Source organism: Dromiciops gliroides, chromosome 2 (assembly GCF_019393635.1).
Source record: "Dromiciops gliroides isolate mDroGli1 chromosome 2, mDroGli1.pri, whole genome shotgun sequence".
Taxonomy (NCBI): Eukaryota; Metazoa; Chordata; class Mammalia; order Microbiotheria; family Microbiotheriidae; genus Dromiciops; species Dromiciops gliroides.
Window position 1 is genome coordinate 607,308,541 of NC_057862.1, and position 72,089 is coordinate 607,380,629.

The 72,089-nt window shown below is 42.0% G+C and overlaps 1 protein-coding gene across 1 annotated transcript; it reads left to right on the plus strand.

Moving 5' to 3' along the window:
* The first annotated feature begins 8,464 nt into the window (after positions 1–8,464).
* Positions 8,465–54,931, plus strand: LOC122739363 (tumor necrosis factor receptor superfamily member 23-like). Its single transcript, XM_043981128.1, is given in 13 exon segments — positions 8,465–8,524; positions 45,483–45,725; positions 45,887–45,940; positions 45,942–46,008; positions 47,603–47,698; positions 47,701–47,730; positions 49,759–49,870; positions 50,244–50,317; positions 51,241–51,276; positions 51,365–51,464; positions 52,364–52,388; positions 54,008–54,253; positions 54,728–54,931. Coding segments are annotated over 10 exon segments (801 nt in total). The 3' UTR covers positions 51,394–51,464; positions 52,364–52,388; positions 54,008–54,253; positions 54,728–54,931.
* Positions 54,932–72,089: the final 17,158 nt, after the last annotated feature.

A 72,089-nucleotide genomic window follows, 5' to 3' on the forward strand; every position in this document is an offset into this window, starting at 1 on the left:
ATCATGGGTTGGTATCATATTGGCTATGTTATCAGGACGTTGGTACAATTGTGGGATAAAGAGGCAAGTTCTTGGGTTTGGAGCTAAGTTCTTATGACTAGAATAAGTTCACAAACCAGCAGCCGCCTTGTGGTTCTAGGACGACCAGGCACTGACGATGTGCCAGATTTAGAACGCGTCGCTTCTAGAGTGCAGCTTGCGGGGGGGGGGGGTAGTCTGTAAAGTGTAATGGGGCAGCGTACTTCGAAAGGACAAGATGGGAAACTCTGGTGTCTTCTTTTAAGGTCGATGGTTCAGACGGGAAGCTAGCCAGAGGTAGGGACTACTATTCCCATTTCCCCTACTCCATAGCGGAATGCGAGAAGGGACAACAACTTACATCAACAGCCTAAAAGCGAGCAGACGCAGAGGTAGCTGGAATGGGTGTAGAAGGAGATGAGTATGAGGATCTCCCAAGCAAAGTCGAAAGCACAAACGTCTTGTGGGAAGATCAGAGGCCTTTGGGCAACCCTGAGCCATCGGCGCCCCGGCAGAGCCTGCTGTCTCAGGGATGAGGTTCCAGAGAGGCAGGAAAGAGCGGGCCAGCTTTGAAAACTTTCTCAGCTAGCCGTATACCCGAGAATCTTAGCCCACTCCCCTCCATCTCCTTACACACGCATGTACAAACACAGGCATACACACTCAGCCGCAGCTACTTCGACATACTCAGACACACTCTCGCGTGTTCCCAAAGACATTCGTACTCCCCCCACCCCCACCCTCCACAAACCCGCACGCTCCTACAGATACAAACACACATTTGCACAGGGGCAGATTTATGCGCAGCCCCCTTCCCCCACTCCCCACCTCGAGCAGGCCCCGACACAGCAGTGAGTGCAGCTGCAGACCACGCCCTGCAGCCGTGCCTAATCCAGAGGTTTTACACAGTTTCCTCAGAATCAGTGAAGCTTTCTGGTTCCAGGACGCGCTGCCAGCCGTCCCTGCCGGGACATGGACTGACTAGGCTATTACCTTTGGGGCCCTGCGCGGGCCAGCCTAGTTCAACCGGGGCGGGGTGTGGGGGAGAGCCCACGAGACCCAGCTGTCTTGCCACCTCAGCTCTGTCTGTCCCTCTCACCACCCTTCCTCGGCACCTGCCTGGATTAGAGAGCCCTAGACAGCTGTGCTTCCCACCCACTGGGCGAGGGCGGGGTTCTTACCCTTGCGGGTATTCTTCAGTTAAAGAAGGGAATTTGGAGGGAAAAAATATTTTGCTCATACCCTTTCCCCTCCTTATCCTGAGTCATTATCCCGAAGGTGTCTTTCTTTGGAGACTAAAGAAACCTCCTCGTGTGTCCTTCTCTAAAGTTTAGAAAGGAGAGGGGCACACAAAAAGACTACACCAGAGACAAAGAACATTAAGATTATCACTTAATACATTCGATGCAATATATAACATATGCATAAACTTTACACTCGTCTGCTCGCTGGTGGCATTGACTTTACGATCCAGGGCTTTGATTACGCACCAGGGCAAAGCTCGTTTTTCTGTCCCTGACAAGTGACTATTAGCAAGGATGTGATAATGTGCTTTAATATGATGATAATTGTCTTGTTCCGCTAGTTTCGATGCTACATGACCGTCCTTCTCCTCAATCGTGTACGCTTTCTTTCGGTATAACCTTTCAATGTCTACATAGTTTCACTACGCTGTATAAAAATAAACTTAGACGAGCCTCAGACGAGGCTCCCTTGAGGTCCCACTTCTGTATGAGAAAGGAGAAAGTTAACCGACTGGACTTAGTATGCATTCAGTAGTTGTTCCAGAGGCTGCGACTGTCGCAGTGAGGCTCAGAAAAGTCTCTTGCCTCCAGCATCCTGGGAGGAGTGAAGACTTCTCAACTCTTAGATCTAGAAGGGACCTTCGAGGTCCCAGTTCAAAATCAGCTAGTGACATGCTTCAAACTGAAACCCTTGGGGGATTAGGATTGGGAACAAGGAGACAGAGAAACAAACATAAAGAAATGTATAGGTGGGTTCGAAATGGAGAAGGGTCAGAGGAAGGGGAGAAGACACAGAGAGAGACAGAGACTGAGAGACACCGAGAGAGAAAGAGACGAGAAGAGAGGGCAAGGGAGAAGGAGGGGAAGGGGACGGCAGGGGGAGAAGAAGAAGGAGAAGAGAAAAGAGGAGGTGAAAAAAGAGAGAGGATATGAGAAAGAGGAGGAAAAGAGAATGAGAGGGACAGAAAGACAGAGAGACAGAGAGAAAATTTGTTGTTTCCTGAGCCTCACGCCCTCTCCCCACTGCCACCCCGACTCTTCACCTCAAACCAACTCCAACCTTAGCTCCGACCATAGCGCAAGGCTGTGAATCTGTGCCGCATTTGAGTCAGTTCGGGAAAGAGAGCTGTGGCCGACAGGGACTAAGTCCAAATGGTTGAGAGGTCAGTGGGCACTTATGGAAGTCGTGGGGTCCCGAGTGGAGGTGTGGCAACCTGGATTTAAATCTCAGAGTTTTCTTTGCCTCTGTGCAAATGTTTATCTCTTAATTAAACTAGTGATCCTCAGGAACTCCCGGCAAGAGCAATTTCCACTATATTCGGCCTCTGTGTCCAGCCAGGTGTCCAATCTTCCAGTTCTGCCCGGGTCTCGGGTCCAGACCCCCGACTGCGTTTTTCCTCAGGCAAGTTATAAAGGGATATTGTAGGAGAATAGAAAGGCTGCTGAGACCAGCATCCTTGACATCCTTCCCTTTCCTTAAGGTTGCTCTTTTCTACTGCTTCATTTCCAAATCGTCTCCAGAAGCCTCTTACCTCCAGGACCCGGGAAGCTCTGCCAGATGTTCCAAACTGTCAAGACTCTAGGTTCAAATCTTCGCTCCGCTCTGCGTCTTACAGAATGACCTTGAGCGTGTAACTTTCCCTAAATCCCAGTTCTCTCTTCTGTAAAATGAGGGGACTGGACCTGATGAACTCTGACCTTACAGGAGAAATGGTGAAGTGCGTGTAGTGTTTGGATGGAGTTGGGGGAAAAAGGGAAGGCACCCCCCCCAAGAGAGGGAAAGGGAGGTAGGAGGAACAGAGTTCAGGCTCCAGGCCTCGAAAGAGGTGGGAATGGGCAGAAGTAGATTTTGTTATTTCGTTTCGGAGACATTTTCAGAAATAGCTTTCTGAGGATGCGTTCGCTAACACTGGGATTCAGGCCGTAGGAAAATCCCGATTGATCCCGCAGGAAGCATGACGTTGCTGTGGGGGTGGAATTCCCACGAGGCGAGACCTCTAACATTTCGTTTCTCTTCTTTACCCGAGCAGCAATGAGCTGGGGTTGCCTCGAGTCGCCAGGTTAAGTAGAGATTCGGCCTCATCGTGAATCCGTGTCTTCAGGTCCTGGCCTAGCGCTGAGGTCGGCTCTCTGCCCAAATGCTCCTTCCCCCTTACCTCGCCCCCCCTCCCCCGGACTCCAGACGCTCAACCAGTCACATACCCTTTGCGGGTCAGTGTACCCTGTCTAGTATAGATTTCCCTGGAGTCGGAATACTATCTGAAGGCAGGGAAGGTTTTGCTGCTCCAAGAGCTTGCAGGGCACAAATTAGTTGGGGATGTAGGAAACTGCGTTAGGGAACTGACCGGCAAAGAGTGGGAAGGAGCAAGCGTGGCAAAGGAACAAAGGGTGAGTTTCTAATTGGACTTTAAAAAATGTTATTACTGTGCTTCTTGCAGTCAAAATATAGAACCATTAATGATTAAATCTGGAAGTTACCGGGGACTTCTTTTCCTCACCCTCTCTCTTAGAAAGATGACAAACAAGTTTGAGTGAGGCAAATGACTTGTCCAAGACCACAGGCGTAGAGTCCAGTTCCCTCACTCCTAGTTCAGGGCTGACTCCACTATAGCTTTGCTCCCCAGAGTCAGCCTAGGCTCACGTGTGCCACCCAGAGTCCAGACTAGGAGAAATCAAAGTAGTCAACTGCCTCGGGTGAAATTAGCATGGAGATTTGGGGTGGGGTGGGGGAGACAAGAAGAAGACACCTTTAAATATAATTTTGTATAAGTGCACATTGTTTAAATGGAGAAAAGTTCTCTGCAGGCCCCGAGAGTATTTTGTGCTGCCAATTCTCCTGCGTTATCGAAGATTTCAAAGCCTTTTTTGGCTAGTCACACCTAAGGAGGCACAATTTTCTTACCTGACCTAGAGCGCATAAATAAATGCCAATCTGATCCCGAACTCCAGCGCCATTTTCTTTCCTCTCCAACCAAGTCTTGTGACTGTGATACAGTTAGCTCAAATCCCATAATTGGAATTTAAAAAAGGGGGGGGGGAGCAGTAGGGAAAGACGGTTGCTAATCCCCGGCCGGCCCAGAAAATGAATGAGCTCTGGTTACAGTATTTGGAAATGCTAAGAAAAACAAGTTCTGGACCTGATTGATGCTAATCCTTGAGTGGAGACTATAGGCAAATCAATTCTTTGAGACTCAGTTTCCTCGTCTGTTTAAAAAGAAACCTGATTATAACCTCAAAGAGTTGTTTTAAGGAAATCATTGTTAAACGTCAAAGAGCCTGTGTGAATATGAAAAAAGCCCCCTGCCCCCTTTTTTAAAGGGACCTGTGATTTCATTGGTATGGGGGACGCTCTAATAAGAAATTCCCTAATCCGAAGGAGGGCAACACCTGCTTTGCAATTTAAGACGTGTACCTGGAGAACTGAGAGTTAAGCGGTCACTTAAGCCAATTTAGGTCAGAGAAAGGATTTGACCCAGCCCAGTCCCAAACTGAGGCTGGCTCTGCTATTCGCTGGGCTACACTGCCTCTTCCAGGAAAGTAGGGGGATGCATTTCCGTCGTCTATAGTTTTAATTACTCAATGTTGAGTTCTTTTCATTTACATTATTGTAGTCGTCTTTCATATTGAGACAAGCTTGCTATAGTAAACTGAGAATTGTCCTCGGAGTAGAATCTGGGTTCAAACCCTGCCTCCCACACATACGATCTGTGTGACCTCGGGGCAAAGCACAATCTCTCTCTCTCTCTCTCTCTCTCTCTCTCTCTCTCTCTCTCTCTCTCTCTCTCTCTCTCTCTCTCTCTCTCTCTCTCTCTCTCTCTCTCTCTCTCTCTCCCCTTCTCCGGCTCCCGACAACTCTCTAAGACTTTCAATTGTAAAACACATTTGCACTGGTAGAGTTTCTTTACCCAGAATTGATGAAAGTTTAAGGTCTGGATAATAGATAGATGATAGATGGATAGATAGATAGATAGTCTCAATTTTCCCTAATTTGTGTGTGATCGGCCTTGAACTTTATAAAACTAGGATGGATTAATCCGGAGACCTCAGACGGGGCAGTGGGGACTTCCTCTAAAAATGGAAACATCACCCCTCCCCCAGACACCCATGAGCCAGGGATGGACCGGAGCATCGACATCTACATCAGTCATTCAAGCAAAATCAGGTGAAAGGTGACGTGAACGGACTAACGCAGAAGACTGGACAGAATTCTCCGAGTGTCTTCCAATATAGAGCTATATCCCGGCTTTGAAACAGGCAGCTCTGCGCTCCAACTGCTGCATAGCCAAGTGTCCCAGAATGAGCGGATGAGCTTGGACATAAGACCGAAGGCAAGGGTGAGGAGAAAGGACCATTGGCTGCACTTGCTCTCCTTTCTTCCCCAAGTTGGTGTAAATTAGCTGGAGACTAGTCAGATTTTTCTGTTTCCCAGGTGGAAAATGTTGTAGGCTAGGGCTCCCTGGACCTCTCTGAAAAAGACCACGATGATAATGTTAACTGCCTTTACCACCCTGCCACCCTCCCATTTTTTTCTCCCTCCTCTCCCCCCTCACCCCCCCCCCCCCAGCATCAGATAGTGATTCAGAGAAAACCTTCACTCTCATCCTGGGACGAAATCATTTGAGAAGCCAAAGAGAGTTTATAGGTTTTATTATTTAAACGCTAGAAATAGCATTATAGATGACCAGAACTGCAAGGGACCTAGTAGTCCGACCTTTCTGTTTCACATTTGAGGAAACTGAGGTCCAGATAGATTTGTTATTTGTTCAAAGGTGCAATTGCTAGGATTAGAACCTACCTCTCCCTCATTCCAGCGGGTTCTTCCAACTGTCCCTACAGCCTTCCCTATACAGACCGAGGACCTTGCTCTTAGGGCGCACGGGAAACACCACAAATGCTGTGTGACAAGCATCTATTTTCCCCAAAGCTAAGCTCCAAGAGAAAGTCATGAACACAGCCCATAGTTGGGTGATTGCTGGATGTGACTGTCAACCGAGGTGAAGCGTTAAATTAAGCATGATCCACCTTTGGAAAAGGAAGAATGGAGGCATTGGTTTGCCGCGATCTTCCGCATTTCCTATAAATGATAAGGTCCTCCAGACGATTCAATGTCCGAATAACGGTTTACTTATCCTATTAAGTCCTGAAACATTGCAGAACTCTCTACTGAGAACCACTTACAGAATCACTCACAGGCGTGCGTCCTCACCAACCAAACAAGGAAAAGCGTCAATGACTGTTGTTGAGATTATGATCGGTTGGATGAACGACCTGTTGAACTTGTTGTCCATCAATTTATGCATATATATGCACACGAATGCATGTATTTTGTGAATATACACGTGCGTGTCCTTCTATATATAAACATTGTATATGCGTGTGCGTACTACACTACAAATGGACAATGAACTGACCCAAAATTAAGGAGGAGGAGGAGGAGGAAAAGAAGAGTGGGCGCTGGGTTGCCATTGAATAATTGCTGGTTTCTTTTAAGGACTCGACCTTTTACCGGAAACAAATACCCATCTTTTTTTTTAACGGACATAGCCTCTTTAATAACATCTTCAAGTAGTACAGTAACACAAATAATTATGCAAAGGAACAGGCTTCCATGAGAAGTCAGGATGGCTCCTTGGGGCGGAGGTGTTGATTACTTTTTTCTTCATACCGCAACGCTCCTCTCACCAGTGGGAGACAAAAGAAGAAAGTGGTCGGCGGGAAAAGTTACTGAATTAGTGACACTGAGTGGGGTAGGAAGAGGAAACAAAGTGCCTGGGGACTGGGGACTAGACTCTGGGCTTCGCAATCCACAGATGCTGTTTCTCACTCAGCTCTCCACAATACTTGATCTTAAAGGCTTACCTTTCAAACATCAATGTTGTGCCAATTGTCATTTCATGGCGTTGAGTTATCCAATATCGTATATTCCTAAGAATTCACCTTTTGGGTCAGTCAAAGAACAATGGACAGGGGCATAGAGGGTTCCAGTAGGGAGTTTGGTGCAGTAGGATCAACGATGAATTTTACTCCAGAGTACTTAAGTTCGAATCCTGACTTATTCACTTAGACTCTGAGCCTCAGTTTCCTCCCCTGTAAAATGAAGGAAGGAGGAAGTGAACTAGATGAGCTCCGAGGTCCCTTCCAGCTTTAAATCGATGTTCCTAAGACATCACTGTACCGAGCTGCAGCAAGAGAAAACGCATAAAGGATGAAGCTATGACTGAAAGAGGATATAGGTGGATTGTGTAGAGAGAGCCAGGCAAAACTAGTGGACGGTCTGAATGCTTCCCGAAAGTATCCCCGAAATAACCAGAGATCTGGGTAACAGCCCCAGCTCGTTGGGGCTGTGAAAATTATTCCCTGGATAAGAGCGAGCTTATGGCTAGGTGGCTATCTGCATCAGTGAAGGGACTATTCGTATTACAGATATACCAGAACTATTGACGTATTTCGGCAAGTCCTGGTCAGACATTGTGGAGTAGCAAGAGGAGCAATGGAAAACCTGAGAACGAATTCCGACTCTGCCATTTACTAGACCTAAAGCCCTTAGGTAGTAAGAAATGTCACTTCTGTGAGGCTCACTTCCCCACATCCCTAGGTCGGAATAGAGATGCTCGTAGTCCCTCCCTTCCACTGTTGTGTCGACCAAAGCCCCTCAATGTACTATGAAAACGTGACCTTGCTAGTCTTCTGGTTACTGCTTTGCAGGGAAGAGTCTTAAACAGAGGGTGTGGGTAACACAAGGTAAGGGCTATTGCGAAAGTTTAAAACGGCCTCTTCCCCTGGGCTGGCTGGGTGTGAGGACTGCAATCCCAGCTCCTCCTTGAACCCGCAGGAGTCCAGGGCCTTAAAGTCGCGGTCCCGCTCCCTCAGCGCCCTCTGGCCATCTTGGGGGGAGCGCGTAAAGCTCCCTTCAGCCCTTCAGCTCAGCTCCCTCAGCAGGCTCCATCAGGAAGAGACTCCCCGCAACAGAGCCCCGAGGCCTCTGCCAGAAGGAACTTCGTTGGCCATTCCCCTCTCTCTATCCAACTAAGATCTTTATTCCTCTTTTCTCTTCCAGCAGCTCCAGGAATACTTCTCAGGGTTCTGTAAGAACTGTCAAAAGTGGGATGGGGGGAGGAGAGGGGAGGTGCGAGCCACAGCCCTCTCTGCCTTGGGCGGTGAGATAGAGAACGAGAAGACGTGGCTTTTAGGGGTTAGCAGCCATGAAACGCCTTGGGGAAGTAGGTGACAAAGAGCGTGACCACGAGCGAGACCAAAGCTCGGTAAGAGCAAGGGCTGTTCTTTGTTTTATTTTTGTATCTCCAGCGCCTAATAGCGTCGGCGCTTAGAAGGAGGAATGCAGGAGGAGGGAAAGCAGGGACACTGGAAGGAGTAATGTTGGGCAAGTCTCTTCCTCTCTGGACCTATTTCCTAGCCTGGAAAAGAAGGGAGTTATACTAAATGACCCCTAAAGTCCCTTGTAATACTAAATCTATGATCCCGTGACCTTCGGTGAGTTATCGAACCCATCCTGGCCTCAGTTAACATATCTTCTAGTTAGAGAGCTTGGTTGTATTGGATGATGCATGCCCAAGGTCCCTTCCAGATATAAATAGTTTAACTATCCTCTCTATTCTCGCTAACAGTTTAAGGAGGTGGCTTTGTAAATTTCCCCATCATCTGAACTGGTGAGGTCCTTGCTTCAGCAGAGGCGGGGGAGAGCAGGCAGTGGGCGAAACGTTTACCCTAAAGCAAAGCAGGGATGCAGAAGAAATGAATCATCTACGTTTGTCACAGAGAGATGCTTTTAAATAAAGGATAAAGTCAGGATAAGAAAAAGGAACTAAATAAGTAGGACCCCGGAGCACAGGTATTTTGGAACTGAAAGAAGTTGTCATATAAGAGATAGAGAATAGCATGTAGGTGGTGATGTGGTGGAAATAACATTAAATTTAGAATGGAATACAAATTCCTTGACCGCAGAAATGCCCCCCCCCCTTTGTATCACTATTGCCTGGTACTTTGTTGGTGATTGATAGTAGATGAGGCACTTAATAAATGTTTATTAAATTTTATTGGAATTGAGAAATGGGGCTAGTTTCTAATATCATTAATGATCCTACTTTGTGTGAGCTGAACCCAGTGTTTAACCTTTATTAACCTCAGTTTCCCTATTTGTAAAATGGGGTTGACAATATTTTTAGTACCTTTGTGTAAGGGGTATTGTGAGTAATTTGTAAAACTTAAAAACACCCACACTGTGCATGTAAGTCATTGTCCACAAAAGTGTTTGTTGAAGTGAGGCAAAGGACGATGCTGGACACCATCTTAAATTCTGGGACAGCCCAGACATTTTGCTGGGACCTCACCTAAAAAGTAGAATTCACCTTAAGAAAAACCTGGCTATATGGCAGAAGAGTTTAGAGATTAAGTTTGGATCAAGTAGAGAATGAATAGAATTTCCTGAAGCAACAACTCGTAGAACACCAACAATGCTATAAAAAACTTGGCTATCAAGCAAGAGGTGTAACTTTGGGTGGAGATTTGGAATACCATTTCTTCCTTATGCTAAGACCCCAAAACATTGAAGAAAGCACTTCCCTAGCAGGCACAACACAGATAGAAACCAAGAAAAACCTTGGACCAAAAAAGGATGCAGCCTTTGTCCTGAGACCAGAAGCAGTTAGGAGATAATGAAAACTGATCAAAGAGAAAGCAGAGTTTAGAATTGGTGAAGCTAGACAGAAATACCTGTAAGCATAATAATCCTCCCCCATCCCACTTTGGTTATTTTAGTAGACTGCCCCCTACTGGACATATTTTTGTTTGTTTTTACTACAGCAAATGCATGGTAGCAATACACAAAATTTTTAATCATTGTTAATGTCCGCTTTAACTTCTGTGCACTTAACAAATTATTTTTTCAATAAACTTCTTTCCCAATAACAGTAGTATCAATAGCAATCTTGTCCCCTTAAGGTAGTACACTGAATTGTGTGAACATTTTTTTAACATCTATAATGCTAATGTATAAATTGTTCTCTTAGTTCTGTTCACTTCATTCTGCATCATTTCATGAAAGTCATACCAGTTTCTTTTGAAATGGTTCATTTAATCATTTTTATGGAATAATGATATCCCATTATGCCTCAAATAAAACACAGTTTGTTTTGCCATTCTCCAATAGTACACCCCCTTAGTTTCAGTTTAAAGCTACCAATAAAATAGCTGCTTTAAATGTTTTTGCATATATTGATCTTTTTCTTAATTTCTTTTAGGCATAAGCCTAGATCTAAGTATAGGCCTAGATTTGTAACTTTGGGGGCATAATTCTAAACTGCTTTCCAAAATAGTTGAATCAATTCAGAGCTCTACTAAAAATGTATTAAGTGTGGAGGCAGCTAGGTGGAGAAGTGAATAGAACCCCTGCCTTGGATTCAGGAGGACCTGGGTTCATATTCGACCTCGGACACTTGACACTTACTAGCTGTGTGACCCTGGGCAAGTCACTTAATCTCAATTGCTTCACACAAAACAAAAAAATGCACTAGAGTGTGTGCTTTCCTGAAGCCCCTTCAATGTTTGTAACTTCCTCCTTTTGTCATCATTGACAGTCTGATAGGTGTAAGGCAGAACCTCAAGTTGCTGAAATTTACATGTGTCTGCTTATTAGAGATTGATTCTTTTTCTTGTCTTATTGCTATAACTAGTACTATGTTAAATAGAAGTGGTGATGATGGCCAACTTTGGTTTATCCCTCATTTTGCTGGAGAAACCTGTATGTAACTTTTCCTCATTATGTATGTTTGCTCTTGAATTTAGAAAGAATATTTACCATATTGAGGAAAGTTTCATTTATTCTTATGATTTCTAGAATTTTTTAAAAAATGAGTGTTGGATTTTTCCAAAGGTTTTTTCTATTGATATAAACATATATATTTTATTATTTGTATTATAAAGATAATTTATTATATTTAGTCTTCCTTATGTTGAATTAACTTTGCCACTCATAGAATATAATCTTTCTAACAAAGATTATATTTGTTAATATTTGTAGTATACTTGCTAACATTTTATTTGAATCTTTGTGTCAATATTCATTAGGTACATTATTCTGTAGTTTTCTTTCTCGACTTTCTCTCTGTGTTTAGCTATCCAGTCAATATTTATATCATAGGAAGAAATTACGAGAGTGCCTTCTTTTATTATTATTGCAAGTAATTTATGTAGTATTGGAATTAATTTTCTTTAAATGTTGGTAGACTTCAGTTGTAAATCCATCTGGGATTTGTTCCCCCTGGAAATTTATGATTTGTTTAATTTCTTTTTCTGAAGAAGGATAATTTAAAACAGTCTATGTCTTCTTTTATTAATCTGATAAAAATATTTCATACTTTTATAAATATTCATCTATTTTCTCAAAAAGAAGTTTTCAGATTTGTCAGCATATAATTGGACAAAAGCATTTCTGATAATGTGCTTTATATCCTCTTCAATTGTGTTGAGTCCTTCTTTTTAACATTTTTGATATGAACAATTTGGTTTTCTTCTTTTAAAAAAATCAGATTAGATAACTGTTATTTAGGTTTTTAGCTTTTTAAAAAGACTCACTCCTAGCTTTACTTTATCAATTACATGATCTTTTTGTTTTCAATTTTATTAGTCTGATTTTTTATTTTCAGAATAGCTATATTATTATTTGAAGAATTTTGATTTCCTGTATTTAGGTTTTCTAAATCCTGCTCAGTTCACTGATTTGTTCTTTCACCCTTTCATTGAGGAAAGCATTTAGATATATAAATTATCACCTCAAAACTACTTCATCTGTATCCCATAAGTTTTGGTATGTTGCCTTGTTATTATGATTTTCTTAAAAGACATTTTCTATTGTTTCTATAATTTGTTATTTGACCCATCAGTTATTTAGAATTATGTTATTTAGTCTCCAATTACTTTTTTATTCTTTCCTTATGAGCCTTTTATTGAATATAATTTTTATTGCATTGGTATCAGAAAAGCATGTCTTTAGCATTTCTGCTTTTCTAGATTTTTGGTGAGGTCTTTCTGTCTAAATATATGGTGAATTTTTGTAAAGGTGACAGATACAGATGAGAATTACATAAATTCCTTTCTAGTACCAGAATAGAAATAACCATTAGATTATTTCTATTATATTAATCACCAGAAAATATCATCCCTAATTTTTCTTAAATTCTATTCGGGTCCTTAACTTCTTTCTTGTTTATATTTTGGTTAGGTTTCTCTAGGTTGAAAGGCATACAATAAAGTCCTCCACTATTATAGTTTTACTATTTCTCTTTCTAATTTGATTAACTTTTCCTTTAATTATTTAGAAGCCATGCTATTAAATTCATCTATGTTAAATAATGATTTTGACTTGTTATCTATTGTGCCTTTAAGCATAATGTAATTTTCCTGCATATCTTTTCATCATGTGTATATTTACATAGCCTTATTTGAAATCATGATTGATGTATCTGCTTTTCTTGAATTCAGTTGGTGCATAATACATTTTTCCAGTCTTTCATTTTAATTCTATGTGAATCTTTGTATTTCAAGTGTGTTTTTGTAAGTAAAGTATCATCAGATTCTACTTTCTGATCCACTCTGTTATCTTCTTCCATTTTATAGGTGAATTCATTCTGTTCACATTCAGTTACAGTTGTTAATTGTTTATTTCCATCCATCCTGTCCTTCCCCTCTCCCTCTGTTTGCTCCCACTTCCCTCTTTACAGATAATAAGGTGGTAGAAGAGAGGAAATTTTGACATGTATGCTCTTGTAAGTGAAATAGCTTGTTTCCTTATGCCATGATAATGCTCAGACCTGAATAAACTTTTAAGAAAAAGCTAATGTCCCTCTGAAAAATAGTCCCACCAATGAAGTTTCCATATTAAATTACAGAATCCTAATCCATTCAATTGAATTAATTTCAACAAATATTCATTAATGTGGCAGTTAGGTGGTACAGTAAGTGAAGCACTGGACCTGGAGCACAGTGCCTGGCATGTAGTGAGGACTATATAAATGTTGTCAATGATGATGAAAATGAAGAAGGAGGAGACGGAGATGATGATGCTTACTTTCTGTAGAGTACTGTGCTAGGTGCTTAAGAAGATACAAAGTTTAGACAGTACATCAATACCGACATATTGGCAAGTCAATAGCAAGGTAGACAAAGACAGATAGATATAAATATCCATTATACACAATGATGTTGAGTAATCTAACTTCATTGTTGCAGGGAATAGACATAGCTCAATGCTTTAGATACTTGTAATTCTGCAACTTTCAATTCAACAAATTTAGCTCAGTACTTTACTGAATCCATAAATAGCTTAACCTAAAGCTATGGGGAACATACTAGAACATACATAGCTCAAATCCAAATACAGTGATGCATCACTGACTGCCTCTTGTGCCTCTCAAATTAGACGTCTTGTAGGCATTTTAAACTCAGCAAGTTCAGAATAGAACTCATTATCTTTTTCTCTAAGCCCTCCCTGCTTTCCAACTTCCCTACTGCTGTTGAGGGCATCACCATACTACCAGTCACCCAAACTCCCATCCTCAGTATCATCCTTGACTCTTCATTCTTACCCCCACATATTCAATCTGTTGCCAAATCCTGTTTCAGTCTTCACACTATCTCCTCTGTATATTTCAAACTCTCCATGAGGCAGCTAGGTGGCATAGTGGATAGAGCACTGGCCCTGATGTTGGGAGGACCTGAGTTCAAATCTCACCCCAGACACTTAATTAACTGTGTGACCCTGGGTAAGTCACTTAATCCCAATTGCCTCAAACATCCATCTCCAGTCATCCTGATATATATGTTGCCAATGGACCCAAGTGACTATGGAGAAGAGAGTGTGGTTGGTGACCTTGCACAGCCCTCTGTCACGTCATGACATCACTTCCCAATGTCATAGTCCTCTGAGAATGAAGGACAAACAACAACCACAATATTTCCATTCACACAGCCAAAGCTCTAGTTCAGGTCCTCATCAACTCTTGCCCGAACAGTGCAATAGCTTTCTAACTGGTCTTTCTGCCTCAAGACTCTTTCCAGTCCAATTCATCCTCCATTCAGCTGACAAGGTGATTTATCCAAAGCATCAATCTGACCATGTCATCTGATTGTTTAATGAGTCCAGTGTCTCCCTATTACCTCAAAGATCAAATATAACTCTTCTGGCATTTAATGCACTCCATAACCTATCCCTTACTGACCTGCTGACAGATACTCTAACCTCTATCTGTTGTCTAATTTGCACTAACTATCCCCTGAGCCTGCAATACTCTGCCTCATCAGATTTGACTTTTTGGTTCCCTGACTTCCTTCAGTGCTCAGATCAATGCAACCTTCTGCAGGAGTTATCCCAGCAGCTAGTTCCTTCCTATCTCAGACTACCTCCCACCTATTCTGCATATATCTTTTTTCTACCTAGTTATTTATGTAATGGGGCAACTGCCAATGGGGGCTCAGTCCTTAGATGATGCAAAGTATGCTCTGCTTGCTAAAATTCAATTGGAGGCTTAAAGAGCCTACTTCCAGAAACATGTAATAAAAGGACTCTGTCTTTCATTCTGAGCAAGTATAAGTATTCTCTGTGTGTATTTTTTGTTTATATTTATAGTGATGAATATCCTTTTAGTTGGCTGTTGAGTAAAAGTGGGGGGGGTATGCAAAAGGCACAGTGTTTCCCTCCTCAGTGACTTTCACACCAGGAGGAAGAAATGCTTTAAGTCTCTGAATGGGTGATCCCACTCTCCAATCTGATCACCATGTGACTTCAGACACGTGGGATTTTTTTCTTCTCTCTGTTGTGTTTATTCTTTGATGACACTAGGTGAATGAATATAAAAAACAGAATGACAGAACAAGCATCAGAAAGTTGGAAGCGATACCAAAGATCCAATGATAGCATCCCAGAGCAAAATCCCATAGCAGCAGCATCCAAGCCTGACGAGGCAGAGTGATGCTTAGGAGTGATCTGCTTGAACAAGCCCATCAATGAACTGACCCAACAGCTAAGACATCACGTCCCACAAGCAAAGGATCAACTCACCCATTATCTATGCCATCCCAGAAAGGAATGTGGTAAAAAAAAATATTTTGTAGCTATCACTTTGAGTCCATTCTCCCTTCGAACAGAGAGTTAGAGGGGAGAATGTGTCCTGGTTTGTTGTTGGTTTGTTTTGTTTTGTTTTGTTTTTAGAGGGTTGCTTTTTAAAACTAGATTCTTACTTTTTCTTCTTGGTAGATACCCCTTTGCATAAGCTAATAATTGGTTAAGTCGATATTAGCATTCCAATCACTAAATGATATTGAAGACACAGTAACTGATTTATTGATATGGGGAGGGGCAGGGTGGAATACATTGTATGAAGGCTTGTGAGTTATAGTACTAAAGAAAATGTATCTTCCAACCCCTCAACATTACCCTTAGAAATCTGAAGGGAGATATAACAGCCAAGCTCTAGAACTCAACCTACAACTTGCCATGGGATTTGGGGATATGAACCCAGGATCTATATGTGCACTATATTTATATGTTGTCTCAACCATTAGAATGTACATTCCTTAAGCACAGTAAATATTTTGATGGGACTTTTTGGCCATTCTTTGTACCCCAGAGCTTAGCAGAATGCTAGGTATATAGTAAGTGCTTAACAAATGCTTGTTGATTGACAAAGGACTCTTCCTATCTTCAATGTTTGTAAGCATTGTTCCTTCATTACCTCCTCTCTGCCAAAATGTCTCTCAACCATTGTTTCCAGATGGGCGATGTCTGTTTTGTTATTTATCTTTTAATATAATAGTGTCATGCATTAGTATAGTATTACACACAATGAGTCCAAGCTCCAGTTGGGTAGGATGCCTCCATCATTCTGGCAACAATCCTACTGCATTTGTCTATGGATGATTTGGTTCATCCTTTGACTAGTCTCATCTTGAGTTAGTTTACATTGATTCTTCATTGATGCAGTTTGTGGCTGTCTCACTCCTGTTAGTATCTGATAAATGTACTTCACTAGAGACTATGTAGTTACTGTAGTTAATAAATAACTGGGTTGTTACAAAGGACTGAAGACTCCCTATTCTTCTTCTTGGCCATTTCTTTTCCAAATCTTCGAGACAAAATATTTACAAGAATATATTATTAATTGTACATATATAACTCATATCAGATTGCTTGCTGTCTTGGGGAGGGGGGAGGGGAGGGAAGGGAGAGAGGGAGAAAAATTTTAAACTAGAAATCTTATGAAAACAAATGTTGAAAACTATTTCTACATGTAAGTGGAAAATAATAAAATACTTTTATTTTTAAAAATATAATATATCATTAAAACAAAGTGTTAAGAGGACAGTGACTTATAGGAAGGTAGAACAGATGCACCTTATTTCTGCTATTGCTAAGTAATTTGCATGGACATGATGGAAATTGAAAGGAATTTACTCATCCCAACCCATATAACCAGCATGCTGGAAGGATTACCTTAAGAGAAGCCAAACAGTAAAAAAGAAAAAAAAAAAAAAGAGACAACCTAAAAGACTATTGTTGTGTTGACTAAGTATGACTGTGGGTCTGGGTCACAAAAGAGCCAAAATAGCACTGAAATTATAGGATAGCTTTCAAAAGGGACATAAACACTTCCCTATCAGGAAAAGCAGCCTAGGAGAAATTTAGGAGAAGCAGTTCATATGATAAAGCTGTCCAGCAGGTGACATCAGAAACGTTTAGCTCAGCAGAGAACATGTTAGCGAATAGCATCAGTAGATCTATGGATACAGAAGGTTGTTCTAACTAGTGCTCAATCCCAGAACCATGAATTGTCCAGGGTGTAAGTGTTTTCCTTTCTATTTATGGTATAGAAGAGTGTGCCCTTGTTTATAATGTAGTAGGGAAAGAATTTTCCCTTTCCAAAGAAATATTACTTATTCATTTTAAACATTCTCCTCTTTTTAAAATTTGAGTTCTAAATTCTCTCCCTCTCTCCCTCACCTTCCCCACCTACTGAAAATGCATGTAATATGTGAAATCTTGTAAAACATATTTTCATATTAGCCATATTTTTTAAAGTAAGGAAAATAAAGAGAAAATATACTCCAATTTTCACTCAGAATTCATCAGTTCTCTCTCTGGAGGTAGATAGTGTTTTTAAATTACAAGTCCTTTGGAATTGTCTTGGATCATTGTATTGATCAGAATAACCAAGTTTTTCTCTTATTTTTTTCCAATTACATGTAAAAACTATTTTTAACATTAATTTTTTAAAATTTTGAGTTTCAAATCCTTTCCTTCCCTTTTTCCGCTCCCCCTTCATTGACAAGACAAGCAATTTGACAAAGGTTATATATATGCAACCATGCAAAACATATTTCCATATTAGTCATGTTGTAAAGGAAAACATAGGCAAAAAACACCCAAGAAAAATAAAATTTTAAAAGTATGCATTGATCTGCATCAGACTCCATCAGTTCTTTCTCTGGAGGTGGAAAGCATTTTTCAGCTTAATTTCTTTGAAATTATCTTGGACCACTGTATTACTGAGAATAACCAAACCATTCACAGTTGATCATTGTACAATATTGCTGTTATTGTGTACAGTGTTCTCATTTTGCAAGTAAGCAAAATGAAGGGAAGAAGTAACTTCCCTTATCCACAAATTTCACAGGTAAATTATTTCATGCTCCATCCTATTTACCCTTGGTTATCCTTTCCTCTCTCTCCTTTCACCCTATTCCTCCTCAAAAGTTTTTCATTTCTGACTACTGCCTCCCCCAATTTGACCTCCCTTCTATCAGTTCCCTCCCCTTCTCTCCTTACTTCCACTTCTTTCCATACTTCCCTTTGGGGTAAGATTGAGCTCTATATACCCCACTGAGTGTGCATGTAATTCCCTCTTTGAACCAATTCCAATGAGAGTAAGGTTCAAGTGTTGACTGCCCCTCACACCCACATCTTTATCTTCACTGTAAAAGCTTTTTCATGCCTCCTTTATGTGAGAGAATTTATCCTATTCTACCTCTCCCTTCCTGCTTCTCCCAGTGCATCCCTCTTTCTCAACCCTTAGGGGTTTTTTTATTATCCCATCATAATCAACTCATGCCTGTGTCCTCTGTCTATGTATACTCCTTCTATCTCCCTAATAATGAGAAAGTTCTTAGGAATTATAAGTATCAACTTCCCACGTAGGATTGTAAACAGTTTAAACTTATTGAATCCCTTATGATTTCTCTTCCTGTTTTCCTTTTTATAATTCTCTTGAGACTTGTATTTGAAAGTCAAATTTTCTATTTGGCTCTGGTCTTTTCATCAGGAATGCTTGAAAGTCCTCTATTTCATTATATATCCATCCCTGCCTCCCCACCCCTGAAAGATTATACTCAGTATCCCTGGGCAGGTGATTCTTTGTTGTAATCCCAGCTCCTTTGCCCTTTGGAATATCATATTCCAAGCCCTCTGATCCTTTAATGTAGAAGCTGTTAGATCTTGTGTTATCTTGACTATGGCTCCATCATATTTGAATTGTTTCCTTCTGGATGCTTGCAATATTTTTTCCTAGGCATGGGAGCTCTGGAATTTTGCTATAATATTCTTCAGAGTTTTTGTTTTGGGAAATCTTTCAGGAGATTATTTAGGTGGATAATTTCAATTTCTATTTTGCCTTCTGGTTCTAGGATATCAGGGCAGTTTTCCTTAATAATTTCTTGAAATATGATGTCTTGGCTCTTTTTTAAATTATTACTTTCATGGAACCCAATAATTCTTAAATTATCTCTCCTCTATCTATTTGCTAGGTCAGTTGTTTTTCAATGGGATATTTTACATTTTCTTTTTTTTCATTCTTTTGATTTTGCTTTGTTTCTGATGTCTCATGGAGTCATTAGCTTCTATTTGCCCAATTCTAAATTTTAAGGAATTATTTTCTTTTAACTTTATGTTAAAGTTGGGTTCTGCACCAAGAGTGGAAGGGAAACTGTCCCAAGTTTCAGGTTTTTCATGCTCCTGTTTTCAGAGCTAGTTCTGGGGGTCTCCAAGTTTTCATTTCTTCCCAAGTGATGTCACTGTTCTCCTGGCTTATGCTCTGGTCTGTGAGCAACTACAAGCCCTCTTTTCTGACCTGGAATTGTGACCAGAGTCTGTGCTCTTGCCAGTAGTGCTCCTTCTCATCCTGGGACTGCAACTTGAAACTGCATATGAGCAATGTAACAGAGTCCTGCACCCAGTGCCAGCAAAGGGTACAACCCCAATAGTAACCAGGGTTGGTCATAGAAGGTACAATAAACTTAAAACCATTGTCAGCAGCACATCCACTCACTCTGGAGCCAAAGAAATTGGGCTAACCCCAATCTCACCCCAACAACTGAGGATGTGGCTGCTGGTGGATTAAGGACCAAGGAGAAAGAAGAGATGAGAAACTTGGGCAAAATACATTATGTTTTGCCTTACATAGTAGCTATACTCAGGAAGGATCAATTTAATCCTACTGTAAAGTTGCCAAAGGAGCATGCTACTTAAGCACTGCATCCTTGATTTATATTTTACATGTTATTGCATTATTTCACATGGTAAGGTTGCTTAAAATGTGTTCCACCTTAAACAATTTAATGGGGAAATTGGTCAACAAAGACCCAATCTTTAGAATATGCACTGATTTGTCCTTTGAAATGAGTTATATAGCATATGTACAATCTTCTATTCTTTGCTTCAACCCAACAAATAGAGGTTTAGTGAACGTTTTCCAGACTGAGGGACAGGTGCTGGGTGATGAAAGGGAGTTTGTTAATTGGCTTAACGATGAGAAGAACTAATGAAAGAGCTGGAACTGAGTTTGCTTATGCAATGATGACAATGCTACCCCTTAGCTATTTTTATATTTCACTTTTCCCTAATAGTTTTCAAGTGTGGAAGAATTGCAATGGAATTGCTACCACTGAGTGAGATTGGTTTCAGCTGTCTTATCTCCCCAGTCAGCCATCATGTTTCTTTGAGTGTTTGTTGCCTGTTTCTTTTGTGTTTGTTATTTCCTGATCTTAAGTGAATGAGTATCCAGAGATTGATTAGGCCATATTATGTCCTGTTGAATTTTGAAAGGTCTGAGTAGTCATAAGAAGGTCACTTCAGTAAAGTGAAGCCAGTGAAGAGAGAGTAGTTGAGTAAGGGAGCAAATGGTCCATCCGGTATACCACACTCAGAAGTGAATATAATGAAGTTTCTTCAAAGGAAGAAAAGACTTCTAAGGTGAGTTAGTGCCAACCTCTTCCAGACTAATGGGATGTGTGTGTTGGGGTTGGGGTGGACTATTTTGTACCAATAACTATAAGTTTGAACCCACTGTACCTCGGTTCAAAGTGTGTGCATGGGGTTGGCTTGTCCTATGTACATTTTTGTACTTCTGTCCTTGGTCTACCATCTCAATAAATATCCCTTTGTAAAAGCTAAATGATACCAACTGTTGATTGATATTAAGGAAATGACAACTAGTTAATTGATATTAGGGAGAACACCAGATGGATCTTGAGAGATAGTATCAGAAGCCTATTCCCAGATTCCTCTAGGGAAAAGTAATCAGGCATCCTCTGGGACCCATCAATTGAAATAGGAAATGGGCAGAGAAAGCCCAGAGGGAAGAAAACAAGGAAATTCAACTTATATACACACAGAAAAACTTCCTAAGAAGGCAGAGAAATATTTGAGGGGCCTTCCCTATTACATATGACTAACAAGAAATGTTAGTATAAATGAGGCAAGCACCAGACTTGAAGTCAGGAGATCTACGGTCCAGTACTGGATCTCTCACTAATTAGCTGTGTTACCTTGGGTATGTAATATATTTCTGGACCCTATCATCTTCCTCTGTAATATGAAATGTGTATTGGCGAGATTTTTTCCTGCTATAACATTTCTTTGGCTCTGTGACCTTCTAGGAGGGAGTTGGAAGGCCTTGAGCTCTCTCTCTCTCAATTCAACCTGTATGTACCCCTCAGGTAGGACAACACTCCAGGAGAGGTCAATGGCTGGTACCTTGAGTGGAATATGGAAACAATAAATGAAATAAACTCCAGATAATTATAATCTGTTCTGGAGATCTTCACAGTTTCTTCACGATGTACTGGCATTTGTTGTATGGTACTGAGGGTGGAGGCTGAGTAAAGAAAATTGATATAGCAACTGGGGAGCAGCTAGTGCAGCCCTCACACATCTTTCTATCAAGGTCTGCTGGATAGAGGAGCCCTGGACTACAGGTCAAAGAGTCTGGTTTCTATCCTCAGTTCTTCCCAGCACCTTGCTATATGACCTTGAACTAATCCCTGGACCTCTCTGCATCCTGAGCCAGTACTGAAATGAGGACTTCCTGAGGCTAGCAGCAAGAGGAGACAAAAGAGGGGTGCAAGGTCAGAGCAAAACAGCTTAAGGCATTTTGTGCTTCCAAGTGCCAGTCTCCTAATGGGGCAGAGAGGGTGAAAACATTAAGTTCCACTTATCTCACAGAACTGAAATAAAAAATGAATAATAGCTCACATTCCTGTAGTCCTTAAGGGTTCACAAAGTGATTTCCTCACAACAACACTGTAAGGAAGGCAGGGCAGGTGTCATTATTAAGCCCAAGTGCACACATTGAAACAGAGAATACAAACTGAATGGAAACTCTAGATGAAGGAAATCCCAGCCCAGTTTCCCACAGCGGCTGTTCTGAACCTTTCCCTTCTCTCCTCAGATCCCCAGCCACCTCCTGTTCCTAAGCTTCACAATTACAGCAGATAACTGATACTTCTAATTGACTGAGAAAATTGGGACACTCTCACAAAGGGCTGCTCCCTTGACTCCACTGCTCAAAAGCTCCCAGATTTTTTCAACCATTTGCACCCTCTCCCATTCAATAACAAGGGACAGAATATCCCCACTCTTTGCTCTAGATGATTCTTCACCTTGTATCCTCAATCTCACCCCCTCAATACTGCTCTAGAACCTCATTCCTATCATTTATCCCATCTCTCATGTATCTCTAATATATGTTTCCTGAAAGTCTACAAACCAAGTAAGGATTCCTCAGTCACAGCATGGGTTAGACTATGGAGTCTCTGAGATTCTTTCCAACTATAATTCGTTGATTATGTGATTACCATTTAACAGATAACCAGGGCCCCAGGTCAATCAATTTGCCCAGGGTCCGACAGCTAATAAGTGTCATTGGAGTTGGGTTTCCACATGACAGCTCTCCTGATTCAAAGTCCAGCAGCAGTACTCATTTCTACTACATTGATAGGTCTCTTCCTGTGTCAGGGGCCAGGTCTTACATCAATGGCAAAGATGAGATGACCAGCAATAAAGCTAGATTATATAGTGTCATAAAATTACAAAGCCCTCTCATATACATTCACACATTCATATACTTAACTTCATCACCATGAAACAAAGACGGCTGCAATGGCTCAGTCATGTGCACCGCATGCAAGACGGCGCATTCCTAAAGACCTACTCCATGGCGAGTTAGCCTCAGGCCAAAGACCTGCTGGACGCCCCCAGCTTCAATATAGAGATGTATGCAAGCGTGACCTGAGGGCTCTGGGAATAGATCTCGGCAGCTGGGAGGAGATGGCCAAGGACCACACCGGATGGAATTCAGTACTCAGGAGCAGCTTGCGCACAGCTGAGATGGGCCTTCAAGCTCCAGAGGAAGAAAAACGAATAACATGAAGGAACCAATGGGCAACAGAGAGCGAAGTTTTCTGATGTCCTCATTGTGGTAGGAGCTGCGGCTCCCTTATCGGACTGCACAGCCACATTGTGGCCTGTGGCTCTTCAAGGTGCTGATCCATGATCCATGGTTGCCCTGGACTGGTGGAAGCCTGCTACTACTACTATACTTAACTTCATCACCATGCGCACACCACCACTACTGGATGATAATCTCCTCCAGAGTAATAGATATAGAAAGTGAATGATCATTGATTGGAAGACAGCCAAACCAATTTTGCTACATTAACATACTAAAAAGAAAACAAAAAACCTCGGGTGGAGTCATGATTTCACGTGGGTATCCTGCCAATAATAGATGGCACCACATACATGCCATCCAAACTTATGTTATTCTTGTCCATGCATTCCCAGAAATTCACCACAAGGCATCCACCCCAACATCCTGGGGGACTTCTTCAATTTCTCTTGACATTGGAAGTTCAGTTCTCAGTGGACCACGAAGGTTGTCCACTGATTTGCACTCACTCTCACATGACCAGACCATCTTCTTTTGCAACCATATATTTCTCTGATGGCATACTTTATTCTAGTTCTTCTTCACAGTTCCTTTCTTATCATGGGTTTCAGACTTCTCACATCTACTATGCACCTTTCCATAATTCTTTAAGTGATGTGAATTTTTAATTCTTTGGAGACTGTGAAGTTTTGTGTCTCAAAGCCACTCAACAGAACAGAGATCAATTCACTGACCAATCTTGACTCTAGAGGATTTATGATGAAATATACCTTTTCCTCCTCCTCTTAGTGGAGAGGTGGTAAACAACAAACAGGGAATGAAGTATAGATTATTAGACGTGATCAGAATATCAAAGTTTGTTTTGCTTTGCTTTGCTTAACAGTATTTTTTGTTACAAAGGAGAGTTATAGTAGGAAATAAGAGGGAACAGCACCTCCAAACCTGAGATCTCAAATTATATATTTTATTATATATAAAGCAGCAATCATAAAATCCATTTGGTATTGGTTTAAAAAAATTAGAAAAGTAGGAAAATGGAATGAACTACACAAGTGACTCGATAACTTGATATTTAATAAATTTAAAAATATTGCTGGGGGAAAATACAGAGGAAAGAATACTTGATACTTGATAAATAAGAACTTCTGGGAAAACTGAAAAACAGCCTGACAGAAATTAGTCTTAGACCAACATCTCCCACCATACTCCACAATTAATTCAAAATGAATAGGTGACCCAGAAAATAAAAGAATAAGGGAATAACCAAATAAGGGAATGTGGCAATTACCAAAACAATTTGATATTTTTTATTACATGAAATTGAAAAGCTTTGTATAAACAAAATTACTACATCTAGGTTAAGAAAGGAAGTGATCTACTTGGGGTGGTCTTTGTATTAAATTTATAGGATAAGGGCTTGATATACTAGATAAATAGATAACTAAAAGTCATTCTCCAATTGTTGTTGTTGTTTGTCCTTTATTCCTGAAAAGGACCATGACATCAAGTTGATGTCATGACTTGCATTGAATTGGATTTAAGTGAGGGAAGGTCTGTGCAAGGTCACCAACCTCACTCTTGTCCAGAACCATCTGTATCCAGTGACAAGATTTATATCAGGACAACTGGAGATGGCACCAGATATTTAAGGCAACTGGAGTTAACTGACTTGCCCAGAGTCACACAGCTAGAAAATATCTGAGGTCATATTTGAAGTAAGGTCCTTCTGACTCCAGGGCCAGCACTCTATCCACTGTGCCACCTAGCTGCCCCAAATAGATAACTGTTCAAGGGTATGAACAAACAGTTCTGAAAAGAATTGCAAGTTATTAATGGCCATATGAAAAATATTCAAAGTCAAATAATTAATAAAAGAAATGCACATCAAAAGAAACCTAAGAATTCACTTCTTACCCAGCAAATTAGCAAAGATGCCCAAAGATGGGAAAAGTCAATTTTGTAACTGTGGGAAGATGCATTCTTTTTTTTTTAATTAATAAAGTATTTTATTTTTTTCCCGTTACATGTAAAGATAGTTCTCAACTTTTGTTTATACAAGCTCTCCAATTTCAGATTTTTTTCTCCCTCCCTCCCCTCTTTCCCCCCTCCCCTAGACAGCAGGCAATCTGATATAGGTTATATATATATATATATATATATATATATATATATATATATATATATATATATACACACATACACATACATACATACATACATACATAATGACATTAAACATATTTCTGCATTAGTCATGTTATAAAAGTCAGAGCAATGACCACAAACCTCAAAATAGATAAACATCAGCACCAAAAACAAAAGAAGTAGTATGGTTCATTCAGCATCTATACTCCACAGTTCTTTTTTTCCTGGATTTGGAGATCCTCTTCCATCATGAGTCCCCTGGAACTCTTCTGTACCATTGCATTGGTGAGAAGAATCTAGTCCATCACAGTAGGTCAACACACAATGTTGATAATACTGTGTACAATGTTCTTCTGGTTCTTCTCATCTCACTCATCATCAGCCCACGCAAGAACCTCCAGGTTTCTCTGAACTCCTGCTCATCTTTCTTACAGCACAATAGTATTCCATTGTATTCATATACCACAACTTGTCCAGCCATTCCCCAATTGATGGGCATCCCCTCAACTTCCAATTCCTTGCCACCACATAAAGAGCAGCTATAAATATTTTTGTACATGTGGGCCCCTTTTCCCTTTCCATGATTTCTTTGGGCAAAAGACCCAAAAGTGGTATTGCTGGGTCAAAGCTTTATTGCCCTTTGGGCATAATTCCAAATTGCTCTCCAGAATGGTTGGATCAGTTCACAGCTCCACCAACAATGCATTAGTGTTCCAATTTGGGAAGGTGCATTCTAATGCATTGTTGGTAATGCTGTGAATCAGTACACCATTGTGGAAAGCAATTTGGAATTATGCAAATGAGGTGGCTATATTGTTCACACCCTCTGATTCCATGAAGCACACACCTCAAGGTTACTGATAGAAGATCTCTATAAACACCAAAATATTTATAGTATAGTATTTTCTGTGGAAGCAAAAAACTCCAAACAAACTGGATGCTAAACACATTGTGATACAAGAATCTAAGAAATGAGTTACAAAGAAGCATGAAAACACTAACATGAACTGATGCAAAGTAAAGTAAGCAAAGATAAGCAAACAATTTGCACAAGGACAACAGAAATGTTATCCTACTTATAACAATCACAAAATAATCTTTAAGTGAATGTTGTAAAATTATCAAGAATAAACTTGTCCCTAAAGAAGAAATATAAGAAAACATTCTCCTCCTACCATTCCTTTGCAGAGGCCAGAAGAGGGTGGCCACAGCTGTGGAACATTAAGTATCTTAGTTTTTTTTTCAATATGTTGATTAGATTTTGCTGAATTTTTGTCTCTTCTTCCTCTTTTCCTTCCTAAAAATTCTTTGTCATAAAGGATGACTCTCTGGGAGGTGTTAGAAACAGAGAGAAATCTAGATAATAAAAAAACAAAAGATATAAATAATAAAATTCTAAAAACAAAAGAGGCAAGATGTTCCCTCCATATTTCAGAATTCTATACTCATGATTGGGAAATGCCAATAACAGAGGGAAATCAATAAAATGTCTTTAAACAATTTTTATTGAATTTCATATAGGGGGCAGCTAGGTGGTGCAGTGGATGAAGCACCAGCCCTGGATTCAGGAGGACCTGAGTTCAAATCCAGCCTCAGACACTTGACACTTACTAGCTGTGTGACCCTGGGCAAGTCACTTAACCCTTATTGCCCACCAAAAACAAAACAAAAACAAAAACAAACAAAAAGAATTTAATATAAATATCTCATTTGATCCCCCTGACAATCCAATGAGATAGAAAATGTAACTATTATTCCTATTTCATAGATGGGAAATTAAAACTCAGAAATGAAGTAACTTACCCAGTACTGATCTATTCAAATGTTCTATCTGGTGGAGTTTCCACAGGACTTGGGTACATTTAAGTTCTCTTCATTCTCTGGAGAAAAGGCTATTATTAGAAGGCATTAGAATTATTCAGTATGATTTGACCACACTTTCCAGACTCAGACTTTACCCCCAGAAATGGGTGTTGATTGAATATTCAGAGCCACAACAGGCCAACTGCTAAAAATTGTGCTTTCACAGAACAGGAAATATGTCTCTTCATAGAATATTCTCACAGCTACCCAGAGAACCTATAGCTTGTAGTAACAGTTAAAAGAAGACAAACAAACAAATCACACACCTTCCACAGATCCTCTCAATTTGAGTCCAAAGGAAAAAAATAGACCAGACCAGGTACTGTATTGCAATGATCCCCACCTTTCAAGCTAACTTTTAAAACCTTCTAATTAAGTCCCTAAGCATGTGTCTGGATAAGTAGAAGAGCATTTGGAACAGGTGCCCAAACTCCTTCCTAATATGTCTAGAATCCTAGAATGTTAGATACGGAAGGGATCCTACAGACTGTGTAGTCAAATTCTTTCATTTGACAGGTGAGGAAACTGTGTCCCAGAGATGGAAAATGACTTGCCCAAGTTCATCCAGCTTGGTTCCAAAGAAATCCTCAGTCCTTGGCCCTCTGAACTCTGACTTCCTTTTGCATTGTAGCCTTGGATCTTTCCCCTGTCCAGAATTCTCCACCCTTTATTTCACAGTCAGCCTCCAGTCTTTAGTTGGGCAGAAAGAAGGTCCATCAAAACTTTCAATTCATCGAATGGCATTGCCTTTAATTAAGCCAGATTAATTGTTTTATTTCCTAACAGGCTCATACCCTCTGGTGAAGGTGTCAGCTCTCTGAGAAATATCAGAGCAAAAAGAATGGGAAGAGTTGAGATGGAGAGAAACAAGAAGACAATATAAAGAAAGGAAGGGGAGTGTTAGGAAAAGGGAAGGAGGAAAGGGGGAAGAGGAGAGGGGGAAAAGGAATACTGGTAAGGGAAGAGGAGGAAAGAGAAGGAAAAGGAGGGATGAGAGGAAGTACAAATGGAGGAGGAGGAAAAAAGGAGAGGAGGAGATTACAACGAAGAGAAAGGGGAAGAGGGGAGCAAGAAGGAAAAGAAATATATAGGGAGAAGGAGGAGAAATGGGAAAGACAACATGGGAAGATGAGAGAGGCAAGAAAGACAGGAGAAAGGGTGAGGAGGAAAAAGGGACATGGAAAAAAGGGAGAAAGAGAAATGGAAAGTGGGTGGAAAAGAACAAAGGACAATGGGTTATTGAATTGTATAGTTAAAGCTAAAAGGAACCTTTCCATTTTATATAGTCAAACCCCTTTACTTTTTGCAGAAGACACTGGAGGTAAAATGATTAGCCTAAGGTGACATGGGTAATTGAGTAACAGAATCAAGATTCAAATCCTCACCCTCTGAATAGAAGCCCAGTATGCTTTTAACCCTGAGACTCAAGTAACCTGTATATTCCTTAAGTCAGTGCTGCCACCATCCAAGATTTCAGAACAATCATTTGACTATAATTTCATTTTTAAAATAAAAGTATTTGGGGCGGCTAGGTGGCACAGTGGATAGAGCACCGGCCCTGGATTCAGGAGGACCTGAGTTCAAATCCGACCTCAGACACTTAACACTCACTAGCTGTGTGACCCTGGGCAAGTCACTTAACCCCAATTGCCTCACTAAAAAAAATGTATTCCATTATTTTCCAGTCACATGTAAGGCTAGTTTTCAACATTTGTTTTCATAGGATTTTTAGTTCCAAATTTTTCTCCTACCTTCCCTTCCCTCCTTCCTCCCCAATACAGAAAGCAATCTTATTTAGTTTATATATGTACAATCATATTAAACATATTTTGGCATTTTGACTATAATTTCAGAAAACAAACTCCAGGACCGCTGTAAATCCCCTAAGAATCTTTACCCTATTCATTCTATTATTAGCACATAGGCTGTGTAGTGGGAGGCATCCTGTCTAGCACTGTGGGAAGTGGATCCACTTCTAGGAAGGACTGGGTTGTAGCACTTCACTAGAATCCTTCCACAGATACTAGTTGGGTGCCCATAGGCAAGTTACTCAGTTCCCTCAGCCTCAATTTCACCACTTGTAAGATTGAAATAATAACTGACATTTACATAGTGCTTTAAGGTTGGCAGAGTAGTTTACATAGATTTTCTCATTTGATCCTCACAACAACCCTGTGAGGTAGGAACTATTATTCTCCCCATTTTACAAATGGGAAAACTGAAGCTAAGGGAGGTTAAGTAACTTGCCTAGGGTCACATAGCTACTAAGTGTTATGTGGTGCAGTATATAAAGCATGAGCCTTGGGATTAGGAAGACCAGAGAGCAAGTCCTTCCTCAGACATCCTTCCTTTGTGACTCCAGGCAAGTCGTTTTTACCACTCTCAGCCTCAGTTTCCTCATCTTTTTTTGGGGGGGGGCAGGGTACTGAGGGTTAAGTGACTTGCCCAGGGTCACACAGCTAGTTAAGTGTCAAGTGTCTGAGGCTGGATTTGAACTCAGGTCCTCCTGAATCCAAGGCCAGAGCTTTATCCACTGCACCACCTAGCTGCCCCCAGTTTCCTCATCTTTTAAAAGGAGCTAATAATAGTACTTATCACACAGAGTCATTTTGAGTTTCAAACTTTAGAGGAGGAGGGGGGAGAAGAAGGAGAAAGAGGGGGAGAAGGAGGAAAAAGAGGAGAGGGGAGAAGGAGGAGAAGGAGGAAGAGGAGGAGGAGGAGAGGGAGAAGGAGGAGGAGGATGTCTAGACAGGAATCTAACTCAAGTCTTAACTTCAACTTCAGCAAGATGCCATAGCAATGACACCCCACCTGGTGAATTCTTAAGTAGACCAATGAGGTAGCACATGTAAGCGATCTACAAACCTTCAATGCCAAAAAAAAAACCGTATGTATTGGGGCAGCTAGATGGCGCAGTGGATAGAGCACTGGCCCTGGAGTCAGGAGTACCTGAGTTCAAATCCGGCCTCAGACACTTAACAGTTACTAGCTGTGTGACCCTGGGCAAGTCACTTAACCCCAATTGCCTCACTAAAAAAAAAAAAAAAGGTATGTATTGACGTTATAGATAGTAGCTACTAGGTTGAAGGAATCACATCACCCTCCATTATTAGATCCCCCACCCAAATGACACATTATAGTTGTTATTGTTGCCATTCAGAGATGTGGTTTCAGCGGTATAGGAAACAGTTTTGGAAATTCCTTTCTCTGATAAAGATCAGTAACTTGTCTGTAGCTAATAGTCTTAGAAAGGTTAAGTGACTTGGTCTTGGTCACACATTGTTCTGACTCCAAGGTCCATTGACTACACTAACCTGCCTTTCTATACACATTTATGTTACTCTGTACATAACTTTGCGTATCTGTGTATATGTTGTATCCTTCCTGCCCCTACCCATACACACCCCAGTGTCTTGGAGGCAGATGTTGTTTCATTTTTCTCACTCTATTTCCAACACCTTACAAAGTGTCTGCCACCCAGTAGATATTGAATGAATGTTTATTGAATTAACCTGCAGTTAATCCAAAAGCTCTTGACTTTTCCTCTATCTAATAAACATCAGAGGCAGAACTATTATATTAAGTGCATAAACTATCTGCCCTCGATGTGTTGGAATGTCTTTTTCATCTGAGTTTCTGTCTATGAGGGAATTATACTCTCTTATATGTCCCTGTCCTTGTCATTATCTCTTATTTGACATCCATGTGCGTCCACCTGTCTAGGTGAATTTGATATCAATCAGTTCTCTTTGGGGGAGGGGATGGAAGAGGGGATGTCCAGCCTTCTTAGAACAAGACATCTGGCAGGAGCTATACCACCACCACCACCACCACCACCATCATCTTCTTCTTCTTCTTCACAGTGAGGGTTAAGTGACTTGCCCAGGGTCACACAGCTAGGCCGGATTTGAACTCAGGGCCTCCTGAATCCAGGGCCAGTGACTGTACCACCTAGCTTCCCCTGGGACACTGGCTTCTTGCCAACAAATCAGACGGTATCTGCCATTTACAAGGAGAAGTATTATGAATAGTAAAGAGAAAAATCTCAAAAGATACTTGTCCAAGTCCCAGTTCAGCTGGCTTACATTCAGCTCCAAGAAATTGGCCTCTTCAGCCAACATGAATTTGCACAGACTGCTCCCCATGCCTTCTACCTCTAAGAATCCCTAGTTTCTTTCCCTGTTCATTTCAGGTACACTTTTTGGGAAGACTTCTCTGATTCTCCTTAGTCATTTCCTCCTTCCTTAAGTAACATTGTTTTTACTCTCTGTTTGGATATTATATTTCCTAGTAGAATGTAATTACCTTGAGGACAGGGACTGCTTTGTTATTTACTTGTTTGTTTTTGTACCCACTGTCCCTAACACAGTTCCTCACACATAGGAAATATTTAATAGATACTGATAGGATTAAAAAGTGCTGTAGTTTGAGCCCAAATTCTGGAGAGCCTTGAATGTCAGGCTAGGAAGTTTGGACTCTATTTGGTAGATAAAACAAGGAGGCATTGATGGTTTCAAGTAGAGGAATATCATGATCAGAGCCATGCTTTAGAAAGATTCATCTGGAATACAGTGCAGGATAGATCAGAGAAGAGAGAGACAGAAGGCAAACAGTAGGTGCTTAACAAATGCTTGTCTAATTGATTGAGGTAGGAAGATGATCTAGGAAGCTCATGCAGAGGTCCAGGTGATTATCATTATCATCACCACCACAATAATAATAATAATATTTATATAGTTCTTAATATGTTCCAAGTCCTGTGTTAAGCATTTTGATAACCTCTAGGGGAGTTCTCTGATCATTCCCATTTCATAAATGTAGAACCTGAGGCACAGATAGACAAAGAAACTGATCCAAGATTGTACAACAAGGCAATGAGAGGCTTTCTCACAAATTTGTTAGCAATGGCTTTTAACCCATGAGTTTTCTAATAGAAGGTACTGCAGAAAAGAGATTTACAACTCATTGCTAAGGCACTGGAACAAGCCCCATTCCTTGAACCTTCGGTTCTCAAGGAAAGATCCACTTTGTGACAAAGTCATAATCTATGGTGACTTTCAGAAATCTAGGTCAGGGCTTCTCAGACTGGGAAAATCAGTCAGTGTCAAAGGGATTTGTGGAGGCCATAGCTGCAGCACTCCAAATAAATTCTTTGGTGGCTGTGGCAAACCATGAGAAAGAGGGTACTGATCTTAAAGCTTTCTCTCCCTGTCTCTCTGTCTCTGTCTCTCTGTCTCTGTTTCTGTCTCCTCTCTCTGTCTGCCTCTGTCTCACTCTCCTCTCTCTCTGTCTCTCTGTCTCTGTCTCTGTCTCTGTCTCTGTCTCTCTGTCTCCTCTCTGTCTCTTCCCCCATCCCTTCCTCCCCATCAGTCGTAAGATGAGACCTAGGGCCTTGGTGACTTAGCTTTTGGCCAGGTAGAAACTGATTTCTTTCCTGACTGCTTCTGGCCATGTGGTGGCTAACCAACAAAGGACAGAGGTGCTTTGAAATGAATTAATCCCCTCATTGGCTGCTGAGCTAGAGAGGCCAATGACTCAGTGGACCTTTTAAAGAGACAGATTTTAGTTGAGTCTCTTTTCTTTGATTCTCTCATGTGACAAATAGGGGGCTCTGTCTCTTGGTGAAAAAGGCTATACTCTTTCCTTCTGCCTCACTTCCCTATGGAGCATGGACTCAACTATGCAAGATTGTGCCCAGGCCTGATTGGCTTTTCCATTGTTTGTTTCCTTTCCTAAGTAGGTGATTAGATATCAGCCTTGAAGCACTCCTGTCCAGAACTTGTGAGTTTGAGAAAAATGGACTGGAAGCCCCCAGGAATTACTACCTGGGTCTGTCATGTCTCTCTGTGCATCAGTATCCTAATTCGTAAAACAAAACTAATAACACCTAACTTCCATGGTTTTATGATGATCAAATGAGACAAAATACATACAATGCCTTGTAAACTGTAAAGCACTGTGCAAATGCTAGCTACTACTATTATTACTATCATGTATTTTATTAGCATTATTAGCATCATTTATTATTAGCATTTTATTATTGCTTTTATTCTCTGCAATCCAATATAAGGTCATAAAGTCTAACTCCTCCCTGAAGCATGGCTGATATTTCACTCCAGTCTGAGATTTCTGTAGCAACTGTTCACATTTGGTATTTTTGGTCCTCAGTGAACCACCAGGTCCTTCCTTATTGGAGTGCCTCCTCCAGCCTGGGTACCAGGAGAGTGGTGTAGAAACATTTCAAATGGATGTGTTGGTTGCATTCAGGGAACTATAAAACAGGTTAGAAATAAAGGTATTGGAGCAGCTAGGTGGTGCAGTGAATAAAGCACCAGCCCTGGATTCAGGAGGACCTGAGTTCAAGTCCAGCCTCAAACAATTGACACTTACTAGCTGGGTAACCCTGGGCAAGTCACTTAACCCTCATTGCCCCCCCCCAAAGACACAATGTGAGAAATAAAGATACTTCTGGGCCCTGGGCAGGCTCTGTGCAGGTACAAACATCCCCCTCCTTGCCCATGTACCTTTCTCCTTAGTTTCTCTGTTATTTATTGCTGGATTCCAGCCATCTGACTCTGGGGTGGTTACAAAATTGATTGACCTGTCAGAACCCACATTTCCAAAAGGAATGATTTAGTGCCTTCCCCTGTCCTGTAAGAACACGTGACTATTTCTCAATTCAGTCTTTTTTTTTTCTTTACTCAATTCAGTCTTACAAGAAAGTCTTGATACACACGCACTACTTTTGGCCACAAAGGGCCTTATATAGAATAAGTGATGCTTAATAAATGTTCATTGAACTGAAATTAAAATTGAATTCTTCTTACATTTTTGTTTTTTCTTCCTAAATTGTGATTTTTGAATCTATAGAAGATACAAATGAATGGGATTGTGCTGAAGAGTTGTGTATTTGGTTGTGTGGGTTTAGGGAGCAGGGGAGGGAGGTGTACTGAAGAAAATGTCAATCTCTGGCAAGCCTAGGGATGACTGAGTAAACGGGGGAGGCCCTCAGAAGGGGAGGAGACCCAGAGCTCCAAGTTTGGCCATACCGGTCTGCTCGGCCTCCAGAAGGGCCTGAGGCGGGGGGAGGATGGATGCAGTAGCTGAAGATAAAGCCACAGCGCCATCTACTGGGGAAATGAAGACTCCATCCCTTCTGCTTCCCGAATTAGATCATTCTGAGTCCTGCCTATCGGCCTGCCTGCTTGCCACTCACTGGTCTGGCAGGTCCAGGCCAGTACAATCCCTGAGCTGCAATGTTCTTATCATCCTGCTTCCTGATCCAGCTCATCTAAATGAGACCCTCTTCTTCCTGCTTCTCAGGACCTCTCCAAGGAGGGCAGTTCTAGGCTTTCAATTCTTGTAGGCCAAGGACAGTGAATTTATACCATGTGGCAGCCTTCCTAAAATTGGCCAGGGTGATGTTGGGGCAGGGAGCCAGCTAACACTCCACAGCCCCCTAAAAGTAAGGGCCAGTCCCATGACAAATTGGAATTTCCTAGTGACTGCTTCAATGGATAGAATTGTCTTCCTTCTCCCTCCTTACATATTGGGGCTGGAGGAAAGTTAAGCCAAGATCCAAGGACCTTGGTGAGGGAGGGCAGACTGTTCAGTAATGTCCAAGTGATGGTTGGTATTCTTTTTCTTAAAGCATTCCCAGGACTCAAGCTGACTGGTCTGCCCAGGGAAGAGTTCTGATTTCAGGAGATGGGGCAGTGGAGATGAGGAGCTGCTTAGAAAATCCAAAAACCTTGGTAGTGCTAATGAATTTGCAAGCTTCCAGAATTTGTGTAAAAAAGGTCCTGCAAGGGTCCCCGGTGACTCAGAGACAAATAATGAGCGGCAGACTCCCTGAACATATGCTCCTCTGTTAGGAATCATTAGAAATCTATTAAGTATGGCTAATTATTTTCTAGTGCAAATAAAGGTGCTAATAAGCTAGTAAACTTTTCTCACTCTTATAGAAATAATTAGAGCCAATTATTTTCTTTCCTAAGTGTGGCCATAAAGGAGAGAAAAATTAGCCACTATCCCCAGCAGTTGCATTTTAATCAGCACCTTCATCCATTGTTGTAAAGACAAAGGGTTGGTTTATAGTACTTCATTCTGGTTTAACAAGGAAAACAGGATTAGATATACACACCCACACAGCCCCATCTTGCTCTGAGTCTGGAGTTGGCATGAAGTAGGATAAGCAATGGAATCTTGTCCAAGAATTTTCAGGTACAAACTCCTGGTGTTCCTTTCAACAGCCATACCTTTCCCTGGATACTGGCTCAGACATGTACTCAGATGACTGTGGGCAAGTCATTTCACTTTTCTAAATGTCAGGTTCCTCATCAGTAAAATGGAGGTTATAAAACTTGAACTTACCTACCCCCGTAGTGTTATGTTGGGAAAGAATTTGCTGAGCCTCAAAGTAATAGAGTGATAGAGTAACATGAATTGTTATTATTCTATAGCCTTAGGGAATTAGGTAAGGATTGGAAAATGGAGAGTTTGTGGTAGAGCAGAAATAATATTGGTTTTGGAGTTAGGGTTCACATCCCACAAAAACTTGGGCCAGCTCTTAAAGCAAGACTTTTTTTTTAATCTTGGAATGATTTCCATGTCCTATTACTTGAAAGTTTGATACTCAACTTATTCTCATTTCATATCACTTTTGTTGTTCTTCAGTCATTACAGGTGTGTCTGGCTGTATATGACCCCATTTGGAGTTTTATTGGCAAATATATTCCCATCTATGCTTTCTACATAACTTATCTGTACCTACTTGTTTACATATTTACCTCCTACTCCCATTGGAATATGAATTCCTTAAGGGTAAGTATTATTTTTGCTTTTCTTTGTAACCCCAGTGCTTAGCACATCCATTTCCTTTTCCAGCTCATTTTACAGAGGAGGAAACTGAGGCAAACAGGGTTAAGTGACTTCCCTAGAGTCACACGGCTAGTAAGTATCTGAGGCCAGATTTGAACTCAGGTTTTCTTGACTCCAGGTCCAGCATTCCATCCACTGGGACACCTAGATGATTCTCCATATGACTAATTCATTGGAAACCTTGTCACTCAATGACCTAAGAAAATTTCAAAGGACCCATGAGGAAAAACTATCTACCTCTATCCAGAGAGAACTGAAGAACTCTGAATGTAGATTGAAGCATACTCTTTTTTACTTTCTTTGTTTTTATTGTTTTATTTTGTTTGTGTGCATATGATACTATTGGCTTTTTTTGTTTCTTCTTTGTTTGAACATGGCTAATCTGGAAAATGGTTTGGCATAACCTTATGCATATAATTGAAATCGAAGTGCTTGCTTTCTCAAGGAGAGGGGAGAAGCAGGAGGGACAGAAAGAATTTGGAACTCAAAAAAATTTTAAATGTATATTACATGTGGGGCAGCTAGGTGGCACAGTGGATAGAGCACCAGCCCTGGATTCAGGAGGACCTGAGTTCAAATCTGGCCTCAGACACTTGACACTTACTAGCTGTGTGACCCTGGGCAAGTCACTTAACCCCAATTGCCTTCCCAAAAAAATGTACATTACATGTACACTTAAAATGCACATTTAAATGTATAATTACATGTAATTGGGAAATATTTCATGAAAGAAAAAAAAGAGAAAATCTTGTCACTTCTACCTTCACAACCTTCACAGCATCTCTTGGAATATATCTCATAAAGCCACCACCCTAACCTAGGTCCTTATTATCTCTTGTCTGGACTTTTACAATAACCTTCTTTTTAGTCTCCCTGCCTCATGGCACTCTTCTCTCCTGTCCATCCTTCCCTTAACTGTCAAAGTGATTTTCCTAAAGTTAGAGGTCTAGGGACAGCTAGTTGGTACAGTAGATAAAGCACTTGCCCTGGATTCAGGAGGACCTGAGTTCAAACCCGGCCTCAGACACTTGACAATTACTAGCTGCGTGACCCTGGGCAAGTCACTTAACCCTCATTGCCCTGCCAAAAAAACAAAATTAAAATAAAAAGAGTAGAGATCTAACCATGGCACCCTACCTTTTGGAGCCCATTCACCCAACTCTAATGATTGCCTTTTATTTCCAGGATCAAATATAAAGTTCACTGTTTGACATTTAAAGCTCTCCACAAACTGATCTTTCCACCCTTCCAGTCCTCTTATACATTACATACTTTATGCTATACTGAGTTACGATTTCTCTAACTCCATCTCCCTTCTCCATGTCTTTGCACTAGCTGTGCCCCACACCTGGAATAGTCTCTCCTCTATCTCTTAGTTTCTCTGCCTTGCTTCAAGGGTCTATGTTCTGCTTTTCATAGCCTGGCTCCCTTAGCTGCTAGTGCCTTGCCCTTTGGGATTACCTCCCATCTACTCTCTCTCTCTCTCTCTCTCTCTCTCTCTCTCTCTCTCTCTCTCTCTCTCTCTCTCTCTCTGTCTTGTATGTACCTAGTCATTTACATGTTCACCTACTAACAATATTAGATTATGAATTCCTTGAAGGTAAGGATTATTTTTGCTTTTCTTTATATCCCCAGTGCTTAGAACAGTACCTAGCACATAGTAATCTCTCTCTTTTTTTTTTTTTTTTTGCGGGGCAATGGGGGTTAAGTGACTTGCCCAGGGTCACACAGCTAGTAAGTGTAAAGTGTCTGAGGCCGGATTTGAACTCAGGTACTCCTGAATCCAGGGCCGGTGCTTTATCCACTGTGCCACCCAGCCGCCCCCCATACATAGTAATCTCTTAATAAGGCTTTTAAATTTTGATTGATCAACCCCATCCTACTTGTATGAATTTGGGTAAATTATCTCACCTCTCTGCACCACATCATTTACAAAATGAGGAAATTGAACTAGATGGCTTCTGTGGTCCCATCTAACTTGAGCCCCCCTTCATGCTCTAACTCTATAATTAGACAACAGCCTAGTTCTAAGACTACAGAATATTTCCAGAGACCATAATTTCATTCACATGTAGGTCAAAACAAAATACATGGGGCAGCTAGGTAGTGTGGTGGATAAAGCACCGGCCCTGGATTCAGGAGGACCTGAGTTCAAATCTGACCTCAGACACTTGACACTTACTACCTGTGTGACCCTGGGCAAGTCATTTAACCCTCATTGCCCCACAAAAACACAAAAAAATCCATACACAAAAAAAATACACACGTTGGAGCAAGAGAAGATAGTTGGTTTCTAACTAATTGATGGCCTCTCTTTGGTATAATAAAAGAAAGTAAGGAGCAGATACAAAGGCATTAAACTAACTAGAAAAACTGGCTGCTCCCTGTCATCCCTTTCCTAAGTGGGTTGTCCTTGATTTAATTTGAAGGCACAATCTTCGGTGGCTGGTTTGGAAGGAACAGTGAGTTTGGTGGGAGCTAGGACTCATGGGGGATGGGGTAAAGAAGAATAGAGCTGCCCATATAGACATATCACATACCCATCTGCCCTCTCATTTAGGCTCAGGGGTCATACTGCACAAAACTGCTCCCAGCCTGGTCTGATTTTAGAGCTGGTGAGGGCAGCCTTTGAAGGAGCCATTAGAAATAGGGTTAACCTATTGCCAAGTGAATCAAGAACAACTCCACATTTAGTAAAAGAATCACTCCTTATCTACCCCCTTTCTATGACTACATCACATGGTGGGGGGAGGGGGAGGAAAGGAGAGGAGAAAGTAGAATCAGTGAGTTTGAGACCAACTACCATCCCTTATACGCCAATTAACATTTTTTGTGTTTCTTAGGGGTTAGTCCTGAATAGAGCTAGGAAGAGACTAAATAACTTTTTAAGGTCCCTCTTGTTCTAGGGATCAACATTAGGATACTGACTGGAGAGCTTTTAAAAAAGGCACAAATTACTTCACTTTCCTTCTAGACTCAGGGGCCCCTTTCTCTTCCTCTTTACAGGTAAGCATGACCAGTCCATGAACTTATTCCCTCTGTACTCCCTGTGATATTTCCTGATCCTAAGACACAGAAACTGATGCCCTACACTATGCCCTTATCACTTATCATCTGTTCAGCCTCCTCAGCTTTCATTCATTTCCTTTTCTCTATTCCTTCTCTCCAATCCCATTTCCTTTTGATGTATCTTATCTGGGACCCTCCAGAAGGCTGGAAAGGACTTGTTTGGTTTCAGTTGGGGAATGCTAGGGGAGTCAGGATTTTCTAGTCTATCCGAACCTAAGTCTTGGTGCCTAACTTAGGCACGATAGGTAAAAGAATATGGATTTTCAGGTACATTTTCTTTCTGTCCAAAATGACTAACAAAATTGCTTTATTTCTTCCCCTCCCACCCCCGCCTTCCTCTTTTCATCCTATTCCTTCTTTGCCTCCCCTTTCACTACCATTTGTTCCGTGTCCTTCCCTTTTTTAATTCTTTCCTTCTCTTACCTCTCCTTCCCCTTCTCCAATCCTTCCCTTTTCTCATCCCTTCCTTGCTAGTATTCCCCTCCCTTCATCTCTTCCCCCCCCCCCCCACCCCTCATGTGTTTGTTGATCTCAAGGCTCCCAATGTGAACTTCTAAATAACTGGGTTTCCTTCCTTCACTCGTCTTTCTCTAATCCACCCCACCCTTTTTAATGAGGGTGTCAGAGAAGATGCTGATGCTTTGTTTGACAACTAAAAGGAACCAGCTCAAGTTCTAACTCTCTGCACTTAGAAATACTAATCCTTCATTTGCTGTGTGTTTTCAAGCAAACCACATAACCTCTCTGGGCCTGACAGCACATTCTAGGGTTAAAAGGGGGTGTGAGAGGAGAAAAACATTTCTGAAAATGCAAAATGTGCTCACCACCTACCTGAAGTTATTTCAACTTGCCCCCAAAAGAAGACTATTACGAAATAAAAAGACTGGTGCTCAAAGTTCTAATTTAAGGCAACCACATGTTAGGATTTTGAACATCACAGCGCCAAACTATTATTTATGAGAAAAGGGTACTTTCCAGCACTGTCAGCACTTTCACTCCATGCTCATTGGCTTACTGGTTGATGCAGGGGATTTGGAATACTCCTTGCTCCCCACTGACACTTCAGGTTCTTCCCCTCCCTCCATCACTCAGTAACCCCTTTTCCTTTAAGGGTAATGCCATTCATATCTACCATCAATTAAAATCCTAGGTAGCTGCTGTCTACAGACCCCTCAGGTCCATCCCATTTCCTTTCTCAACAAGTTAATAGCTGGCTTACAATTTTCCCTCCTCTCCAACTCCTGTCCCTATAATAGGGAACTTCAACATCCAATTAACATTCTCAATAGACACCCCTAACTATTCAGACTCCTGGGGGCAGCTAGATGGTGCAGTGGATAACGCACTAGCCCTGGATTTCAGGAGTACCTGATTTCAATTCGGCCTCAGACACTTGACACTTACTGCTGTATGACCCCTGGCAAGTCACTTAACCCCCATTGTCCCGCAAAAAAACCCCCAAAAACAACTATTCAGACTCCCACCCAACTTCAGTTATTCAAAATCACTCAAACTCAGTTGCTCAATATGACTCAAAGATGGCTCAAAGAAGATTACTCTTACTCTTGTCAATCTCCCACAAATGTACCACCTACATTTTCAAGAATCCTGAGATACCATTATCCAACCACAATCAATTGGCTCTTCACCTTGCCCTCTACCTTTGCTTACATAATCCTACTTTACATCCTCACTGTGATCTTTAATTCCTTGACTCCTCCACTATTTCTCAGGCCATCCTCCCTGCAGTAGCCACTCTCCTGTTCTCCCCATACTGACTCCTTGGTGAACCAATTCAACGCTACACTTTCCCACTCTCTTGAATCATTTAACTCCTTTAACATATCACCAATTATACCCAGACAAGCCTCAGTCTTGGATCACACTCACCATTCAACACCTTCACTCCTACACACATGCTGCTGATGGAAGGTAGAAAAAAATCCAACAACTATTTTGACTGGGTCAACTCCAAATTTATATAACACAACCTCAACTGTGCCCTTGTTTGTTAATCTAATTTTATTCTTGAAAAGGAAACAATAAGCAGAACTACTATTCTGAATCAGATTCTAATCAACAAAGTGGAACATGATTATTGAAACGGCAATGATGGAAATCTTGGAAGAAAATGACCACTACATCTTAGAATTTGTGTTAGAGAAAAAGAAAGCCAGACATAGTCTAATGTGCACCTCAGAATTAGGGAAAGCATTTTTTTAAGGATCAAAGAAAGAATTGAGAGGATTCTATAACCTAAAATTATATGAAGAATTAAGTCCAGGTGGACTAGGAATCTCTCAAGAATGAAATTCTGAAGACATAATAATACTCAAATGGATCTGTTGTCTTATAGATTCTGGAATTCCTTTAATGATGTAGAACAAAAATCCATCCATGTCTGCCCATCCTGTGTGTTGGATATGGTTTCCAGCCAACTATGCCACTTGTTGGGTACAAGCAGGGGCTCAGATGTATACCTCCCCAGTACCTCCTAGATAACAACTCCATACCAAAGAATACCATTAGGGTTAAAGAAATAGAATTTACTTGCTTGCTTACTTACTGGTTTGTTTGTTTACTTATTTATTACTTTTCATTCATTCATTCATTCATTCGTTTGTTTTTTTGAAGATGGAATTTATTTTAAAGGAGACTTATTTGGGGGTAGGTGTCAGTGTCTGGGATGACCAATAGACATTATGTGAATTCCCATCTAGTGCCTCCCCAACCCTTCTCTCCCCAACCTTAATCTGTCTAAAGCATACCTGGCAGAAAACCTTTGTCTATGTAAGTGAAAATAAGAGGTATAGGGGCATATGTGCAGGAGGTTGATTGGTCAAAAGGTTGTGTGACTTCTCTGTGCTTGGCTAGTTCATACTGTATGCACCTTAAGTGTAGCACAGAGGTCTCTCCCTTAGTTCTGTTCTGCATATGTCAGATCCCACACTCCAAATATACTTCCCTGGGAAACTATTAATAAGAAAGTCTCCGAGACATCAAGGATGGGCTAATGATGTGGTAGTGTGCCTGAAAGATGTGCATGTGCACATACCTGCCTTTAGGTAACAGGGTAAATAGGAGGTCAGATCTTTGCTTGTGAGACCCAGCCATAACAGCTAAATCCATGGTACCCCCACACTTCGTGACTCTTTTCCATGTTCTTCTATTCTCAGAGCTTTCCTCACTTTCTTCCAACATTATTAGGCCACTAAAGAAGCACTCTGGATGTTCACCTACCATGCCATGCTCTTGTCACATGACCATCCCTTCTCTTGCTACCACAAGATTCCTTGATGATATCTTTTACTCCTGTTCTTGGGAGTTCCTTGTTGGCTCTATGTTGCAACCTGCTCATATCCACAACATATCTCCCCATTGTCTTCTGCGTGATACCTATATTTAGTTCTTTTTCAGAAGCAATGGCATTCTAAGTCATTTGCCATGAAACACCAGTAAAATGTCAGTATTGAAAAAGTGGGCCTCTTATTTCATGAGAAACTTGGGATCAGTAAAAGAAGTAATCTAGCCACTTTTCTTCTAATTAACTCTGGGCCCAGTTCTGTACATCTGTATTGTCTATCACAGATAAATGCTTAATAGGGAGACTGGCCAGTGGGGGCCCAGTCCTGGAGCATGAGCATTGTTCTCTATTATCAGCCATGTGAGATTTGATTAGCCTTCTTCTAGAAGTATGTGTTGGAGGAGCACCTTCCCACTTCCCCACTTTTAGAGTGTGTGCAGGTATTCTCTGGGTTGCTTTCCTTTCATAAAGCAGGGTAATGCAAAAGTCTTTTAGTTGGCAGCTTGGCTAAAACTGAATGTCTATGCAGAAGATGCAGAGAGATTAAATCTTTCTCTTTCCTGAAGCAAATAAGGCGTGAACTGCTGACTGCCTCTGGAAAGGGAAGACGGTAGTTGGCTTTACCATTTTCCCTATCTTTGCACTCAGGTCAACCATGACCCAGAGCTGCTTCAAGTTAGCTGGTTGTCCAAGTTCTGCTGTGAATTGACCCAGCAGCAAACTGACCCAGCATATCCTTCAAGAAAGGGATTAATTAATTCATCAGCTATGCCAGGGCTTCTTAAACTTTTTCCCACTAGCAAACCCTTTTTGCTGGCGAAATTTTTTACGTGATCCCAGGTATATAGGTATATAACATAGGCATAATAACCTTTTACTGTTGCCAAATATTCGCAACCCCCACATTTCAGTTCCACGACCCCATATGGGATTGCCACCACAATTTAAGAAGCCTTTGAGCTATGCTGATACCCAGAATTGTACTTGGGTGAGGGTAATTTTGTCAGTTTAAAACTTGAAGTTTGAATCCATTTCACTCCAGAGACAGGACTGATAGAAGAGAGTGGTCTCCTAGTTTCAGAATTTCTGTATATGAGTATTGCTATTTTCTCAGTAAATAGGCCTTTGTAAAAAAAAACTAATTTACAATAATTTATCATTAATTAATTGCAATTAATTAAGGCAAATTATATTGGGGCAGTAATCACTGGTTAGATGATTGGACAACAATATTGAGAGGTAATGAGAGGGACATCTAGGTGGCACAGTGGATAGAGCACAGGCTCTGGAGTCAGGAGGACCTGAGTTCAAAGCTGGCCTCAGACACTTAACACTTACTAGCTGTGTGACCCTGGGCAAGTCACTTAACCCTCAATTGCCTCACCAAATAAAGAGAGAGAAAGAGAGAGAGAGAGAGAGAGAGAGAGAGAGAGAGAGAGAGAGAGAGAGAGAGAGAGAGAGGTAATGGGGCAGCTAGATGGGATAGTGGATAGAATGCCATCCCTGCAGTCAAGAAAACTCATCTTCCTAAGTTCAAATCTGAGTTCAGACACTTACTAGCTATACAACCATGAAGTCCTTGACCCTATTTGTAAAATAAGCTGGAGAAAATAATGACAAACCACTGCAGTATCTTGGCCAAGAAAAACCCCAATGGGGTCGTGGAGAGTTGGATATGACTGAAAACAACTCAACAAAAACAATCAGGAGAAAATACACTGATAGGGGCTCATGAGTAATAGTACTAAAGAAAGATACCCCTAACTCCTAATGCTTACTTCCTAGAACTCTGAGAGAAATAGTAGACTTTTTCTGGGTACCTGTTCTGCTCATCTGAGGGTGAATGGACTGTCTGTCTATCTCTATATAACTAGCTCTAGCTAGTTAGCTTTTCTAGACTTTGCCACAATACCACAGCTGCCTTCTCACCCTGGAACTTTCACAGTACCTGTGGCCTTCTCAACTTGGAACATCCTTCTACCTCTGTAGCCACCTTCTCACATTGGTGAGTTTCTACTGGGACCTCCATTGTAATGGGCTCAGTCCTACCATCCTTCATTCCTCTCCTGGATCCACTTCTGACTCCTCTAGATGTGTTCCACCATGCTCCTATGTAGGTAAAGGCCTTCCCTTCAACTTTTCAGCACCCTTTTATAGGTTATCTTTCCTCATTAGAATGCAGTTCATTGAGGGCTGACATTATATTTCTTCTTGCTTAAAACTCAATCCCGGGCAGCTAGGTGGCGCAGTGGATAAAGCACTGGCCTGGATTCAGGAGGACCTGAGTTCAAATTCAGCTTCAGACACTTGACATTTACTAGTGATGTGACCCTGGGCAAAGTCACTTAACCCTTATTGCCCCACAAAAAAAAAAAAAAAAGCTCACTCCCCCATAGTTTAGTACTGTGCCTAGAACACCTGCTCAGCTGCCTTCATGGCTGTTGGAACAAATTGTTCTCATCTGCCTGTTCTGCCAGGGATGGATTTGAGGTCTCACCCACCTTTCTGACCAGCCCTCAATATAATACTGAGGTAGGTGTGTATATGTGTTTGTTTACATATGTGTGCATGTGTATATACATATGTATGTATGTGTGTGTGCATGTAAGTGTGAGTAGGTAGGTAGGTGGGTAGGTAGGCAGGTATGTGCCAAATGTGCATTCTTACCAGGATCAAACTTTTGTATTTCTGTCTCAGTTTCCCTGCTTGCTCTCTTTCTGGCTACTTCCCCTTGAAGGGAGATCCCTTGAGGGCTGCACCTCAAAGCTGTCTAAGCCTTCCTCCAATCAGCCCGATTCATCTTCATGAGCATCAGTTCCTGCCCCCAAAAGACAGATCGAAGTATGGACACATGGAAACAGCAAGGGAAACTGGGGGAATGGAAGACACAGAGAGAGAAAGAAGAAGAAGGTGAGAAAGAAAGAAGGGGAGGGGGGAGAGAGAGAGAAATGAGAGAGAGAGAGAGAGACGCACAGACAGACAGCAGACAGATTTTCGAAGTTTGGGGCGGGGTGGAGTGAGTGAGTGTGTGTGTGTGTGTGTGTGTGTGTGTGTGTGTGTGTGTTGTGTGAGAGAGAGAGGGGGGGGGAGGGGGGGGGGGGGAGGGAGGGGAGAGAGAAAGAGAGACAGAGACAGACAGAGACAGAGACAGAGACAGAGACAGAGAGAAAGACAGAGACAGAGACTTCCGAAGGAACCGGCGAGCTGCCACTAGTCATGCTCCTTCCCAAGCTGCGCTGTCTCCGCCTCTCAGGCAGACTGCAGAGACCAATTGGACAGCATGAGTGGGGCGGTGTGGGGAGACTGTCACTAAGAGCACTGAGAGGAGCTCGCCAGTGGGTGGCTCTTTCTCTGCTGACTGGCGATAGAAAAAGCAAGCTCCCCGCCCGGTCCCAGACGGGAGCGGAGCCCATGAACCTGGGCGTTGGTGCCTTCTCCAAACTGCTGGCGCTGGCGTTTCTGATGCTGCTGGAGGTGAGACCGGGAGACCGGGAGACCGGGAGACCGGGAGACCGGGGAGATGGGGGGGAGGGGGGGGAAGGGGAGGCGATGCACATTTTAGGCAGTGCGCAGGACTGCAGGGGGAGGAGAGCAGCCTCCTGACTTCACTTATCTTGAAAATTGTTATCTTTCCAGTTAATAGAAAAGCCGAGGCAGTCCTGCTGTCCAAACAAAACTACGGAGCATCAGAGGGACACCTGTGACCCTAAAAAGGAATACCGGTATGAGTGGCGCTGCTGTTTGTACTGCCCACCTGGTGAGTGGCTTCCGGACACCCAAGTTACCTGCCTCTCCCGCCCCCCCAACCCATCCATGGGGCCAACTTCCAGCTCTTCTCCCTCTGCCCCAATCACATTTGAGACCGGAGGCTTAAAGTCAAAAAGTTTGGTTTCTAGGACTCATTAAAACTTTTAAAGTGCCCCCTTCCCGCTTATAGCCGTCCTGACTTAACTCTCATCTTCACCGGATTAGATGAAAAAAACAAAACAAAACAAAACGGAAGCTAGGCCATAATCGGCCCCCACATTGCTCTAATTTATTCAGCGACTCATCACTGCCTCTAGGTGAAAATACCAACTCCTCGGCCTGGCACTTGTTTGGGCCATCCATCCACAGGGGGCTCCAGCTTCCCTATCCAGCCTCACACTTATCTCACCCTTCACATGCCTTTTTGGGCCAGCTTGGCTGGGACAAGGCAGGCTCACTGAACTCTACGTGCCACCTACCTCCCTTTTGCTCCTGCATTGTTTGAATTGTTCTCAAAACCTGGGCAGTTCTGCCCCTGCCTGCCTTTAAGAATAATTACCTACATTCCCTGCAACCCTCTCATTGTCCGTTGCCCCAACATCTGCTCTCATTCAGACCCATCACCTCTTGCTTGACTTACTGCAATAGATTTCTTTCTCTAGGGTCTCTGTGCCTCCTCTTCCTACCCTCTCCAATCCATCTCTCACACTGCTGCCAAATGGTGGCATTTCACAGATCTGATCATGTTGTAACCTAACCTGCTCAAGGAGCTGCTGTGGTTTGTGGGAAGCCAAGAACATGGATAGGAATACAGTGCTGTTAGGAATGGGACTTGGTTCAGGCATGCCAGATTTCTGTGTTGGGTTATTCATACAGATCCTGTGACCCAGAACTCCCCACAGTGGTGGGCAATAAACCCTAGCCAGGTCAGGCAGAGCAGAAAGAATATTCCCAGACACACCAGGCTATTATGAACCCATAGCAGCTCATCTTGTTGTGCATAAGAACTAGAGCATCCTCGATGCCCTTAATTAGGGCATGGTTTAAAACAGATTGTGATACTAGCATGCAAGGGAGGATTTCTGTCCTGTGAAAAGAGACACAAGGGAGAATGGAGAGAAGCCTAGGAAGACACATAGGAACTGATGTTAAAGTGAGACAAGGGGGGCAGCCAGGTGGCGCAGTGGATAAAGCACCAGCCCTGGTGTCAGGAGGACCTGAGTTCAAATGCGGCATCAGACACTTGACACTTGCTAGCTGTGTGACCTGGGTAAGTCATTTAACCCTCCTGCCCCTCAAAAAAAAATAAATAAAGTGAAGCAAGCAGAGACAGAAAGGCAATATACACAAGGGCTTCCAACAACACAAATTGGAAGAACGTGATCTCAAAGCTACTACAGAGTAATTGTAAGGACCTGGATTGGCCCTGGAGCAAAGCTGAGAAAATGTGCCTGCCTCCCCTTGCTTTCAGAGGTGAAGGCCTATGGGAGTAGAATCTATATACACTGAAAAGGGAATGTTCTATGTTGTAACCAGGAGGCATTTCCTCTTTGACTCATAATAATTTCTGAGTCTTTTCCTGCTTTTGTTGCCTCTTCACACAGGCACCCATGTAGTCCAGCACTGCATCATCTCCCACACCTTTGGAATTTGTCAGGATTGCCCCCCCAGTGGAAAGTACTCCCTTAAGAACAACCTAAAGACTGCCAGCAGTGTACCAAGTGCCAAAAAGGTCAGTATATTGCTACAAGCTTCCTTGAGGAGAAGGATGAAGGAGAAGGATGAGGAGAAGGATGCCCAGGGGACCTAGGGTATCAGGCCAGGAGTGACCCTCCTCCGCTGAGTTAGAGTTGGGCATTGATGGCAGACCACTATCCATGCCCATTCATACAACCCCAAGCCCCTCAGGTCTCCAATTTAATGAGGGGGGGGGCAGGAGGAACAGAGGAGAGTTTAGAAGTTGGTCCCTTGGACTGGAGGATGGGGGCGGGAGGGGACATCTCAATCAGGATCACCCAGGCCTGGTCCACTTCCTCCCTCTGGAAAAGAAACTGGCATCCTCTTCACTTATCGGTGCTTGGGAGTGGAGGAGAGTAGTGAAAAGGGCAGGGTTTGGAGAATTTTGAATTGTCCTTCCAGCTGCTAATGGTCAGCATGAGTACAAAAGGGTCCCTCTGACTGTAGCCTTCCCTTGATCCCTGGGGGGGAGCAACCTGGGTCCTAGGAAGAGTGGGCAGTAAGGGCACTCAGGACAGAGACTGGTTTTCTGGGATGCGTCAGCCGTACCCTTCCCTGTCAGAGGCAAGAGTTCAGCTAACTCTGGAGGAGTACAAATAGGAGAAGAAAGTCACAGAACTTTGGGCGGGAAAGGCTAGTTCTGAGGCTTAGAGAATGTGGCTGAGGGACCCGAATTGCCCCAATCTTCTCCTGCCAGGGGTGTCCACCTGGCTTAATTCCATAGATGCTTTTGTGGGCTTTTCCATCCATGCCTTGCTGCTGAGGCAGCCCCACATTGCAAGGACTGTGGCATTATCCCCACTATTCCTCACTTCCTCACACACAGGCACACCTACTCTGTCTTCCTTTTTTGGGAGGAAAGGAGGCCCAGCCACTGAGTGGTCCCCCTGCCTGTAATGCTCTCCACCTCCATTCTGACTATTGACCTCCCTGGCTTCCTTTAGGTCCCAACTAAAATCCCTGCTCCAAAGGAAGTCTTCCACAACCCCCCTTAATTCTAATGCCCTCCTCTTTTAATTCTTTTTTTTTGTGGGGTAATGAGGGTTAAGTGACTTGCCCAGGGTCACACAGCTAGTAAATGTCAAGTGTCTGAGGCCGGATTTGAACTCAGGTCCTCCTGAATCCAAGGCCAGTGCTTTATCCCACGGTGCTACCTAGCTGCTCCCCTCTTTTAATTCTTATTTATCCTATATATAGCTTTCTTTGTATATATTTGTTTGCTTGTTATCTCCCCCCATTACATTATAAACTCCTTGAGGGCAGAGACTGTCTTTTGCCTCTTTTGTAACCCTAGTGCTTAGCATAGTATCTGCATATAGTAGATGCTTACTGAATTGAGTTGGTGTATATGTGGGGGGAACAATAGCTGGGTATGTCATCTCCCTTGCCCCAACCTGGTATGCAAATGAACCAGGGTCCTATGGGGCATAGCCTTTTACAGGGCATATTACTGTTGGGTGGTTATTATTTATTATTATTGTTGTTGTTGTTGTTGTTGTTGTTATCAAGAATATAGTACTTAAGGTTTACAAAGTACTTTATAAATGTCTCCTTTGATCCTCAAAACAACCCTAGGAGACAAATGCTAATATTATCTTCAGTTCACAGTTGTGGAAACTGAGGCACACAGGGCTTTGCCCAGGATCACATAGCTAGTAAGTGCCTATGGCTGGATTTGAACTGGAGTCTTCCTGACTCCAGGTCCAGAGCTTTCTCCATTGGACCACCCAGCTGCATAGTTGACCAGGTGTGAAGATGGGCAGGTTGTGTGCAGTATAGAGTATATATGGTATATGTGCCTCAGGAACTAGGAGATCTGAGCTCAGTTTGAGCAACATCCTTGCTAGGGTATCCTAGGGTGCCGGCATTTTTGCCCAGGCAAACTGAAGGACTGGCTCCTGGCATTCCTGTGTGTGGAGGGAAGCCTTACATTGTTCCAGGGAGGCTCCCCTTGGAATGGTGTATGACCAGCTTGATCGCCTCTCTGGGGTTACCTTAATCCAAATCTGTCCCTTTTTGGCAGACCAAGAGATGCTGATACCTTGTTATAAAAATATCAACACCAAGTGTCAGTGTAAAGAAGGGTACTATTGTGATGCCCCAAACTGTAAGGTGTGCCAACCCTGTACCGAGAGGTAAGTGCTCTATATGAATGTCTTCAGAGTACATACAACATGAGTGATTCCAGGTGATCTTGGGAGGGGCTGTTAGCAGCTCAGGTGGGGTAGAAGGCTGTGTGGAGGAAGGGTGTCCAAAGAAAAGGCTTCATGGACAAGGTAGAGCTTGAGCTGAGTCTCAAAGAATTGGGGGGGGGTGCAATTGATTGCTGACGGTCTAACCTCACATGTGGCCCAGAGGTGTGATGTGTGTGGCATGCATGTGCACATGTGTGTATGGTGTGTGCATATGTGGGGGGGTGCACATGTGCATGCTGGGGAGGGTGAAGGCAGCTGTATGTGAATGTGCACACATTCACAAACAGCTGCCTTCACTCTTTTCCCATCTCAGGTGCCCAGAAGGACAACGAATTCTTCAGAGATGTAACACTACAGCTGATATATTGTGTGGAGTACCCACGACAGGTAAGATGAAGGAGCTAATAAGGAAGCAGGTCTCTTCCCTGTAAAAATGCACATGTGTGTCCATCTGATGCCCTGCCATTAATCAGTAAGAGGACCAACATGAGCCTTGCCTCATTGGGCCCCTTCAGCTGTGCAGAGCCAGCCCCACAGCCTACATTGCTGCCTATTCTCAGAGCAAGAAGGGCCCTTCAGAGGAGCTGGCAAATCCATACCTGAATGAGACCAAAACCCGGCCTCCCACCAGTCCCTACCTTTAATTCCAGTTCTGTCCTCTATAAAGCCCCAAAGCTGGAGAAGGCCTTGTGATCATCCAGGCCAGAGTTTCACTGACACCTGAAGAAACGTATGACCTGACTTGCCCAAAAACAGCACCCAGGTTCCTAATGTCTGAGGCAGGATTTGAACCTGAGTCCTCTGTCTCCAAATGGAGGCTGCCTTTCCAGGACACTTTACTACCTCAGGGAGGTAGATGATGACTGTTAGTCTGGGTGCTGAAGGGAACCTGGGAAATCATGTTAGAGGAAAGGGTTCCAGCACCAGTCCCCTTGGTCTGGGGAACTATTGGAACCTCATCTCTAGAGGAGCAAGCCCAAGGCCACCAAAGTCCCAGTAGGTATGGGCCTGGCCTTCTCACTTGGAGCATCTTCTCCCATAGGCCTGTGTATTGGGGTCACACTTAATACTGGCACACAGGTGCCTGAAGCCAGAAAGGGCCTTGGCCGTCCATCTCTTCCAGCTCACCCTCCACCCCTGTCTCTGCAGTTGAAGAGTTGAAAAAGCTAAGATTCATATTGGGAAGTCATCTACCCAACACCCCATGTCCCATCAAAAGCAAAACCAGGAATTTGAACCCAGTTCTGTGGACTATAGTTTAAGGCTCTTTTCACTGGGCCACAGTGACACACTCATTATTCTCCTTCCAGGAATGACCTTCAAATTCGAATCATCTGCTGCCAGAGGTAAGAGGGAGGTGGGAGATCAGCCAAGGATGGGTGGGTGGGTTCTAATCTTTCCTTCATGATTTATTCTTTGTCTTTCCCTTGGTAGGAATACATGGAATTGGCCTTGGATGCTGATTCCTTTGTTTTTTGGTTCTCTTTGGTGGGGCTTACCAGGTTTCTAGTCACCAAATATGGAAACAGAAATGGTAAATAATGGGCCTTTGGGTGTGAGGGGTCAGGGGGGTGTATGTGGCATCCCCTCTTTGTTTGATGGTGTGGTTGGGAGTGGGGACAAGCAAAAATGTATCTTTGTAAAAATTAATCTGCTCCAAAAAAATTAATCTGTTCCCAACCCTTGCTAAAATGGATTAAGGCCTCATCCCTGCTCTTTAAGAACAGAGGGGAGGAGGAAGAGGTGGAGCTGGATCTGAGGGAGGTTGGGGAGGTGAAATGGGACAGTTTTCCTTTGAGCTCCTGTGTGTCTCTGAAGGGTCCTAGGTGGGGCAGGAAGGACATCCAACCAAGGAGGCTCCCATCACATCTCAACTGGAGGGGCTGCTCCCATTATCTGAGAGTTCATCTGGTAACTAGTCATGGAGTAATGCCTGACAGACCCACTAGGGGTGGGAACAGAACAACCTCTGCTGAGAGACAAAAGTAGATTCTGGTTTGTCCAGAAGAGGGTGAAAAGGGGCGCTAGGTGGCTCAGTGGATAAAGCACTGGCCTTGGATTCAGGAGGACCTGAGTTCAAATCCAGCCCCAGACACCTGACACTTACTAGCTGTATGACCCTGGGCAAGTCACTTAACCCTCACTGCCCCCCCCCAAAAAAAAGGGTGGAAAGAGACCTCACTGGTGGTTTATCACCTGGCAGCTTACCCTGAGTCTTCTTGAGATTTCATTCTAATTGATGTGAGTGTTCAGGCCAAGTTGACCCTGGACATCCTGTCTCTTTGGCTGTTACCTGAAGGTGGCCCCAGCCTGTCCAAGGACAATCTACTCCAAATTGTCCCCAGTCATACTTTGCTTTGGATCCCAAGGTCTTAGCAGCCACATCCTGCTGAGGAGGGAGACTCATTTTCCTTTCTCCTCCTTTCTTTCTAGCTCACTTTGCTTGGATGAAAGAAAGGTAAGTCAGGGTCTGTAATCTGTGCAAACTGTTGTCAAGAGGAAGCTAACTGGGGTCAGTTGTCTTAGCTACTGCTGAGAGGAGGACCCTAATGATTTAGTTATCTTCTCTACCTCCTGGTCCAAATCACTCCTTTCCCCAACACATACAGTTTGGGGCCAAGACTAGACTGACTGAGGGGACAGCTAGGTGGTACAGTGGATAAAGCACCGGCCTTGAATTCAGGAGGACCTGAGTTCAAATCCAGCCTCAGACATTTGTTACTTACTAGCTGTGTGACCCTGGGCAAGTCACTTAACCCTCATTGCCCCACAAAAAAAAAAAAAAGACTAGACTGATTGTGCCAAGTGGGTCCTGTTCCTCATGTCCCCTACTCCTAAAAGCCTCTCTGATGACAGGATAATTCTGAAAGGGCTGGAGAAAACTTTTCTTTTAGGGTGGTCAACAAGGTGCTAGATCTGATTTGAGTTGGCTCCCAGTTGTCTAACCAGTGAAGCACTTGTCCTCTGCTAACTCTTCACTGTTTGCCTCTGGCTTTAACCAGGATGGTTAGGAGGGTGCTTACCTCAGAATGCCAAAAGAGGAAGGAGCAGGGGACTATCACAAATGGAGGCTGTGGGCAGCTAGATGGCACAGTGGTAAAGCACCGGCCCTGGATTCAGGAGTACCTGGTTCAAATCCGGCCTCAGACACTTGACACTAGCTGTGTGACCCTGGGCAAGTCACTTAACCCTCATTGCCCTGCAAAAAAAAACAAAACAAAACAAATGGAGGGCTGGCTTCACGATAGCCTCATGGAAACAGCCAATTACCTGATAGCTGCTGGGTTGGATTCATTTTTAGGAGAGGTGACCATGAGCTCATGAGACTGATAGGGTATCTTTCTTTTTTTTTCTTTTTTTTTAGTGAGGCAATTGGGGTTAAGTGACTTGCCTAGGGTCACACAGCTAGTAAGTGTTAAGTGTCTGAGGCCGGATTTGAACTCAGGTACTCCTGACTCCAGGGACGGTGCTCTATCCACTACACCACCTAGCCACCCCATGGGTATCTTTCTTTTTAAAGAGAAAGAAAGTTCCAGCTAATTTTTTCCTGAAACCCAGTTGTGATGGTGTTACTCTACTGTATACAAACCTGTGACGCCCCAGTGCCCACTAAAGAAGTCTACACTTGCTATTCCAGCATTCAAGGCTCAGCACAAGCCCATCTCACACTGCTAACCCTCTCATAGGCACAGGCCAGCCAAGTCAGATGCTTTCCCTCCCTAGCCTCCATGTCCCTGCTCACCCCATTGCTTAGGCCTGGAACGCCTTCCTTTCTCCACTATGGTCAGCTCACACATGCCCTACTTCTTTCTCCACCTGCCTTCCCAAGCCCACCTCCAGCTGCCATGTGCCAGCCAGGAGTCATTCCTCTTGCCCTTGACCCCTCAGAGTAGGCTGTTTGACTTCTCTAGAGCCTTCATTCTGTTTTGTGTCAGTCACTTGGGGACAGGGATCCTCTAATCTGTCCTTATTGCTCCTCGAGCACATTATCTTTTCTCCTAAATTGGTTTCTAAAGGACTTTTGCAGCTTTGACAACAGTAACAATTACAGTAATTTTAACCATGTTATTCTCGTAGTTCAATGAGAGCTCACCGTGATGGCTATTTAAAGAACCCAATGTTGGATTCTCAACAATTCCGAAAGTCAAGGAGCCCGAGGCCCTTGAAGTGGTGAATGACATCTCCTTGCTCCATCTTTCTTCTGGTGCTAAAGTCCTCCCCCCATCCAGGATGAGAGCCAAGTATGGGAATTCAAAACACAATCTGCCCATGCAAACACAATCTGACCCTTGGTGGCCGTCAAAATTGGTGCAGATTGAATGGGTAAGCTGACTTTCTTGTCATGTTAGGAGCTGTTGGTAGACAGTCTTGCTATTTCTGGGAGGTCTGAAGACAGTCTTGGTCCAAGGAAAAGATGATTTGCTTTATAGCAGCCTCACCCTCCCCTCCCCCCCGCCCCCCACCCCATTATTGCCCTTCCCTGACAGGGACCAGTCTGATGGCCTAGTCAGAGACTCTTTTAGCCACTATATTGAGATATCCATTCTTTCTATGTCTTTCTTTTTTTTTTTTAGTGAGGCAATTGGGGTTAAGTGACTTGCCCAGGGTCACACAGCTAGTAAGTGTCAAGTGTCTGAGGCTAGATTTGAACTCAGGTCCTCCTGACTCCAGGGCCGGTGCTCTATCCACTGCGCCACCTAGCTGCCCCGATATCCATTCTTTCAACCATCCCACACCTTCAATCACTTGGCCAAATCTTGTCTTCTCTAACCTATTTCCCCTTCTCTTTCCTCACAGACTTGCTCCTCATCCAGTTTGGACCCTCATCACCACTCACTTGGAGTATCGCAGAATCCTCATTGATGTCTTTGCCTCCAGTCTGCCCTTGACCACCCATTCTCCTTTCAGACATCAAAGCAAACTCCTAAAACACAACTCTGGACATGTCTACTCTAAAGACTTCAGCAAACCCCAATCATGCTAGATTCAAACACATACTGCCTCAGGAAGCAGGGAAGGGAGGGAGGGATAATTTGAAACTTTGTAAAAATTGTGTTTACATGTAATGGTGGAGATAAAATATATTTTTAAAAAAATGTTTTCTTTACTTAAAAAAAGAGCTCTTTAAAACCTGGGCCTATCTTGTGTCCCTTGGCTTCTTGCACGCCATGTAGTGGGTCTATGAGACTATTGATGACCAGGCTATTGATGACTGTCCTGGCCTTTCTCTGCAATCTGTGCCTTTAAGATACCTGCAATAAGTTCTTTGGGAATCCATCAGGACTCAACTTAAGGCAAGAGACCTTTCCCAGCATCTCCAATTGTTATTATGCCAGTGTCTCCCCCTTAAAGGTTACTCATGTGCAAAGACCACTAGACTGGGAGTCAGAGTAAATGGGTTCTTCTCCCAGCTCTCCTACTTACTGTGACCACTGGAAAGTCACCTTATCTGGGCCTTAGTCTCATAATAATAATAATAATAATAATAATAAATGGGAGCAATGGACTGGATGAGCTCTAAGACTTCTTATTTATTTAAGTTATGTTAGAATTGATGGTCTTTGAGACTATTTTGTTCCTCATTGTATCCCAGCCTCTAGCACAGCTGCAGGCACCTAATACTTGAATGAACAAATTCAGCAATAGATGTGGGCTTCTATCCTGCACGAAGGCTAATGCTCCCAAGCAAACGGATTCAGCTGTCTTTAATGTGGTTTTCATTTCTGTTATCATCTCCTCCAACACCCTCCTGCTGCAGACCCTCATCACCTCACCTCTAGAACTATGGCACTAGCTTCTGGGGAAGGAGATGTGTGTGTGCCTGCCTCCAGTCTCTCCCCACTCCAATCCATCATTCAGCTGCCAAAGTGATCATCCTAAAACCCAGGTCTGACCCTGCCATCTCTATCAATAAACCACAGTAGTTCCCTATTGACTGCAAAACCAAACCTAAAATCCTTCACAACTTGGCCCCTTATTCTATTTCCAGTCTTCTTACACCTTATGTCCTTTGACCTCTAACCCATCTCCTGACTCAGAACTTGTTCACTCTCCATCCCCCATGCCTAGAATGCTCCTGTTTCCACCTCCTGGTGTCCTCCAGGTCTCACCTTCTGCATTAAGCCCTTTTTGGTCTCTCTTCATCCTAGTGCCTTCCTTCTGTTGATATCTCCAGTTTCTCCTGTCTATAGCTTGTTCATACACGTGCTTGTACTTTGGTCTCCACAGTTACACTGGAAGCTTTTTGGGGCAGGAAGTGTCTTTGCCTCTCTTTGTATTCCCATCACTTGGCACAACACCAGGTAGATAGTGGGTACTTGGGAAATGCTAGTCAATTGTTTTCTACTGCCTCAGTCTTGAGCCTGAAGAGTGATGTCTTCACCTTGTTAGAAGTCTGGCTGATTTCCTTCTGTTAAATCCCTTCCTGGTGCTGAACTGGGTACCTTTGTAGGAGCAGAGAGGCCCCAAGTTTGGAAAATGGGAGCCAGGATGGGAAGGGGCTCTGGGTAGCAAAACTGATTTTGTTCATGACTAATATGGTAATGTTTCACATAATTGCACATGTATAGCCTATATCTGATTGCTTACCACCTCAGGGATGGGGGAGGGGAGGAAGGAATGGAAGGGATAGAATTTGAAAATCAAAACTTTAAATAAAAATATTTATTATAAAAAAACACACCCTAATTTTGTTGTTGAAACAGCTGCTCTGAGATGTCCTTTCTCCTAGCAGAAAGGTCAAGAAAATAGATTTATTTCATCATTAAAGTTGGTCTTACCCTCTCAAGTGATACTTAATAATTTTTAAGGCCAACTAGTTCAAGATCAGATGTAGGTATATTATGCCTGTTTGGACAGGGACATGGGTTAAGTCATTGGCTCCCAGAGTCTCCAAAAGGTTTGGAGTGTGTGCGTGCATGTGTGTGTGTGGGGGGGGCGGGTAGTGGTGTTCCTCTCTGGGGGAATCTAGGGAGGCACCAGACCCAGGATCCTTGTGATAGATAATCCCTCCCCTATGTGAGCTGGGGCAATCCCTTGCCTTGTGCCCTGTGACCTCTCAACAGAGCCCTTAAAGATAAATTATGATAGGCCTGGAACACCATCTTCTCTCCTCTTCCCCCCAAGCTGTCATGGAAGATGCTGCTTTCTGCTTATAAATTTTAACTTAAATGCAATTCTTAAAATTATTTTGATATCATCACCAAGTTCAGAGGACTGAGGAAGCCTTCTATCTGCATCTTGACACAGCGGCCAAGGTCTAAGGGTACAAAATGAGGTATACATTTTTGGGGACATAGCCAAAGCAGGAATTTTGTATTATTTAGATATATGTTGAAATATTTTCTATTTTAAATATGAATATTTAATAGATTCAATAAAATAATAAGAATTTTAAAGTATTATTGAATTTTTGAAGTTTCAAATAGCTACAAAGACATGGTACAGAAAACAATGAACTATAAGCCATTTACATTTGCATGTCTTAAAAGAGTTTCATCATTCTTTGAGGGGAAGCTTACAAATAAATAAAAAACCTTTAAAATTATTTTTATACTAAATTTTGTTACAGAAAAACTTCCCAACCATCCTCAAATATATTAATTTGTTAATAAATAACATTCTACATCTTGGTAGAGAGGTGGTGGACCAGAGATCCAGAACCAGAGATGAAATCTGTCTTTGTATTCCCAATACCTGGGTATGGTGACTGTTCGGTGGTAGGCATCTAAGAGATGTACATTGATTGCTGTAAGCCCATCCCGGCTCCCTGGAGAAGGAAAAGGAAGCTAGAGAAGAAATGAGCAGCAGTGAATTGAGCACTAACCCAGAACTCAAGAGGACCTGAGTTCAAAATCCACTTCAGACACTTGACACTTACTAGCTGTGTGACCATGGGGCAAGTCCACTCATTCCACCAAAAGGAAGCCTTCACATGCTTGGGGTAGACATCCCCCTGCCTCATCTACAGGCTTAAGCCCTAGATTTTGTTGGTTTGGTTTGGTTTGGTTTGGCTTGGTTTTGGTTTTTTGCAGGGCAATGAGGGTTAAGTGATTTGGGCCAGGGTCACACAGCTAGTAATGTCAAGTGTCTGAGGCCAGATTTGAGACTCAGGTCCTCTTGAATCCAGGGCTGGTGCTTTATCCACTGTACCACCTAGCGCATTGATAAAGCCCATTATTTTCTTATAGTACTCATCATTAATTGGTTCCAGAAGGCAGGACAGTCCTGAAAACCATGAGTTGTTTTAATTTGCATTTCTCTAATGAATAGGAATTTAGACAAACAATGCCTTTCTATAAGAAATAGCACTCTCTTTGGGATATAGACCTAGGAGTGCTATTGGTGGGGTCAAAGGATACACACAGCTTTAGAACTCTTTGGACATAGTTTTAAATTGCTCTCCAGAAATGGTTGGATCAGTTCACAAACTCTATTAACAATACATTAGTGTTCCAATTTTTCCAAATTTTCTCCAACATTTATCATTTTTCTGTTTTGTCACATTAACCAATCTGATAAGTATGAGGTGGTACCTCAGAGTTGTTTTAATTTTGCATTTCTCTAATCAATAGCGATTTAGACAATGTCTTTCTTTTTATTTATCTATTTATCTATCTCTTTATTTATTTACTCATTTATCCACCCATTTATTTATTTGCTCATTCATTCATTCATTTGTTTGATTGATTATTTATTTATTTGAAGTTTTGAGTTCCAAATTCTATCCCTCTCTCATTCCCTCCCTCCCTACCCTCTCCACTCCCTGAGGTGGTAAGCAATCAGATATAGGTTATACATGTGCAATTATGTAAAACATTACCATATTAGTCATTTTATATAAAAAAAACTCAAGTAAAAAAAAAGAAAGCACAAAATAGCATGCTTCAGTCTGTGTTCAATCAATATCAGTTCTTTCTCTGGAGGTGGATAGTATGCTTCATCATTAGTCCTTTGGGATTGTCTTGAATCATTGTCTTGCTGAGAGTAGTCAAGTCATTCACAATTGCTCATAGAACAATAATGTTGTCACTGTGCACAATGTTCTCCTGGTTTCTGCTCACTTCACCATACATCAGGTCATATGAGTTACACAATGTCTTTCTATAAAAAAATAGCACCTTTCTAAAGGATCAGACATGAGAGGTCACTTCTACCCTGCCCAGCCATGCCCATGCTATCCACATTCTGTTCTCCAAGGCTCCTTGGCAAAGAGTGGGGACAGGATGAGAATAGGGCAACCCCCAAGCAGGAGGTTTGGCCTGCCACAGCAGCTCCAGCTCTTAAAAAACAAAACCCACAAAAACTACTAATCCTCCCAGGGAGCTTCTGGCCCTGGGCATCAGATAAAACCAAACCATCATTTCAGTTTCCTTTAACCTAAACTTCCAGTAGCAGCTTCCAAAGACCAACTTATTCCTGGATACTCTCTGAGGCTGAAATGGACTGACTGGCTGGACTCCCAAATGCTCTAGACTAAGCCCTGGCCAGCAATGTCAAAGGCTAAAGAAAAGGAACAAAAGAGTATCCTTATCCTTTTGTAGGCTTGTTTTCTAGGGCTGCCAACCCATGTTAGGTGCCCATAGCACTGGCTAGGCACTGTGTCAAGTGTTCAGTAAGTCCAATGGTAAGGAAATACCCCAGGCAGGAAAGGGAGCTCATCTGCCTCTCCCTCAAGTTTTCCTTTCTCTCTAATATATTCTAGGAAGCCAGTCCTAGCTGAGTTTCCAGCTAGATTCCAAGATCATTAAATCCTATAGTTTATAGCATACCTCCAGTTGGCTCATCTTGATAACCTTTGGTCTTCCTCATCTCTTATTCTAACTAGCATACCTAGCCCTACTCTTCTCAAATGACCATCTGTCATTATCTCCTTATTCCTTAAGCAGCATGATCAAAGATGCAACAAGGAATTTTTGCACCACAGACCAGACCAGGGTAATTGGCGTGAAAGCTACTCTTGGTTGGGGAAAGGGGGCAGAGGTGGACGTCACCCTGTCAGAGAGCAAAGAAACTGGAGGACATCATACAGCCAGAGTTTGTAGGGCTGCCAAACCCATCCTCTACCTCAAAGGGAAAGGAACATTAGGCATCTTTCTATTTCAACTGATCTTTACACCTTGTTATGAAGAATAATTAGTTGTTCTTTCATACTTGGAATCTAAGAACCCAGATTTCTGGTGTGGCAGGAGCAGTTCCCCTAAAGCAAACAGATAAATGTTTTGAGGAAGACAGGCTGAAAGACAGCTAAAAGCCAATCCCTCCAAATTCTTAAAATATCAAATTAGGGTTGTGAGAAGAAGAGTGAACTTCCTGTCCAAATCCTTGTTATAGTAAAAGAAACTGAGGCCTCAGAGGAAAGGAATTGACTTGCCCAAGGTCATGAAGCTTTCTCCATCAACTTTTTCAATCAACTTTTTTTTCTTTCTTTTTTTTAGTGAGGCAATTGGGGTTAAGTGACTTGCCCAGGGTCACACAGCTAGTAAGTGGAAGTGTCTGAGGCCGGATTTGAACTGAGGTCCTCCTGATTCCAGGGCCAGTGCTCTATCCACTGTGCCACCTAGCTGGCCCCCCTCAATCAACTCTTAATAAAAATGAGACTGAACTGAAGTGGAGCTGCAAGAAACAAGGCTTTGTGCACAATCATATTAGCCCTAGGGAAAAATTGAAAAAAAAATACACCTCCCCGCCCATTTCTGTACTACAGAGGAGAAGAACTAGGGTATGTCATATTACATACACTGTCAGACATGGTTGATATTAGTTAGTTTTGCCAAACTACTTTTTTTTTTTTTTTTAGTGAGGCAATTGGGTCAAGTGACTTGCCCAGGATCACACAGCTAGTAAGTGTCAAGTGTCTGAGGCCAGATTTGAACTCAGGTACTCCCGATTCCAGGGCCGGTGCTCCATCCACTGCGCCACCCAGCTGCCCCTGCCAAACTACTTTTTAAAAGAAAAGCAAGGGGCAGCTAGATGGCGCAGTGGATAGAGCACCGGCCCTGGATTCAGGAGAACCTGAGTTCAAATCCAGAATCAGACACTTAACACTTACTAGCTGTGTGACCCTGGGCAAGTCACTTAACCCCAACTGCCTCACCAAAAAACAACCAAAACAAAAAAATCCTTTGTTATTGTGGGATGGAGCAGAGCTAAGATAGAAGAATGTCAAGAAGTACAGTTGAGTTCTACCCAATGACTCTTACACACAGATTTGTAAAATGAACCAGACTAATTCCTGATTAAGAAATGAAAGGGAAAATAATCCATAAGTTATTTCCCCAGTCCAGGTTTGCAAAGGGAATCAGAGAGGTCTAAAAACACTGAAAATGAAGTCTCACCAGGAATGGTTATATGAAGCATTATTTTTTTTTTTTTTGGTGAGGCAATTGGGGTTAAGTGACTTGCCCAGGGTCACACAGCTAGTAAGTGTTAAGTGTCTGAGGCTGGATTTGAACTCAGGTACTTCTGACTCCAGGGCCAGTGCTCTATCCACTATGCCACCTAGCTGCCCCCTATATGAAGCATTCTAATGAAGAGGCCCATGGCTACAATACTAGGGAGAGGAAAGAGGTCCCAGACATAGACAGAGGGATTTGGCCTTGTGCAGAGTCTAGGAATGGGGTGTCAGCTTGGAGCTCTGTTGCTAACGACCCAGTTCCAAGTCACAGATCTAAGGTCAACTGAGGAACTTATGCCTATGAGGACATGAGATCTGGGATAATCTTCTCTGGAATAAGAAATAGTCAAGGGCCCTAGAATGTAAACTGCACAAGGAGCAAGTTCAGAACCACAAAGCAGCTTTGTGGCTAACCCCAGGAGAGAAGGAGAGCTGGGTCTTACTTTTAGCTTCCAGACCAGTCTGAAACCTGCAAGAAAATAACCAGAGTAAGAACCTTAGACCAGAGGGGAACCTGCAGTTCTATCACTGTGAACCAGCAGAGCTTTCCAGCTGCCTGACAGTGACTGAGTCTAGCAATCAAGGCAAGTCTATCAGGTGTATTGCTCAGACACAAACCAATGCCAGGAGCTTACAGAGTTCAGATCAGGAGAACAGCAATCAGATTATTTGGGGAGTAATGAAAATACTCAGTATCCCCAAGAAAATAGCAGCAAGATCCTGGAGGACACAAGCTCAGTCCAGACATTTCTTTTAGAAGTACACAGAGGAGGGGGCAGCTAGGTGGCGCAGTGGATAGAGCACCGGCCCTGGAGTCAGGAGTACCTGAGTTCAAATCCAGCCTCAGACACTTAACACTTACTAGCTGTGTGACCCTGGGCAAGTCACTTAACCCCAATTGCCTCACTAAAAAAAAAAAAAAAAAAGAAGTACACAGAGGTCAGTCCTAACATAAAGTCTGAAACCAGGAAATAAGCTGGAAGAATGAGCAAAAAGGCAAGAAATTGCCACCATAAAAATTCATTATGGTGTCAAGGATGTTCAAGATACAAAGCCAGAAAAACAGAATGACTCCAAAATATCTATAAGCTAAACTTCAAAGACAACCACAACTTGACCACAAGTTCAACTAGAATTCCTGGAAGAGTTAAAAAGAAAATTTTTCAGTAAAGATTTCTAAGTATTTTTATAAATGAAATGAGAATACTAGAGGAAGGAATTAGAAAAGAAATAAAGGCTACAAAAGAAAGAATGGAAAATATTAATTGCATAGCACAAGACATTAAAAAAAACTTTACCCATGCAACAAACTCCTTGAAACATGAATGACTCAAACAGAAGTTAATAACTCCATAAAACAAGTATTGAAACAATGTCAAAAAAACCAAAAAATCATAAGGAATCTCATAGCAAAACCCACTGATCTGGAAAATATATTAAGGAGAGATAATTTAAGAATCACTGGACACTTGAAAACCATGATGAAGAAAAGAGCCTAAACACCATATTTCAAGAAATCATAAGAGAACACTACACAAATCTCTTAGAACCAGAGAGCATAATGGAAATATAAGAGAGTCTATCAGTCACTACCCAAAGAAACATTACAATGAACATTCCTGGTATCATTCTAGCCAAAACCCAGAGTTTACCTCTCAAAAAGTACCACAAGCAGCCAGAAATAAAGAATTTAGATGCCAACAAGCCTGTTAGGATCACACAAGATTTATCAGCCACCTATAAAGGAGCAAATAGCTTTGAATATATTTTAGAGGGCAAAAAATATAGGCTTACAAGCAAAAATAACTTACCCAGCAAAACTGAATATAATCCTAACCAAAAAATGGATTTTAATGAAATAGCAAGCTTCTGATTAAAAGACCAGAGTTGCGTAGAAATTTTGAAGTGCAAACACAATAGTCAGGAGAAAACTGAAAAGGCAAAAACAGAAGTGAAAAATCATAATGGACTAAACAAGGATAAAGTGTACATTCTAATAAGGGGAGATTATGTAAGTGTCATAGAACCTGGTCATCACCAGGGATCATAGAAGAAGTATAATTAGATGCAGGGCCTGAGATGGTTCTGTTATGTTTTGATAATTTTAAAAAATTTAATATTTTCACCAGTTATATGTAAAAATAATTTTAACTTTTGTTTTTTAAAATTTTGAGTTCCAGATTCTCTCCTTTCTTCCCCTTCAATAAGATGGCAAACAATTTAATATAGGTTATACAACTGCCATCATGTAAAAACACATTTCCATATTAGTTATGTAGTAAAAGAAAGCACCAACTAAAAAAAAAGAAACAAGAAAAATAAAGTTTAAAAAGTATGCTTCAATCTGCATTCAAACTCCATCAGTTCTTTCTGTGGAGGTTAAGAGAATTTTTCATCATGAGTTCTTTGGAATCATCTTGAATCATTGCATTGCTGAGAATAGCTAAGTCATTCACAGTTAATCATTGTACAATATTGCTGTTACTGTGTATAACGTTATCCTGGTTCTGCTCATTTAACTTTGCATTAGTTCATATAAGTCTCTCCACATTTTTCTTAGAGTATCCTGCTTGTCATTTCTTATAGCACAATAATATTCCATCACAATCATATGCCACTCTAGGTGGTGCAGTAGATAAAGCACTGGCCCTGGATTCAGGAGGACCTGAGTTCAAATCTGGCCTCAGAAACTTGACACTTACTAGCTGTGTGACCCTGGACAAGTCACTTAACCCTCATTGCCCCGCAAAAAATTAAAATTGAAATTAAAAATCAATCATATGCCACAACTTTTTCAGCTATCCTCCAATTGATGAGGATCCCTTTAATTTCCAATTCTTTGCCACCACTAAAAGAGCAGTTATAAATATTTTTCTACATATAGGTCCTTTTCCTTTTTGTTTTTTATCTTTTAGGATACCGACCTAATAGAGGTCTTGCTAGATCAAAGGCTTTGCACAGTTTTATAGCCCTTTGGATATAGTTTCCAAATTACTCTCCAGAATGGTTAAATCCATTCACAACTCCACTAACAGTGCATTAGTATCTCCATTTTTCACATCACCTCCAACATTTGTCACTTTCTTTTCTGTCATGTTAGCCAATGTAATAAGTGTGAGTTATTTTAATTTTTGTTTTTCTGATCAATAATGATTTATTTTTTTATATGATTATAAATAGCTTTGATTTCTTTGTCCGAAAACTGCCTAGCATATCCTTTAACTATTTATCATTGGGGAAATGACTTGTATTCTTATAAATTAGACTCAGTTCTCTATATATTAAAGAAATAAAGCCTTTAGCAGAGAAGCTTGCTATAAATTTTTTTCACTGTTATGATTACTGTGTGAGATGTTGATCTATACCTAGTTTCTGCCATACTGTTTTCCAGTTTTCCCAGCAGTTTTTGTCAATAATGAGTTTTTGTTCCAAAAGCTTGGATCTTTATGTTTATCATATACTAGATTACTATAGTCATTTACTATAGTGTAATTTCTATCTATTCTATTCCACTGGTCCTACCTCTCTATTTCTTAGCCAGTACCAGATTGTTTGATGATTACCGCTTATAATACAGTTTGAGATCTGGTACTGCTAGACCACCTTTTTCATATTTTTTTCCCATTGATTCCCATGATATCCTTGAACTTTTGTTTTTCCAGATGAATTTTGTTATTATTTTTCTAGCTCTATAAAATATTTTTTGATAGTTTCATTGGTATAGCACTAAATAAATAAATTAACTCAGATAGGAGCGTCATTTTATTATATTGGTTCTGTCTACTCATGAGCAATTAATATTTTTCTAATTGTTTAGAACATTTTAATTTTTTTTAAGTGAGGCAATTGGGGTTAAGTGACTTGCCCAGGGTCACACAGCTAGTAAGTGTTAAGTGTCTGAGGGCCCGGATTTGAACTCAGGTACTCCTGACTCCAGGGCTGGTGCTCTATCCACTGTGCCACCTAGCTGCCCCACATTTTAATTTTTAAAAGACTATGTAATAGAATCTCACAGTTCTTGATACAATTCCATTTCTGGTACTTCCTCATTATTGAAATGTTTTGTTGCTATTTATATTCATGATATAAATGAAAATTTAAAATTTAAAAAAAGCAAAGTACTTTTGCTAGACTGCTTTTGAGGTCCAGTGGGAGGCTAAAAATGTTGATTGAAAGTACTATAGACCTCTCCTATAAGACAAAGGCTTACCAAGCACTGCATACCTCAGTAAATAGTGAATAGAGTATTAGAGGATTCCTAGAAGAATCTGTATTTCTGAAAAACAGGTGAAGCAGGGAAGTGATCATTAGATTAAAGCAGGCCTCAAAGTGTAATTACATGGTCAGAAGACAAGGATGGTTCTGAAGTGTCAGATACATGAGTAGCTTGGAACCCTAGTCACATGTGTTCCTCAGATGTGCATGTTCCATGTTGGATCCCTATGAATTTTCTCTCTTCCCACTGAGGATATATATTTTGAGTGAACTATACATTTTCTTTTGGAGAGAAAGAGGAACATTTTGTTATTATTATTACTATTATTATATTTTATATGCTATAATTATTAGTTAAGTATAATTAAATGTCTGTTTTGAATGGCATATCCATTGGTGAGGTTATGGAGCTAATAATTTATATAGCACTTTAATGTTTCCAAAGTGTTTTTATATGGTTATTGTATTTGGAGGTAGAGGCTACTATTATCCCTAGTTCACAGATGAGAAAAACAGAGTCAAAGAGAAATTAAGTGAGAAGCTCAGGGACAAATAAATTTGAAGCTAGATTTGGATTTCAGGTTATCCTGACTTCACATTCAATAATGTATAAACAGTTCCACCTTGTTGTATAAGTAAATTTATTGGTGGTGGCCTCAGGCAGCTAGGTATTATAGTGTATACAGTGCTGAGGGAGGGGTCAGGAAGATCTGAATTCAAATCCTGATTTACTTCCTAGCTGTGTGACCCTGGGTAAGTCACTTAACCTCTGTCTGACTCAACAGTAAAATGGGAATAAGAACACCTATTTCACAAGATTGTTGTAAGGATCATGTTTGGAAAGTGCTGAGCATAGTGCTTAATGAATGCTTACTCCCTGCTCTTTCTCCCACCCTCAGGAACAATTGTTCTAGCCCACAAAATGCCTAGAAAAAGTGGCAATTGGGGCAGCTAGGTGGCGCAGTGGATAGAGCACTGGCCCTGGAGTCAGGAGTACCTGAGTTCAAATCCAGCTTCAGACACTTAACACTTACTAGCTGTGTGACCTTGGGCAAGTCACTTAACCCCAATTGCCTCACCAAAAAAAAAAAAAAAGAAAAAGTGGCAATTTTCTGAGGGCCTATTAGTGAGGAGAATTAGCTACACCTGTAAGCATATTAGCTGTGTGAACCTGGGCAAGTCACAACTATTCTGACACCCACTTTTGTCTTAAGTAATATAGGGATAACAAAGCTTATAGTTTAGCCTTCCTCACAGGGCTCTCATGAGGTTCAAACTATATGTTTGTAAAGCATTTGGTAAGCTTTAATGTGCTATTTAAATACTGGTTATTAATGACTACTATTATTAACTTTTTAGCAGCTCATTATACTCAGGTATACATATAGGGTTTAAGAACAATTCCCAGTGATGTAGGAGGCAAAAAGGGGTTAACAGAAAAACCTAAGGTCCAAGCTCTAACTCAGATATGAACCCCAAAGGGGATTCAGACCCCAGTTAATGGATAACTTACAAGTCAGGATGCTAAATTACTCTTACCCACAGTAATCAGTACCCATAACGGGAACAGAGGGAGAGAGGCCATGAAGACCTTAGACTATAACAATGATACATTGACAGGCTGTAGAAACTCAAACTAAGAATAAATGAAAAATGAAGATGTTTTGAAACTAGCTATGGGAATCAGAAAGAGACATGCACAGAAAAGACCAAATTTGTCCCCAGATTCACCTTATGATATGTAAACCCCCAAAACACACCTCCACAGAAAAAGGTACCCACTTTGGGGGTCAGCTTAGGACCCCAGGGACTCCAAATTAGGATAGGCCCTCCCCTGTACCTTCCTACAGTGAAGATTATTATAATGAGACTAATTAATCAATTTAGCTATACTATAAATATAACTGTCTTTTCTTTTCACTATTTGAGAGATACCTTTCTATATTTCTTTTGGTTCTCTCCCTGTGGTCAACAGTCTTTCAATAAAACTTGGGAAACTGAGTCACTGAGTCTTGTAATTCTTTTGGGATGCTTCACGATCAATTTGATCACCCTAAATTCAGCCCACATCACCAGGAAGGATTGCTATGTCATGAGAAGTTCTGGGGTATAATGGTGTTATGAAAACAACTCTCCCTTTCATAATTTCTTTTGATGCAATAATATTCCATTCCATTCATGTGCCATAATTGTTTAGCCATTCTCCAATTGACGGGCACCCCTTCTGTTTCCAGGTCTTTGCCATTATAAAAAGAGCTGCTATAAATATTGTTTACAGGTGGGCCCTTTTCCTCTTTCTTTCATCACTTTGGTGGTATAGACTCAGTCGTGGTGTCATCTCGATTATCTTTGCAGGCTGATTACTCATGACTCCCCTTCACTTACTTTATATTGCAGAAATACTGGCCTATTTGCTGTTCCCCATACAAAACATCCCACCTCTTGCCTCTTTGCCTCCAAAGCTGTCGTCTCCTATGCCTGAAATAGTCTCTCCCCACTTTTCCCCCTTGAATGGAAGTCCCTTTAAGGTATAACTTCAACCTCCTCCAAGAGGTTTTTGTGATTTTCCCCCACTTATTAGCTTCCTCCAAGTTACATTGTATTGTTTGCTATATTTCCTCACCTGGGTAAAAGTTGTAGTGTTGTAATTGTATTCCTCTAGTAGGATGTTAACTCTTTGAGACCAGAAATTATGCTTGTCTTTGCATCCACAGATCATAGCATAGACCCTGGCACATAGGAGATACTTAATAAATGCCTGTTAAATTTATTAAAGTACTTTGGAACCATAAAACTCTAAAGACAAAATTTTAGAAGATGGCTAACTGGCCTTATGAGTAATCATTGAGCACCTTTGAAAAGATCAACTGAGCCAGCAATCTAAGTCAGCTGGCTTGACTTTGAGCTCAGCCCTTCTCAGTTCAGTATTTCCTGGCTAGCAAATAAACAGAGAGCTGGAGGTGCTTCTAAGACAGAAATGAGGGATTTTGACACCCCCCCCCAAAAAAAGGCATAGGTTCATTGATTCAGAGACAGAAGAGATAAGGAAAGGAAGGGGACAGAAAGGGAGGGGAAGGGAAGAAAGGAGAGAGGAGGGGAGGGGAAGGGAAAGGAAGGGAAGAGAGGAGAAAGAAAAAAGGTAGTATGCTAAATAATGGAGATATAAATAGAAGCAAAAAGAAAGACAGTTCCTGCCTTCAAGGAGTTTACCTTCTAATGGAGGAAGACAACACATAAAAGGGAGGCTAAAAGGGGGTAAGGTTACCTGGCTTGGGAAATGGTTTAAAGTCCAAGAGGGAAATGAAGGTTGGCTTGAACCCCTCCAAAAAATGGAGGTCAGAAGAGGACCTCCCCAATGGCAAAAGGGAATGGGTGTTTTGAATATTCAGAATTGTGTGTTTCAGGGTGAGGAGGTCCCAGGTGCTGAGGGAAATTCCCAGATGGGATTATAGTCTAGATGTAATTTTGAAGTCCAGAAGTAAAGACCTGGGCCAGGAGATTAACTAGTTTAGTTCTCCTACTTTAGAGATGAAAAAATTGAGGCCTAGTCTTGGCCTGACTCCATGACTTGCCCATTGTCACACATATATTAAAAGGTAGAGTCGAATCTCTGATCCAAATCCAGTGCTTAGAAGGGAGCCTGCTTCTGCCTTTCAAAAGAACTGATGTAATGGGAGAAACTAATCTGAGATAACTTGTGTCCTTTATATTCAGGTTATTTTTGTGCTTTTCCTTTTCTTGTATTGGACCAGGAATCTTGTAACCAAGCTTGTTAGCATTGTGTGGAGATTAAAATTCGATAAGCCCTGAGTGAGGCACAGGGGCACTCTTTCAATGGAGAGAAGCACATTTAATGGAAGTGCTTTATAATAGATGCAATTTCATGCAGAGAGGTCTTTTTTCTTTCCTCCCAGATTCCAGGTCCCATGTCTTCCAGATGGTTGAAGGTGCCAGGTTGCCTACTCTCCAGAAAAATGGGGTGTTATTGTCTGTAGGTATCTGGCATAAGACGTACAGTGTCAGAGAACAAGGAAAGAATGGATGCTCTGAGATTTTTCACTACCTCTTTACATCCTTGTGGCAGCATTAACTCTGAATGTGGTCTGTTTAATTGGAAGGCCAACTATGGGAATAAGTAAAATGCATGCCTAAAGCATTGGACTAAGCAGAGAAATCCTGGCCTTTGGTGTATTTGCTAGGGTGCTATCATAAAGATAGATGAAAGACAGAGCTATAACTAGCAATTCTGGTACTTAGGGTGAGCCTAGGGGTGAGGATGGGAGTTGGGGAAGAGACCTTGAACCTCAAGAGACAAAGCTTCATGGAGGGTTGGGGTGGGGGGAGGGTGTGATTTAGAATACCCACTCTGTGATTGGGAATCAGGGGTCTCTTGAAAGAAAACCCATGCCCAGATAACCAGATAACCAGTATTCCATCACAGAAGGTACTGAACCCTGGCAGGAGGAGGGATGAAAGTTTCCAACTTTCTTTGTGCTTTTTCCAGATCCCTCCATTCTTCCTTAGACTCTGACTTAGAATACCGGAGACCAGCCTGAGATCCCAAGCAGTGATTTGGGGAAAGGGGCCACAATTCTGGGAATTAGTGACCCTTCAGGCCTCTCTACCCATATTTCTCCCTTCATAAAAAACTGAGAATGTTAGTCAGAAGGGACTGGATTGTTCATTTGGTTTAACTCCTTCGATTAATAGAAGAAATGAAAGATCAAATGACTTGTCTAGGCCAGAGAAGGGAATTTAGAGGTCACTGAAGCTGCCCTCTCCTCCTCAATCTCTCAATCTAAGTGGCAAGGAGTCCTGGCTCAAAGCCATGTACTCTGATGCCAAATCCAATGTTCTTGCCTCAAGATTATTCTCCCTCTCCAGCCACTCCCACAATTAATATTGCCCTTTATTTTTCACTGTTCCTGTCTGGACCAGGAGATGTCAGTCTGAACCATTATGGCCTCTTTGGCAAACATTTAAAAAAAATAGTGTCTGTTTTATCCCTAGATAGCCTGGGGAATAAACTAAAATGAGGGGGAAGAGAGGGGTGGGGGGAGGGGAGAGGACATCCTAACTGTCTTCAAGTATCTGAAAGCCTGTCATGTTAAATAGGGATTAGACATTCTGTTTGGCCCCAGAGGGCAGAGCTAAAATCAATGGGTGGAGGCCTCGAGAGAGGCAGATTTCCCTCATTAGAGCTAATCCCAAGTGAAGTGGGCTGCTTCAGGAAGTAGAGAATTCCTTGTCATTGGAGGTCTTTAAACAGAGGCTGAATGAAGGCTTGTTGCACAGGTTGAACAGGGCTTCTTGCTTCAGGTGTGGCTAGGCAGGGTGACCTCTAACCTCTCTCCCAACTCTAAGATTATATAACTCAAATTAGGTCCCAACAGTTTCACCATAACTAGAGCTTCTTGAAATCTACCTCATTTCTAACTCCCCGATGTCCAAGATGTCAATTAATGATTGTTAGCTTCCAGGTTCCAAGAAGTTGTGTTTGTTTTCTTATTGGTGGAGAGTTGATCATATTCCCCTGGGAAGACATCATTGGGAAAGAACTCCAGATGAAGACAGCATGGGGTGGTGGAAAGAGTTTTGAATTTGGAGTCGGAGGTCTTGGGTTCAAATTCCAGTTGTTGTTTGCTTCCTGTGTGACATCAGACAAATCATTTAACCTCACTGGGTCTCCATTAATGCATCTATCAAATGAGGAGGTTGGATTGCATGAATCGTTAAGGTCCTTTCCAATTCTAAATTTATGATTTTATGAAGCCTTAGGGGAGTGCTAAATCCCAGGCCAAGGCAACTATATAGCTTGACCTGACTCCTGGTCCATCAATATTTGGGGAATGTCAGTGATCTGAAGTATGAAAGGCCTTCTGGTCCCCAGAACTACTCTGGGAATAGTCAAAGAAGACTTCATGGCATTAAGCTGGGCCTTAAAAAATAAGAAATCATTGGCTAGGTGGAGGGAAAAGGGGACAGTGATCATTGGAACAATGATAAGAATGTACCAGGAAGCATGCCAGGGATGTTGACGGAAATGGCCTTGCTAGAGCAGAACAATATCTAGCAACCTTCTTTCTCTTCTCCCCCAGCCTTGGCACTTTCCAGGAGGAGAAACATCAGGTCCCATGACCATTTTAGTGGAATTCAAAAGGGGAGGGGATCCACTTCCAATTTCCTGCTTTTCAGAGGCATTCTTGGGAATTCCCAGGGGGGAGTATGGTATGTCAATGTTAAAAATAGGTGAATAATAACGTTAACTGCATCTCAGGGTATTTCGAGGTCTTCTCTCCTCTCAAAATCAGAATCCTCAGCAAAATCTTGAAATTGATAAAGTTAGCTTTACCCTCAATATCCCATCCCCACTCCCCTTTACCCTGTTTAGTAGTGGCCCAAGTTGTACTACCCTAATTATAACCCTGATATCAATTCAGTAGCCAAATGTGATCCTTCTAGCCAAGTAGCCTCTGTTTGGAAACTCACTCCAACTCATTACAAGATAGTGGTTATGGTGGGAAATATTCCCAAGGATGAAAAAAAAAT